This window comes from Episyrphus balteatus, chromosome 3, assembly GCF_945859705.1.
Source record: "Episyrphus balteatus chromosome 3, idEpiBalt1.1, whole genome shotgun sequence".
NCBI classification, from domain to species: Eukaryota; Metazoa; Arthropoda; class Insecta; order Diptera; family Syrphidae; genus Episyrphus; species Episyrphus balteatus.
The window spans coordinates 115,282,486-115,348,998 of NC_079136.1; the positions used below are offsets into that span (position 1 = coordinate 115,282,486).

Below are 66,513 nucleotides of genomic sequence, written 5' to 3' on the forward strand. Positions count from 1 at the left end.
CCAAATGGTGATTTTCTTAAAACGTGAATATTTTGCCTAGATTTGTATCCTATTCGAAGGATATCGACGCACAGAGCACAAATATGTATTTTTTATAAATTTTGGGCAACTAGTTTTATTTTTAGAGAGTTTTGAATTTGTCAACTTTGGGGTCACTTAGAGCATAAATAGAGCCAGGAAAGGCATTTGAAGTAAAAAAAAAGGTGATTTTCTTAAAACCTGAATATTTTGCCTAGATCTGTATCCTATTCGAAGGATATCGACGCAGAGAGCACAAATATGTATTTTTTATAAATTTTGAGCAAGTAGTTTTATTTTTAGAGAGTTTTGAATTTGTCAACTTTTGGGTCACTTAGAGCATAAATAGAGCCAGGAAAGGCATTTGAAGTAAAAAAAAGGTGATTTTCTTAAAACCTGAATATTTTGCCTAGATCTGTATCCTATTCGAAGGATATCGACGCAGAGAGCACAAATATGTATTTTTTATAAATTTTGAGCAAGTAGTTTTATTTTTAGAGAGTTTTGAATTTGTCAACTTTTGGGTCACTTAGAGCATAAATAGAGCCAGGAAAGGCATTTGAAGTAAAAAAAAGGTGATTTTCTTAAAACCTGAATATTTTGCCTAGATCTGTATCCTATTCGAAGGATATCGACGCACATAGCACAAATTTGTATTTTTTTATAAATTTTGGGCAAGTAGTTTTATTTTTAGAGAGTTTTGAATTTGTCAACTTTGGCGTCATTTAGAGCATAAATAGAGCCAGGAAACGCATTTGAAGTAAAAAAATATTTTGCCTAGATTTGTATCCTATTCGAAGGATATCGACGCACAGAGCACAAATATGTATTTTTTATAAATTTTGGGCAACTAGTTTTATTTTTAGAGAGTTTTGAATTTGTCAACTTTGTGGTCACTTAGAGCATAAATAGAGCCAGGAAAGGCATTTGAAGTAAAAAAAAGGTGATTTTCTTAAAACCTGAATATTTTGCCTAGATCTGTATCCTATTCGAAGGATATCGACGCACAGAGCACAAATATGTATTTTTTATAAATTTTGGGCAACTAGTTTTATTTTTAGAGAGTTTTGAATTTGTCAACTTTGTGGTCACTTAGAGCATAAATAGAGCCAGGAAAGGCATTTGAAGTAAAAAAAAGGTGATTTTCTTAAAACCTGAATATTTTGCCTAGATCTGTATCCTATTCGAAGGATATCGACGCAGAGAGCACAAATATGTATTTTTTATAAATTTTGAGCAAGTAGTTTTATTTTTAGAGAGTTTTGAATTTGTCAACTTTGGGGTCATTTAGAGCATAAATAGAGCCAGGAAACGCATTTGAAGTTTCCAAATGGTGATTTTCTTAAAACGTGAATATTTTGCCTAGATTTGTATCCTATTCGAAGGATATCGACGCACAGAGCACAAATATGTATTTTTTATAAATTTTGGGCAACTAGTTTTATTTTTAGAGAGTTTTGAATTTGTCAACTTTGGGGTCACTTAGAGCATAAATAGAGCCAGGAAAGGCATTTGAAGTAAAAAAAAGGTGATTTTCTTAAAACCTAAATATTTTGCCTAGACCTGTATCCTATTCGAAGGATATCGACGCAGAGAGCACAAATATGTATTTTTTATAAATTTTGAGCAAGTAGTTTTATTTTTAGAGAGTTTTGAATTTGTCAACTTTGGGGTCATTTAGAGCATAAATAGAGCCAGGAAACGCATTTGAAGTTTCCAAATGGTGATTTTCTTAAAACGTGAATATTTTGCCTAGATTTGTATCCTATTCGAAGGATATCGACGCACAGAGCACAAATATGTATTTTTTATAAATTTTGGGCAACTAGTTTTATTTTTAGAGAGTTTTGAATTTGTCAACTTTGGGGTCACTTAGAGCATAAATAGAGCCAGGAAAGGCATTTGAAGTAAAAAAAAGGTGATTTTCTTAAAACCTGAATATTTTGCCTAGATCTGTATCCTATTCGAAGGATATCGACGCAGAGAGCACAAATATGTATTTTTTATAAATTTTGGGCAAGTAGTTTTATTTTTAGAGAGTTTTGAATTTGTCAACTTTGGGGTCACTTAGAGCATAAATAGAGCCAGGAAAGGCATTTGAAGTAAAAAAAAGGTGATTTTCTTAAAACCTGAATATTTTGCCTAGATCTGTATCCTATTCGAAGGATATCGACGCACATAGCACAAATTTGTATTTTTTTATAAATTTTGGGCAAGTAGTTTTATTTTTAGAGAGTTTTGAATTTGTCAACTTTGGCGTCATTTAGAGCATAAATAGAGCCAGGAAACGCATTTGAAGTAAAAAATATTTTGCCTAGATTTGTATCCTATTCGAAGGATATCGACGCACAGAGCACAAATATGTATTTTTTATAAATTTTGGGCAACTAGTTTTATTTTTAGAGAGTTTTGAATTTGTCAACTTTGGGGTCACTTAGAGCATAAATAGAGCCAGGAAAGGCATTTGAAGTAAAAAAAAAAGGTGATTTTCTTAAAACCTGAATATTTTGCCTAGATCTGTATCCTATTCGAAGGATATCGACGCAGAGAGCACAAATATGTATTTTTTATAAATTTTGAGCAAGTAGTTTTATTTTTAGAGAGTTTTGAATTTGTCAACTTTGGGGTCATTTAGAGCATAAATAGAGCCAGGAAACGCATTTGAAGTTTCCAAATGGTGATTTTCTTAAAACGTGAATATTTTGCCTAGATTTGTATCCTATTCGAAGGATATCGACGCACAGAGCACAAATATGTATTTTTTATAAATTTTGGGCAACTAGTTTTATTTTTAGAGAGTTTTGAATTTGTCAACTTTGGGGTCACTTAGAGCATAAATAGAGCCAGGAAAGGCATTTGAAGTAAAAAAAAAAGGTGATTTTCTTAAAACCTGAATATTTTGCCTAGATCTGTATCCTATTCGAAGGATATCGACGCAGAGAGCACAAATATGTATTTTTTATAAATTTTGGGCAAGTAGTTTTATTTTTAGAGAGTTTTGAATTTGTCAACTTTGGGGTCATTTAGAGCATAAATAGAGCCAGGAAACGCATTTGAAGTTTCCAAATGGTGATTTTCTTAAAACGTGAATATTTTGCCTAGATTTGTATCCTATTCGAAGGATATCGACGCACAGAGCACAAATATGTATTTTTTATAAATTTTGGGCAACTAGTTTTATTTTTAGAGAGTTTTGAATTTGTCAACTTTGGGGTCACTTAGAGCATAAATAGAGCCAGGAAAGGCATTTGAAGTAAAAAAAAGGTGATTTTCTTAAAACCTGAATATTTTGCCTAGATCTGTATCCTATTCGAAGGATATCGACGCAGAGAGCACAAATATGTATTTTTTATAAATTTTGAGCAAGTAGTTTTATTTTTAGAGAGTTTTGAATTTGTCAACTTTGGGGTCATTTAGAGCATAAATAGAGCCAGGAAACGCATTTGAAGTTTCCAAATGGTGATTTTCTTAAAACGTGAATATTTTGCCTAGATTTGTATCCTATTCGAAGGATATCGACGCACAGAGCACAAATATGTATTTTTTATAAATTTTGGGCAACTAGTTTTATTTTTAGAGAGTTTTGAATTTGTCAACTTTGGGGTCACTTAGAGCATAAATAGAGCCAGGAAAGGCATTTGAAGTAAAAAAAAAAGGTGATTTTCTTAAAACCTGAATATTTTGCCTAGATCTGTATCCTATTCGAAGGATATCGACGCAGAGAGCACAAATATGTATTTTTTATAAATTTTGAGCAAGTAGTTTTATTTTTAGAGAGTTTTGAATTTGTCAACTTTGGGGTCATTTAGAGCATAAATAGAGCCAGGAAACGCATTTGAAGTTTCCAAATGGTGATTTTCTTAAAACGTGAATATTTTGCCTAGATTTGTATCCTATTCGAAGGATATCGACGCACAGAGCACAAATATGTATTTTTTATAAATTTTGGGCAACTAGTTTTATTTTTAGAGAGTTTTGAATTTGTCAACTTTGGGGTCACTTAGAGCATAAATAGAGCCAGGAAAGGCATTTGAAGTAAAAAAAAAAGGTGATTTTCTTAAAACCTGAATATTTTGCCTAGATCTGTATCCTATTCGAAGGATATCGACGCAGAGAGCACAAATATGTATTTTTTATAAATTTTGAGCAAGTAGTTTTATTTTTAGAGAGTTTTGAATTTGTCAACTTTGGGGTCATTTAGAGCATAAATAGAGCCAGGAAACGCATTTGAAGTTTCCAAATGGTGATTTTCTTAAAACGTGAATATTTTGCCTAGATTTGTATCCTATTCGAAGGATATCGACGCACAGAGCACAAATATGTATTTTTTATAAATTTTGGGCAACTAGTTTTATTTTTAGAGAGTTTTGAATTTGTCAACTTTGGGGTCACTTAGAGCATAAATAGAGCCAGGAAAGGCATTTGAAGTAAAAAAAAGGTGATTTTCTTAAAACCTGAATATTTTGCCTAGATCTGTATCCTATTCGAAGGATATCGACGCAGAGAGCACAAATATGTATTTTTTATAAATTTTGAGCAAGTAGTTTTATTTTTAGAGAGTTTTGAATTTGTCAACTTTGGGGTCATTTAGAGCATAAATAGAGCCAGGAAACGCATTTGAAGTTTCCAAATGGTGATTTTCTTAAAACGTGAATATTTTGCCTAGATCTGTATCCTATTCGAAGGATATCGACGCACAGAGCACAAATATGTATTTTTTATAAATTTTGGGCAAATAGTTTTATTTTTAGAGAGTTTTGAATTTGTCAACTTTGTGGTCACTTAGAGCATAAATAGAGCCAGGAAAGGCATTTGAAGTAAAAAAAAGGTGATTTTCTTAAAACCTGAATATTTTGCCTAGATCTGTATCCTATTCGAAGGATATCGACGCACAGAGCACAAATATGTATTTTTTATAAATTTTGGGCAACTAGTTTTATTTTTAGAGAGTTTTGAATTTGTCAACTTTGGGGTCACTTAGAGCATAAATAGAGCCAGGAAAGGCATTTGAAGTAAAAAAAAGGTGATTTTCTTAAAACCTGAATATTTTGCCTAGATCTGTATCCTATTCGAAGGATATCGACGCAGAGAGCACAAATATGTATTTTTTATAAATTTTGAGCAAGTAGTTTTATTTTTAGAGAGTTTTGAATTTGTCAACTTTGGGGTCATTTAGAGCATAAATAGAGCCAGGAAACGCATTTGAAGTTTCCAAATGGTGATTTTCTTAAAACGTGAATATTTTGCCTAGATTTGTATCCTATTCGAAGGATATCGACGCACAGAGCACAAATATGTATTTTTTATAAATTTTGGGCAACTAGTTTTATTTTTAGAGAGTTTTGAATTTGTCAACTTTGGGGTCACTTAGAGCATAAATAGAGCCAGGAAAGGCATTTGAAGTAAAAAAAAGGTGATTTTCTTAAAACCTGAATATTTTGCCTAGATCTGTATCCTATTCGAAGGATATCGACGCAGAGAGCACAAATATGTATTTTTTATAAATTTTGAGCAAGTAGTTTTATTTTTAGAGAGTTTTGAATTTGTCAACTTTGGGGTCATTTAGAGCATAAATAGAGCCAGGAAACGCATTTGAAGTTTCCAAATGGTGATTTTCTTAAAACGTGAATATTTTGCCTAGATCTGTATCCTATTCGAAGGATATCGACGCACAGAGCACAAATATGTATTTTTTATAAATTTTGGGCAACTAGTTTTATTTTTAGAGAGTTTTGAATTTGTCAACTTTGTGGTCACTTAGAGCATAAATAGAGCCAGGAAAGGCATTTGAAGTAAAAAAAAGGTGATTTTCTTAAAACCTGAATATTTTGCCTAGATCTGTATCCTATTCGAAGGATATCGACGCACAGAGCACAAATATGTATTTTTTATAAATTTTGGGCAAGTAGTTTTATTTTTAGAGAGTTTTGAATTTGTCAACTTTGGGGTCACTTAGAGCATAAATAGAGCCAGGAAAGGCATTTGAAGTAAAAAAAAGGTGATTTTCTTAAAACCTGAATATTTTGCCTAGATCTGTATCCTATTCGAAGGATATCGACGCACATAGCACAAATTTGTATTTTTTTATAAATTTTGGGCAAGTAGTTTTATTTTTAGAGAGTTTTGAATTTGTCAACTTTGGCGTCATTTATAGAGCATAAATAGAGCCAGGAAACGCATTTGAAGTAAAAAAATATTTTGCCTAGATTTGTATCCTATTCGAAGGATATCGACGCACAGAGCACAAATATGTATTTTTTATATAAATTTTGGGCAAGTAGTTTTATTTTAAGAGAGTTATGAATTAGTCCACTTTGGCGTCAATTACGTTTACGCATTAGCACATTCTTGTAAAATCGCACTCTTCCATTTTTTAGAATTCATGCACTCGTTCCCTTTTGCAATTTGGAATTTAGGCATTTTAAATGCACATTCGTGCATATTAGAGATTTTTTGTGTTTAGGATTCTTGCATGCGTTCACGTATTGGTTTTTGCAATTTTGTATTTTGGCATTTTTGCACTCTCGCATTTCCAAATTTTTTGTATATTGCAAAACTGCATTAATGCATTCACACATTCGCACATTCTTGCAAGCCAGCGCAGTTTTAGTATTCTAGCATTTTCACATTTCTTTGACTTTTGTATTTTTGCATCTTTGCATGCTTACATTCCTTTGCATGCTTATATTCTTGCATTCTTGCGTTCTTGCATTTGCGCATTATTGCTTTCTTGTGTCCTTGCGTTTTTGAATGAATGCACTCTCGCATCAATGCGTTCTTGCATTCATGAGTTTTTGTACTCTCCCACTCTTGCGTTCTTGTGTTTTTGCACACGTGCATTGTTGCTAACTTGCTTTCTTGCATTCTTGGATTCTAGACATGCATCTGTTTGGCCATTCTATCATTATTTTGGAATCTCGCATTCTACAGTCTTGCGAATTTGCGTTTTTGCTTTCCTACGTTCTTGCATTTTTGCGTTCTTCCCTTCTTACAAACTTCAAGAAAGCCAAATTGTGTCACCCAATTTTTTGAGTCTTATGGAATCCGAAATAAAATGTAAACTAATGTTTCTGCTGTTTCTAAAAATTCAGTTTAACAGTCAAATAAGGTTCGAATAATTCAACGAATCAATTGTGTACATTGACACATTCAGAAACATACAACACAATAGCCTGATGCACAACACAATGTGAATTAAAAATAAACAAAAACGAAAAATTCAACAAATTGTGTGATGTACGAAAATGAAGTCAATGTCCACAATAATGACAACATTGAAACAACACTATACTTTTACTAGAATACCTTCTCTCATCCCCTCCCCTTTTTATATTCACACCTCCCAATCGCCCTGTGTAAACACACAAACGTCCGTCCAAGCAACATCAATACCAAAAAAAAAAAAACAAAGATAGCTGTTAACGGTGAATTAATTATTGCTCAATGATTTGTTAAATTTCTTTTGATACAAAACATGTTGGAAATTAATGAAGAGGAAATTATAATAAGGAATTTTCGCCTCCGCATTATTATATCCGTTTTTCGTTTTCGCTCTAAACAACACACATATAAGTTACCCATATCTACACTTTTACCTTATAAATCGGTCGTCAGTGTCGGTCGATGCGACGAAAATTATAAAAGAGTATTTTTTTCTTTCTCATTTTGATACAACAAAGCTGCTGGATATCACTCTCATCAATGTACTACATAGGTCTGATAGCTGGATTGCTGACGAACTGGCTAGCTTGGTTAAACGGTTTTTTCCATGCCATCGAAGAATTATTTATTATAGAGCTTTTATCCATAAATTTTATAAAGGGGTATGAGAATTATGACGAAGCAAACAGCTTTACAAACGTGTGGATCTAAAAATATCTCTACGTCAAAATAAAGCAACAGAAGTTTAGTAGGCCGCTGAAAAAATAGAAGAGCATTTTGAAGAAAAATTAAGTAAAAATTTACAATAGACGTCCTTAAATCAGAAAATTAGTACCAGAACCAAAATATCTAAATAATGGTAACTCATCATTGGATAGCTTTTTTAGTCAGTAAACGAGTTTTTCTTTGAACTAGAAAAAATAGCCGCGTTACTTTGGAGGTGGAAGACTTCTCGTGACTAGATGAAAACAATAATCTAGTACAATTAACTACACTGTATAGATGAAAGTACTAGATCGACTAATTATCTTCTCATTAGTAATCTACCAGCTCCAAAGAAACGCGGGTTATATTGAATCTCAAATCCAAAAAAAAAGTAGGTACTAGATTATCTACTATAACTTCTGCAATTACCAGGTCGTTATGAATGATTAGAGTTAAGCATGAATTAGCTGATTGTACTGAAACTTAATATTGTGACTTTTTGTTATAAAAAAGTACAAGATTACAACCATTGTAATAGACCTGTTGCTTTGGAAGGTATTAAAGTGTTACTAGTAGTTTACTAGAGATTTTAAATGAAATACACTTTCAACGACATCAATAAAAAAATGTACTAGATTACCTATCTATTTATGAGTTAAACACCACCTCCAATTGTTTTAAAAATGTAGAAATAATAGTATAGTTAGCAATCCTCGCACCAGATAACTCTTTTGATCTGACTTAACCCCGATACGAAATAGTACTAGATCACCAATCTATGTAAATTAATTTTCGAAACAATCGGATAGCTTGGCCCTGTAGATCAGGAAATAACTGAATTGGCCTTTAATCAAGAAAAAATATATTTCATTTCGAAACAAAATGTATACTCCCAATTTCAGGTCTAAGAATAAAGACTTCACAACTCTCGTTTCAGTATAGTTAATTTCTGTTCAAACATAATTATTTGATTGAGTGACATAAAGAAAGTACAAGATTGTAATGGAATAAGATAAAAATTCTCTATGTAATGGTAGCCTATAATAATGTTTTAAATTGAAACAATCAAAAAGAACGGTACTATTGCTAAGGTTTACAAAATATACTGGATCATCTGACTTTGTAACGTCTCATATTGATTAATTATTTCAGTGCCAAAATTGCCAGCATCAGTCAAAACGTTTACAGTAAAGTACTGATTTACCGAATCGATACAAACAAACTTTAAACATAAGAAAAAACGGTACCAGAATAAAAACAACGAAATATAATGACTGGCACTGTCGACATCTCAGGATTAGCGATTCATTGACTTCGTTGCAGGAAAAAATCATGTTCCTTGACAGTGCTAGATTCCTACGTCTTCACATCCCCGTAATCATTTGAAGTGGTAGAAGTGTTTCATATTGTAATATAATAGATGGGGGGCATTCCTGCAGCTTACTGCAGCTTTTGAGTCACCTGAGCTTCAGTAACTCTTTGACTTGCTTTTGTTCAGGCGCATTTCCTTGAAAGAAGAGTTAGATCATTATGTGACGGCCTTGCATTGAAAGAGCTTTAGCCTTGAACATATACCCTTTACCACATCCATGATCGGTATAGTCAGTGTCCAGTATCTACTACATTGGATTGACACTTGCAAAATAGATCAATTTCATTTTTCAATGATGCAGGGTCTTAAGCTAAAGAAATCCACAGTAAAGTGAGTGCGCTTAAAGTTGGTATATCTATCAAATAATTTTGACCAATTTTTCATATACAAATTTTCGATTAGGTCAGACTCAATATGGTTAAAAATCCAAAGTATAGAAATCTGTATTGGTTTTGATAAGGTGCCTGTTGGAAAGGGGTTACAGTTTTATACCTTTGGTGCAACGAAAAAATAAACATTCTTCGATGCGGAAAAAATGTGCTAAATTTAGCAAAAGATTTGAATGGTTTTTAGTTACACTTGATTGATGCTAAATATTTTACTACGCATACCTTAAAAAAATCAGGCACACCTTTGTATCTCCTTGAAATGTAAAGTTGATAAAAAAAAAGTTCAATTCAAATTTAAAATTTTTCAATTTTCCAATCAATCATCTTACAAATGCATTTTCAAATACCGATGCATACACTCGTGTTAGAGAGTGAAATGTTTACTTTCCATTCCGCATTCATCCATCCATCCATCTCGAAATCCAAATCATCACATCCACCCCCTACTAACTTTTTTTTTTATTGACAAAATTAAATTAGAAGAAAATCACGAATAATCCTAGAGAGTGAGATATATAAATGGAGCGTGTGTGAGAAAAAAGAAGAAGAAGAAAAGTTGAAATGACACCATAAGTGTAATGCCTTGAGTAGGTATACCTACATCTCTATAATAAATGTATGTAGGAGAAAATCAATCGTTCCTAGGATAGATGGGTATGCATTTTATTTACAGCACGTGGACTTAACGATGTAATAGTGAGAGCAAAAGCCTCACCAAAAGGCACAAGGAAGGAAGTTGATGTAAGAATATGTATCTCTAGAAATAAAATAAAATGTATCTATGAGGGGCTTTTTTTTTAAGAGCTTTCAATGTTTTTTTAATGAGCATTTGAAAATAACGGATTTCGCAGTAAACTTAAGGGGAATTTGATGGAGCTTTTTGGATTATGGGGTGAATTTTTTTTTTTATTGAAATTTACCATAAAAGTTTAAAAGCTTTTGATGAACTTTGAAATTTTATTTTTTCTATTTGACACCAGAGGGCTGGTTAAAAAATATATAAATTTTGTTCGTTATGGTTCAATTTGTTTATTAATTTCATTTGTTTAACTGTTTGATATTAAATTTGTTTGATTGCAAATAATTCAGCAACCAGACCTCCAAGAAACTTTTGTTTGTTTTAAGTTATGAATAGAGCTTAAAGAGACCTTTCTTTTAATGTCTCACTTGATAGATTTGAAGGAATTTTTTTTTAAATGACTTTTTTTGGGCAAGGGTTAACCTTGATTTTTTTTCGAAAATCTGAAAAAATAAATTTGTAATTTGTTACATAAATAGATAGGCTTGTTATTTGTGAACTCGTATCTGTAAACCAAAACTTGTTTCGAGAGTTTGATCCGAAAATATCTGCTTTCGAATGAAAGTAAAAATATATTTCGAATGCAAATAATTCAGCAACCAGAACTCCAAGAAACTTTTTGTTTTCAGCTAAGAATAGAGCTTAAAGAGACCTTTCTTTTGATGTCTCACTCGATGAATTTGGATATTTAAAATTCCTTTTTTTTTTTTTTTTTGAAAATCCGAAAAAAATATAATTTTTTTAATAAATAGATAGGCCTGTTCATTGCAAACTCGTACTTGTAAACCAAAACTTGTTTTGAGACTGCTTTCGAATGTAAAAAAAAAAATCTTTCGATTGCAAATAATTCAGGAATTAGAGGAATTTTTTCAACATGAATTGAAATGAAAATTCGAAGAAAATAAATTTTTTTTAACCTAAATTTGATTGACTCTTATTTTAAATAAAAGTCATAGTTCCAAAATTTCTTTTTACAATTTGTTTTTTTTTTTTATTGAAAAAAGGTACAAAAAATCTGAAATTACAATATTTCATAAAACTTCTTCCTTCATCTTCAACTCTTAATCTAGTTTCTTATTCTCTAAGCATTTCACATTTAGATGTTAGATCTCTTCATCGATTTTGTCATCATCCCATTCCCAATTAAATTGAAAGTCCTTTAAATAAAACGAAAGAGAGAGAGAGAAAAATTTTGAATTTTGAATTTCGAATTATTAAACTAAACACCTACATAATCCTCTACAGCCGAATGTGTTGGCAATGAACATGGCGCACATGACAAATGTGCCACACCAGTATCATGTCCCGTACACTCACATTGTTGACAATTATTTGGCGCAGCTGTCTTGGCCACACGTTTTGCAAATATACTTGCAATTTTCTTAGTTGGATGTCGATGTTCAGGTTGAAGTTTTCGTGCTGAAAAAACTGATCCATTGGTTTCTAATGCCAATGGTGCACATAAACCTAAATTATCTTTGGGAATGTGTAGTTGTTTTCGAGTTGCTGCATCACCGTCAACAAATCGTTTCGAATAAACAAAATCACGATCTAATCCGAAAAATTGTCGTAATTTTCGTGTTCTTTCGAATTCGAATTCGGTGTCGGCGAGTATGTGAAGATTGACACCTTCTTCGAGCATATATTGAAGGATTGATGTAAAGTCAAACTGAAAGGAAATAGTTTGTCAAATTTTGTCAAAAAGATTGTAAAATAAAGTAATTACCTTCATTGCTTTTGATGAACAATCAGAACATGACAGTAGAATGAGAACCTTTGATGCACCAGGTCGGAATTCAAGCTGAGTGGCAGCACTGATTGCTGCTAATATATCACTATTGTTGCCATTTCCAACTTCAATGTGATCGAAATACTTTTGAAGTTCATTTATATCAGAAGTGAAGACCTGATTGTGATGAATTATTGATCGGGGCACATTGAATGGCTCAAAACCTCCAAATGCAAGAACCGAAAATCTATAAAATTTATAGAATTTTAGCTTGAAAAGTCTTGAAAAACACCAATTTCTTCAGTTTTTTACCTGTTGTTATTAATTTTAGCTGCGGCAAATTCAGCTTCCAGTGATGCCACAACTGTCATAAGATTCTTTTCAAATGTCAAATTAGCATTACAGGGCTTTGCTTCGACAATGAATACAACATCCGCAGTTTTTGGTATATCTTCCTTGTTTAGAGTAATAAATGTTCCCTCTGGGACATAAGTTCCATTCAAAAGCTTACAACTGTCAAATAAATTATGTTATTCCTATAAAATTTCTATAATTTGTATGACAGTAGGTCTTACAATATACATTGATCTGGAACTCTCATTAGAATCTTCGAATTCGCACAAGCTTCGATATAAGCCAATGCAGCTGTACAAACTCCCTTCATAGCTGGATTGTGATCCCTCATTGAGTTCGAATTTACTCCCAAATCTTTACACATTTCCAAAAATGGCAATGGACTGATAGTATCAGAACAAGCTGATAAAATTCCCGACGTGAAAATATGCTCACAAGCTTCCAAGACTTCATCAGAAGCCTTGATTTTCGACGAAATCTTTCGCTGCTTGCATGATTGTAAGCTCCAAGAATCAGTAAATTCTTCTGTGTCATTAACAACATGATTCCTTGAAGTCATGTACTCATCGAAAGGTTCATTATTAAGTGTTCCCAACAGACCAGCTGTTTGACCAAAATACCAGCCGGCAACTTCAAACCAACAAAGATTAAATTGAATGTTACAATTTAAGTTGAAATCTTTTTTCGAATGAATTGTCAAAATATCCATTTCACGGTAGATGGTAACCGAGCCAAATTGCATGGGTAACATTGGGGAATGGTTGCCATCTATGGTTAAAGTCTATGGAAAAATTTTAATAAAATCTTTCGTTAAGTTATTGTAGTACGAAAAATTATAAAGGCTTACATCATCCTCCAAATTGATTTCGAGGACCTTATCATCCGTTAAAAGTGTAAGTTTTTTCGTAGGAATTCTGGAAGATGTCTGTAAGGGATTCAAAGTCAATTAATGTTTTTTTCTAACAGTTTTGATAGTATTATCATACCGATGGCTCTAGAAGAAGAGTAAAGTTCCTTTGGAAAAAGTCATGAGCCAAGACGTAAGAACATTGTTGACCTCTTTCGTCACATTCCAAGTTTAATCCAACAAAACTTTTATCAAAAGTCATATAATGCCGTGAACCAATCAATAAAGACCGTTCTGAAAACCACCAAATCATCAAATAGAAATATCTTAACGAAAAATCGTTTTTTTTTTTAACGAAAATTCTCACCTGTATACGGCGGCAACCAAGTCTCCGGATCTAAATTCGACTTTAAACCATAAAGATACCTAACAATCGATGCATTTGTACTTGCAAAGAAATTCTGTGCCTTAGCCAGCATACGATATTCGGGTATTTCTTCGAATTTCGGTGTTTCGTTAAAACTATGCCATGACATTGGTAATTTCTGCTCCAAATCTATAACACCAACTTCAGGATCAAAGACAAAATATGTCTTTGCCTCTCGATACATATCAGCAGTTTCGAGAGCATTCAAAGTATAAGTTTGAAGTTTATTACGTATCAATGCATACAATTGATGCAAACGGTATTCCAATTGTAACTCATCAGCTAGCCATTCGATTTTGGCAAAGATTTCGTCAAATTTCTGCAATATCAATTGAATGTGTTGCAGCTTTTGGAGACCTTTGATTTTGTCTACAATTTCAGTAATAATTTCGTTAAGTTCATTGCCGAACGGAACAAGCTTGAAATATTTCTCCTTGATGAAATTCCAAGCGATAACTGAGTATTTCTTGATGTTAGTTATTGCATCGTTGGATTTGATATCTTTGTAGAGACGATCAACGTCTTGTGTGAAACTGGAGACTTTGTTGAAATATGGAGACTCAGCAAGTTCGTTGGTACGTTTGTAAATAAAGTCTGGAAAAAAAATATAAAAGTTTTCGAAATTTAAAGTTCTAAAAAGTTCGAAAACTTACCGAAAATTTCCTTGCTAATATCCCAAGCAGCTGTTTCAATGTATGACAAAAATCGGAACACATGTGGTTCGATGCGTTTTAGAACCGATTTCCAATAGTTAGCAAGCATAGTTGATATTTTATTCCATAAATTCTCAACATATTTTATAAATGATATATGCAAGTCTTTGATGAATTTGTCATATTTTTCGACACCTTTTTCCATTAGATCAGATAAGTATCGCAGAGAATCACCATGGAAGAATCTACTTATGGCTTCAAGAGCTTTTTGATAAGAAGTTTTGATCTACAAAAAAAAAAGAATACTTTCTATAAGCCTTCTTTAAAGCTTCTTACAACTTCTTTAAAACTTACTGTTTCGATTAGCCAAAGAATATTTTTTCTTAAAGCTTTTCCCGAATCACCCATAGCATGCCATAATTCTGTGAATATCTTTGGTAGTGATTCAATATGATCTCTAATTGCCAATTCGTCCAACACCGATAATGTAAAGTTGACAAAAGTTTTGATGTAGAAGTCATTTGCTTCGTATGATTGATTTACAAAAACTCGTAATTCTTCTAAATCTTGTTCCAAAACACTTAATTCTCTGCAAAGAACAAAATGAAATTGTAAAAAAAGGTAGATATTTCAATATATCTCAAAATTCTTACCCAACATCATCTAAAAATGATTGAGTATGAACACTAGCTGTACTCCAAACATCATTTATAGACTCTGATGTTTCGGTGTACATATTTTTGATCCAAAAATCAATTCCATCGGAAAATGATGTATAGAATGATGTTCCAATTGATTTGAATTTAGCCTGTAAATAGAGGGGTTTGAAAAGTTACGCAAAGAAAATGAAGATAAGGATTGATTTATGAATGAAGATGGCTCGTTACTGTGTGAAATTGAGAAACGCTCAAGTTCCAAGATAAAATGAGTTGATACTAAAAAATAGACTGAGGAGAAAAAATTGGTTTCTACTGGAATTTCTCTTGGTAATCAAAAAATGGGGTACCAAAAAACGTATGTAATTGAAGCTTAAGCAAGGGTGTGCTCTATGATAACTTGATAAATACCTATGACGAAGGAGGCATCCAATTTTACGATTTTTACTATTGAATCAAAAAATGATTTCGAACCGAAAAAATCTTGATGGTTGATACGCAAACTGGCAAGTAACAAAATAAAAGGATTCCGCCGACAAAATTTATTTGCAATGAAAAAAAAAAAACAAACGATTGGTATACAAAAAATCGACAAAATCGTCTTGTACCAAAATTTAGGTTTTTTTTGGAAACCAAAAAATCAGTAGAAAGTCAATTGGAACCAAAAATCTGTCGAAAGCTAAACAATCAGTTGGTAACGAAAAAATCGGCTGTTACCAACTAAAAAAATCGGTTGGTACTGAAAAACATTGTCTGGTTCCGAAAAAGCAGCTTGGAGTTTAAAATATTGCCTAGCTAGTTCTAAAAATATCGTATCATAAAAATATGTTTGCATTGGTTAAATTGATAAAATATAAAAAAAATTGTCTAGTTCGTACCGAAAAAGTCGACCGAAAAAATGACTTCATACCAAAAAACTGGATTGGTACGAAAATTCAGGTCGTATGAAAAAACTGGAAAATAGTTTGACTTTTGAAATTGATTTGCTATGAAAAATAAAATGCACGACTGGGTCGCACGAACTTGCTCTTAGAGTTAAAGTTGCTTAAATTTTTAAGACTTTGTATAGAAATTTGGAAAAAAAAATAAAATTCGTTTTTTAAAAAAATAAAATAAAATCTAAAATTAAATTGCCCTCCAAAACAAGTATGCAGTTTTGATTGAAACATTAACATGCATTTTTAGAAAAAAAAATTTCAAAATCGTTAGAGCCGTTTTTAAAAAAACTAATTTTTTGGAAAAAAAGTTTTAAAATAAAATTGGTATGCCATTTTGTAGAAATCACTAATCAACATCAAAAAACAAATTTAAAAAAAAATTCAATGTCCCGTTTTCGAAAATTTGATTTTTCAAACAAAAATTTTCAAATTTTTTTTTTAAATCCAAAAATAATTTTTTTATAAATTTTATTTTTGGCTTATATTTAGATTATATAAATAGTCGAGTCAAATTAGACATAAAATTTGTAAAATCTCGGAATCCAGGGAAAGTCGATGCATCTGAAAAACGAGTATAGGGCTACATTATAATAGGGTCAAATAAGAAAGTTAAAAAAAAAAATTTCACCGCTCTCGATTACAACAGTTTTTATAGACCGTTTACTGTCATTCCGTATGCAAGCGTCAATCGGAATTGCTGTCTCATTTTAGATTTTGATCAAACTTTGTAGGGATGTTCTCTAGGACTGTAAGGAAGCAAATCCATTATGATTTAATTTTAAGTTGCGTGGTTTTCCCGCTACCCGCATTCGAACTTTTTCAGAAGGTCATTTTAATGTTATTATAGCTTTGCGTCTACTAAAGATATCTTTTTGTTTGAAACGCCATTTTAAAGCTTAAGAGTAGTAATTTTTGAATATATATTAAAAAATTACGTAATAATTACCCCTGAATTAAAAATAATTTTTGAAAAACTGGTAATTTTGCTGATTTTTCATGGTTTTTGACTGGCTCCAGAACCTTGGCTATTATATGTAGGAAGCTTATACTTACCAAATATTAAATATAGATATTTTTCAACAAAATAAATCTAAAATGAACTCGATGGCTGTACTCCTTATGTAAAAATTTTAAACAAAAAAATCGTCAGTTTAAAAAAAATCAGTTTTTGCCAAAAAAAAAAATCTGATGGTTCCAAAAAATCGATTGGTGCCAAAAAGTAAGGAAAAAAATCCCTTGGTATCGAAAATGTCCCTTTGCTACTCTACCAGACGAAAAAACCAAAGGTTTTCCTTAGGTCAAAAGTTAAAAAGCAATAAATCCGATTTAATATAAGCGTTGATTGGGGCCGCTTTTATGAGCCCACCATACACATTCACCCGACACTTAAAAATTAACCCTAATTTGAATAAAATAAATCTGTAACATTTCAGCAAGCTTACGTATTCCACTTACCTTCAGTTCCTCCTTTATCTTTGGTCTCCAATGAAACTTTCCAGTTATCAGTCTTGAATGATTCATCTTATAATACGAACTAACATCAATTATTCTTATTTCTTCATAATTTCTCCAAATATCTAAAAATCCACTTCGAGCATCCGGAATATGTCCAATCATTTGTAAATTTTGACTTGAATCTTCAGTCAAATTGAATTCAGCTCTAGCATATTTCTTAGCCAAATCAACATAGACAAATCCAGTATTATTCAAATCAGGAGAATCCCAAACTGTAGCATTCAATCCATAAAGTGGATATTTTGTGTATGGAACTGCCCATAATCGAATTTGTCGATAAGGTGTGTTTCGCTATAAAATTTTAACAAAAAAACTTAATGTTTTTCTAAGATCTATAACTTTTACTTTTACCTCATATTCAAATTCTTTATTATTCAAATCCAATTTAGCTAAGAAACGACCTTTCTTTATTGGGAAATAACCACGTTGATAAAAAGCATTTGTATCGGCTTTGTAGTAAGAACTCTTTGCCATAGCTATTCCATGAACATTAACATTTAAAGTACTTGCTGGATGAAGAACTACAACATCCAAAGTGTAATTGGTAATAGAATTTCTTGTACCAAGATCTTTAAGAAGAGCTTCAAGAGTTAACAGATGGTCAGGATCATCTGAGTATTCAACTATTAAGTTAGCCTTTACCAAATCTTCTAATCCACGATAGAATGATCCTTTGAATTGTACATCCTGCAAGGGAGAAACATTAGACCGGATTGGAGAGTTTCGAAAAAATTTTAAATCAAACCTTTTCAAGATAAGGATGTCCAATAGTAAAAACAATACTTTGATTATCCTTATCACCTTGTTGTAGTTTCTCACTTTGCCAAAGAAGTCCTGTTCGAAGTGTTTTCTTTTCTTCAGATTGATCAATAGTCCATTTCAAGGATAAATCCGAATCAAATCGATCACTTGTTACATAATACCAGCCTTCAGCTGATAGATTTCTTCGTGGATAAGAAAGTTCCAATAAAAAGTTTTGAGATTCATTTGAAGCCTGAAAAAGAAAAAGTTCAAAAATTGTTGCGTTCCCTAAATTCTTCAGAAAATTTGTTCAAACCGTGCTAGAATTTCCCAGCTCAATATTATAACCAATCCAAGCTGTAGGAGCCAATTGAAGTTTCGACTTGTGTTTGGTCATCATATCCAAATAATCATACTCAGAATTTATAATAATCGTTCGATTTGGATGAATGGCAACAATTTTAAATTCTTGACCTGTATCAGTTGTTCGAACATGTAATTCACCAGTTAGATTCATAGTTTTTGAATTTCTAAGCTCAAATATTTCCCAATGTTTCATATCCTATAGAATACAAAAATTAATGTTTTAACAAGTTTTTGGAGAGTTTTTTTGGAGACTTACATTATCTGGCATCTCAGCATTGGTATACTGTTTCGAATGGATATAATGAATACCAAGAGGTTTAAGTTCATTTTCAAGAGTTATATCGATGACATCTTTTTCGAAACCCATTCGCTGTTCGGTTTTACAGTTATAACGACCATTGAGGACATTTTTCTCATTGTAAATAACATTAGCTTGACCGATATGTAAGAGTTCACGTTCTTTCATACTGTAATCGATGTTAGCTTGATGGCGTGTGGTTAAAGGTACTTCTAGCTGAATTGAACCTTGAAGATCTCGGTTGAGATTTTGTGATGTGTAAGTGCTGTGTAAGTTGAAGAAACCAGAGTCTTCGGGCCATGTAGCTTTTGCGTAACGAATTGTTTCTCCACTAAAAAAATGGAACAATAGAAATGGTGAACATTTTGAGAGGTATTTTTTTAAATTTAATTTACCCAGATGTTGTGAAATTAATATCAGCACGAAGCCATGTAATATTGAAGAAGGGTAGGGTTCCATTAACGAAGCCCTTCATGTTTGATAGAGTATTGAAAGCCATATCGATTTCTCCAAGTCTCTTCGAAGCTGGTGAATCAAGAGTGCACCTGAAAAAAGAGCCATTCATTTTTTATTTATCTAAATTCGCCATGCATTTCTAACAAATTCAAGCATTAGACAAGAAATGTGCTGAATAAGTCTAAAATGGGTATTTTGATTGAAAGCCCTTTATCGTTACTATTATCTTGACCACTTCATTGATTTTATAAGCCGATAGCTTAAAGTGCGAATCTGAAGTTAAGCGCGAGTCTGAAGATGCGGCATACGAGTTTCAGCTTACAAACGTGTTGTGGAAGTACGTTTAGTTGTAAGCCAGTCATCGGTATATAAACTTAGAGCCCGACCACACAATTGATTTTATTAACGAATCGCGTGAAGCTCGAATCTGTTAATTGGGCTTATGCGATTCAAGAATTTTGCTGAATAGCTTTAAAACTTGTTGTGGAAGTACTTTAAGTTGTAAGCACGTCAGGAAACTTAATGCTAGGACTCGACATTGATTTTATTAGCGAATCACGTAAAGCTTGAATCTAACAAAGGGGCGTACCCGATTAATGAATTATGCAGAATAACTCTAAAACGTGTTTCAGAATTTGTAAGCACTTGAACACTATTTAACTACGAGCACACAAATGAATAGATAAGGAAATCGTGTGAATCACGGATCTTAAAATATGGTTTACACGATTCAAGAATTATGCTGAATAAGCCGTTTATCATAATTTAAACACATTGCAACACGCAACGTGAAAAGTAAATCCCATAATGCAGTTCACGTGATTCTACAAGTTAGCTGAATAACTGATTGCAGGCACCACTTTTCGTTAAAATTTTAAGTGCGATTCCGCAAATCCGAAATTTCAAATTCACCGGTGAGCAAATCTACAAACACTTAAAGCGTTCTCTTACATTTTTCATATCGCTGAAAGCAAGATTGAGAATTCTGACTCTGCGCCAAGCTTTTTATTTGTAACTTGCTGCCTGACAAGTTCCTTAACACCAACACCCTAAAATATACTTACATCAAAAGATGAAAATCTTTCTCTGCATCATAATTTCCCCTCACAAACAGCGTTTCTTCTTCATACATTGGCGTCGTCAGTTTTGCATAAAACTCCTTCCTAACTTGTTTCTTTCTCAAAACTTGGAAATCACCTTCAATTGTTGACATATTTGCCATTTTACCCCATTTAATACTGCACAAGCCCTGAAGATCATCAACATTTCTATACGAAACTCGAGTAACGAATTTATTCATAGCTTCTTGTGATTCATATTTACTTTCAGCAAATACATTTGGTGGTTCATTGGTCATCAAATTACCACGATAACGTACTCCAAGATGATGTATATCCCCAACTGGTTTGGGTAGCTGAAGAACTAAACCAGCTTGAATGTCTCCACGCGATATAAATGCCAAGGTACCGTTTACATCGAGAACCCATTGTGAATCGACATTAACTTTGCCACCCGTCAAAAGTCTGTGGAAACTTTTATTCGGATTTACGTATTTTATACTTATTTCAGCTTTACGTGGTTGTGTTACGCCATTGCTTGAGGAACTCTCCAAAAGAAGTTGCATATTTTGAGCAAAAATCCAAGACCATGTGAAAGCTTTTCCAACTTTTAGTTCACCAATGGTGTATTGTCCTTCGATTTTGCCAGAGTCTTTTTGAACATTAACACCAGTTTCAAAACTTCCCGATTCAAGACCGAACTGTCTCCATGGGGTTTGGAAGCCTAATTCACCAATAAAATAGCCCTCTCCTTTAGGTTGTGCCTTTCCATTCACACTAATTCGTGATATTTCTGGCTCACTCGATTGAATCAAAGTATCAAAGTCCCAATCAAACTTATTCCGGAAGGTATAGCCTCCTGAAATTTGACACATCTTGCCATCTTCAACTGCACTAAATTGGAAACTCTTCCCATATTTATCATCATCGTTTTTGACATCCAACTCAATAAAACCATCCGGACCACCAGCTTTCGGTTGGACCCGTAACCTTGCTTGTGTGGGATAGGTTTCTGCCATTTTAACTGTCCCACTTACTATGAAGACAGCCATATTTCGATACAAATGCCCATTCACAAGGTATTCGTTAGGCTTAGCTTGATTGCGTACAAAAGTTCCATGCAATGAAACATTTTTGAAATTCTTCATTGGGGTCCAAAGTTCAATATTGATAACATCTTTTTTTTTACTTGCTCTCGAACCGTATTCAATACGCTGACCCTCACGATGAACCATGGCAAAGTCCATATTGAAATTGGGATTTGGACCCTTGGTTATGAGTATAGAGGTCTCAGCTAGTTTAAGCGGTAGCATACTGGTGTGAAGTTTACCCTTAGCATTGATGATGTTTTCTTGATTAAGATGCCAAACTGTTTCGAGTTTAACCTAGAAAGTTTAAATAATAAAAGAATAATGTTAAGGGTCTTAAGCTTGGAAATTTGTAATCAAAAAATAATTTAACGAGTTGACTGTATACGTTGACCGTCTAATCCAGGTTTTAGGGTCTGAAATTTCAAACTTACCAAATTAATAGTGCCATTATCATTGACTTCAAATTGGAGGTCCAAAGAGTTATCAACATCAGAAAAGTCTTTCTTAATATAAGCTCTGCAACCATAGAAAGGAACCACATCAGAATCTAAATTGAAGCCCACTGAAGTCTCCAAAAAGTTCTCCTCAATCTTAATTATATAAAAAATATATACAATTTAGGACCTTACTATTTCAATTTCAAAAATATACCTCAACCGATGCAGCTAACGACAATGTTGTACTAGGAGTTCTTGATGTTATATTTCCCCTTCGAATATTATCATCCAACTCCAATACAGCTTCAACTTCAATTTCTTTCAAAATATCATATGGGGTCTTAACTCTTAAAGCCATTTCATGTTGTTTAACCAATTTCTCCTCCAAAACTTTTGTATAATTTACCATAAAACCAAATTCTGTTGGTTTCGAATTGCCTCCATTATCGATAGCAAAATCAACCTTTTCTACAAAATATCGATCCAAATCTACATGATATTCAAATATGTTCTTTAAATTTCGACAAGATTCAAATGGGGTCCAAAGATTTAAAATATTTTTAACATTCATCATATCTGGGTAATACAGACGATCTTTAAAATCTACCCGACCAGCTGGTAAATTAGCATCACCAACAATAATATAATAATCATAGATTTCTTGAATATCAACTTGACCCTTAATAGTTGGCCATGTCAAGGTGTCAACTTCACCTTCGACAAAATATGAAAAATATTCACTCAAATCATATTCTTCTTCATCGTAATCCTCTTCATCATCATCATGGCTTTGAGGTCTTAAATCTTCATCGTAGAATAATTCAAGATCTAACTTATTCGGACTTATCAATGTTAAAAGCTTTGATTTTGATCTTCCATTGATCTTTACACCCAATTTGTGTTTTGACAGTTTTCCATGTGCTTCTAGTACAAATATATCAGTTTTTATAAATTTCAACACAAATCCGTTATGTTCAAAGCCTTGGAATGGGGTATAAACTTGATATGAATACTCAAAATCTGTAGCATTGTGGAATCTCCAGACCCCGGTAAAACCTAATGTTGAATTATTCAGACTTCCACGAAGATCAACAGTGATTGGCTTGACTTTTCCAATGAAACTCAACTGATTGAAATTTTCAATCGGAGTTGCCAGACTCAATTTTACATCAAAGTCTGAAAATGCATTGACAACAAATAGAATTTCAGCTCCTAAAGCTAAATTTCCTGAACGAACTTCAGCTACCGCATGACGTTTTTGTTCGCTCAGACCAAATCGACCATTGATTGTGCGGAACTTTTCCAAAGGTGTAGTAATATTAACTTCTAGCATGCTATCGGTAAATTTCCTCACATAACCATCCAAAGCTAGGGTAAATTCTCGAATGTCAAAGTTCAATGAAGCTACACCTTGAACATGACGATCATCACTTAGACTAAGCTTAGTGGCAAGTCCACCTTTTCGATAGCCATTGAATGGACTTACCATCAATACCGAACCACTTACATTATGATAGCCCCCGGTTTTCAAAACTTCCCAAACCGATCGGACACTGTAGATCTTTAGTATTTCAGTATCATTGACATCAGTGTGTCGAAAATCAAGTTCCGAGTCGAACTTTTTCAAATCTTGTCGATGTTTGACTTTCATTTTTATGGTTGGAATGTCTTTAATAGTACTATTAACTCCCAATTCAACATGGAAACTTAGAAGAGGTTCGGCAACTTCATAGTTACTTTCATAGCCGATTTGAAGGTTTTGATTTTCAGCCCAAAGTAATGAAGCATTTCCCAGATAAAGATTATCTCGATTGAAAACTCCAGCTTTAAGACTGTTTTTATACCATCCCTGGAATGGTGTTGACAGCTCAGCTCGAATCCAGTTGTTAAATTCTTTTCCGCTAAAGAATCCAGCGTCGTAATTGAAAAGAATCACATCGTTAGTACCCCAAGTTGCTCTTGCTGAACCATAATATTTCGGTCCCCCAGCAAAGATATTAAATCCACAGCTAAAAGTTCGATCAGGATAGGTGAACATTATGGTGGAATCATAGGTCCTATTAGCAGGGTTGTTATATTCAGCATTCAAGGCCAATCTCTGTGAGGGGTCCCTATTGGCATCCCATTTCAATTCGACAGAGAGTTCTTTCTGTTTCGCAACTGTCAAAACTCCCACCTTCAGGTGTATGTCACGAAGTCTACAAAAAAGTGGAGAGATTTAGATAAAACGTCAAACTTTAAACCTAAGAATAAAATTTACTTGTCCAGATGTATCTCTATCTGCAAAAGTTTAGGTTGTTGTGATAGTAACTTAGCAGCTATTCCATATTCTCGATCTTTAATTTTCAACTTAACCTCAGCATTAGAGTTAGTTTGATTTTCATTACGATTGTATTGCAATGAAAGCCCATAAGGGTCTTTATTATATTTAGCTTGTATATCAGCAATAATAACAAGTTGACTACGTCGAAAGATCATATTAAATGAGGTCACTTCAAACGATGGACTTTCCACCAGTAATTTGAGTTGATGAAGTATTTGTAAAGCAGAACTTTTGTCCTTATAATTACCTTTGATTGAAATTGAATGTCCCGAAAACCAAGTACCGTTAAAGTTTATCTAAAAAAAATCATCATCTACTACTTTAAAAATCATCTACTACTTTTTTGGAGACAATCATCATACCATATAATTTTCCTTGACTCTCTCATTAAGTTGTAATCGAACAGTGCAAGAATTAAATTCGGGAACCGTAAGGTTCATATAAGCATCGACAGCAAATAAATTACGTCGCGGAAAATGAGCTGAAAAAACTCCGGTAGCTTCTTTCTGTGGAGCATAACGAAGTCCAATAATAACATTGTGTTCTGTTCCATTTTTACTGCGTTCTTCATGTCTAAGAAAGAGTAGTTTTTTTTTTTTTTTGTTGGGGTATACATCGGAATAAGCAAAAAAATGATGACACACATAGATCTTTTATACTTACTTAACTAAAATACGAAAATCAATATTTGATTTTGGCATAAAAAGTTCCAATGAAGCTTTAGTTCTTGAACCTTCCCAACCGAATTCTTCGGAAAATGAACGAGCAAATACCAGTCGCAATTGACTTGTTTGATTTGGATTGATGGCATCTGGGACATTGTTGTAAGTTACAACACCTTCGGTATGGCCTTGTAATGATAGCCATGTTGCATTTGAGGCGAAATTCAGTTTTGGATGAGCTGATGTTCGAAGTTTTACGTTGCCATTGTATTCAGTTTTTGATTTATCGCCAGTGTTGGTGAGTTTGCCTTCGAAGTTAACGGTTTCAATTTTTTTCGATTCGAACTGTCAAAAAATGTTTAATATTAGAAAAGGTCTTTAATGAATAACAGTTATAACAGTTCTAATAGTTAAAACAGATATAAAAGTTATAACAGTTATCACAATTATAACAGTTATAATAGTTATAACAGTTGACAGTTTGGGTAAATGATACTTGTTGACGGTTTACACGATCAAAATTTGACTTCGTTTAATATTAGCAGTTGACAGCTCGTGATATCTGTCAATTTTTTTTTAACAAACGTCAAATTTGATAATCATTGAGTCCATATTTCCATGTAAATGTCCATGAACTGTCAACACATTTAAGTTGATCCAATACTCTGACAACTTTATGTGACCATTAACCATCGTTTACACTGCTAATCGCTTATTGAAGCATTAAGTCCCCATTTAAAATTTGAAAACTATCAAATCGCATACAAATTTTAAAATTTCCTCTTTTCAATGGCGACTTAAAATTAAATGGAATGTGAACAAATTGTGTCCAGAATTATATTTCTGAGGTACTTACAATGACGTATAACTTTAATAAAAAAAAAAATCTATATATCAATTTGACAGCTATCAAGTGCATTTCACGCGGGGATATTGAAAGTGACATAAATGTCAAAAATGACAAATAAACTTAGAATATATTTCCAAACTGTCAACTGTCAAACTTGTCAAAGCGTAAAAAGAAACTAAACTTACCCTATATCGAACTGTCATATTAGTCGAGGTATTAATTTCCGTTTTCACCACATTACCCCTTATCCAAGCTTGAAGCTTTTTCGTTTCAAATGTCAATTCGATATCATTCTGAGATATTCCATTCTTCTCATTGATTCTAATAGTTCCCAATAATCCCGTTATATTCTCTCCATTCACCGACAACAAAGCCTTTGGCTTATAAATCCATGCATTTCTTTCTTGGCTTCTCTTAATTTCGGCATTAAAATTCAAATTTTTCCTACCATTTGTATCGATCCAAATGTCAAGACTTCGATCAGCCGGATTGCCATTATAAACTCCTCCAGCTGAGTATGTTTGGGCACCATTTATGAATCGCAGCGATGCATTAGCAGCTTCAGGAGTTGTTGATACATTTGCCATAAATAGTCGAGTTATGGTGGAATGTGGTGTGGTGAATATTAAAGACCATTTGGAGTCATTTTTCACCTGAGTCCATTTGTACTCAAAAACAAATTCTTTCGCACTAAGATCGGATTTCTCAAGAATCCAACTTATATTCATGGGTCCACTTAGCAGAAGGCTTGGATGATTGGTGACATTGGCCGAATCTACCACTAAATCGGGTACACTAAACGATGAACATACTTTTAAACCTATGGCTTGATCTAGAACTGGCCATGTGCAAGTTGTATTCGAGCGTCTCTTCTCGATACCAACTTGAGGAATTTCTTCAGATTCTTTCATAACAATCATTTCGGATCGTGCACTGAATATTTCATTTTTATCCTGTGGCAAGCTGAATGTAAAGGAAACCAAATTTGCACCACGAATCTTCATCTTAGCCTCGAGAGCTGAGCTGGAGTATAAATTACTTTTGACTCTTATTCCAGACAAAGCATAGAAGGCATCAGTTTGTAATGTCGTGATAACATCAACTGACACACTTGGCTTGATTTTGCCATTAAAATCAAAACTCTTGTAGTCCAAAGAGTCTCTGAGACGTTCCAAACTTCCCGAAAGTCTCAAATCAACGGATGAAGCTCCAAATGCATGAATCGAAAGAGGTAACCCTATTTCCGTTGGGATATTATATGATGCATCTAGAAATACACTTGACTTGGTATACTTTAGCTCGTTGCCAGAGAGAATTTTTGCAGCTTGATGGAATGGATCAAACTCCTTAGCCAATGCCATCACTTCAATAAGACCTTCAATTGAATAGAATTGCAAGTCATTTCCAAAAATTCGAAGTCCAAGTGTGGCCTTAGGGTTGTTGTAATTGTAATTAAGTTTATAACCCAAATTTTCAATATTATTTTGAATAGTTTCTGTCGATTCAGTACTGCGACGTTTTCGACTGCTACTACTTTCGTCTTCCTCTTCAAATTGGTAATCTTCATTATCATTAAAATCAGTTGTACTTCGTTTGATTCTTAAGGGGTCAAAAGCCAATAAGTTGTCAATAGAATCTGTCATAAATGTCAAAAAAAAAAAAAAAAAAAAAAAAAACATTAGAAAAGTCCGTTCTATCAAAACATTTTTCTTACCTTCATTAATTGCAGTATTTTCACCCAACCATGTTGTCAAAAATGAAAATTGTTTTCTCAGAAAATCTTTATTATATGGACCCTTGGGTCCAAATATTGACGTTGCTAGTTCCTCAAAACCCTCAGCGCGTGCAGAAATTTCAAAGAAATTTACCGACTGTCCAAAAAGATCAGCAGTAAAATTCAATGTTGCCATACGTGGGAGATACGATTCAGTTCCGAATATTAAATTAGCGTCAGTTGCAGTTCCTAAAATGTAGATTTTTATAAGTTTCAATAAAATGACTTTGTGAAATAAATCCCAAAAGGAAACAAGATCCCAATAGTTATTTTGAAACATTTTCCTTAAAATTCTTAGGCATCATATTTTTAACTACCAAAAATTGAATGTTTGAGGTCCTAATTTGGTGATGTTATTTTTGTTTTTATCTTTGTTGATATTTTATTTATTATAGACTTCAAAATGGCTCTATCATATCCATTAAAAAATACTAGAAGAATATTGATTTACTACTTTAATATGATAAATATTTGGGGTCTTAATGTTATGAATATACTTTTGATGTATTTTTGCCAATACAAACTATGTTTTATCCATAATCCAAAATGGTTTTTATTTTAAGTTGATTAAAAAAAAAACGGCAATTGTTGAGTCAGCACTAAATTAAAATACATTTTTGGGGGTCTTAACGTGAAGAAAAAACTTTATATCTCTCTAATTCTGGTTGCGAAAAAGTAGTATTCCTAAAATTGTGGAACATGTTTCGTCACTAGTCACATTAAATGATTGGAGTCCAAATTTGACGAAGATACTTTTGGTGCATTTTTTTCGTTTCCGATGATCTTTCATTTATCCTAATGTTCATAATGGATTTCTAAAGTGAGTTTCATGTTTTGGGTCTTAATGGTATAAAGATAGTTTTGATGTATAGTTTTGCTATTTAAAATAATGTTTTATCAGTCCATAAGTTCTTAATGTTTTATTATTAAATTATAGAACCACCAGAAGTATTGGTTCATTACTGAAAAAAAAAAAAAAAATTGCTGGGTTCTTACTTTTATGGACATACTTTTGATATATTTGTATGTAATTTTATATAATGTTTAATCATTCCTGGATTTCACAATGGATTTTTAAACTTTATTTTGAAAATTGTTTAAGCATTGAAATGAAATAAATTTTTGGGGTCTTAACTTGAAAGTAATATTTAATCATCTCTCTTATTTCTAATAATGTTTTGATCTTGTACCTTTTAATGTATTAATTAAGGACCATTTCTTACAGAAATTCGATATGAGGCAAATGGTAGAGGCCTAAATTTGATAAAAAATCTAATAGGGTCTAACTAGTTATAAATTTAAAAACCATTGTTGGGCTGGATCAGGATAATTCGAATATAGAATTTATGTTTGGCCTTTTAAAGTTTTCGATATCTTTAATTAGTAAGACACCTGAAAAGCTTTTCAGAGCATTTATGTTAATTGTATTTTTAAAGACAACAACAAAATTGTAAGGGGTTTGAATATGATCATCCTAATATAGTTGTGTTTCAATTAAACTGAGTTTTTGATAAGAAGCAACATTTTAAGACCTTTTTATTGTGCTTCATCTGAAAAAAAAAAAGTTAAAATATATTTAGGACCCTAAAGATAATGTTTGATTACGTAGTGTTCTCTAAAAGGTTTTAAAGTCTTGACTATACCACTTGACAGACTTGATTCTTGTTTGACATTATTTGGTGTCAATGCTTAAGGAATCTTTTTCAAGTTATAAGGTCTTAAATAATCTTTTACAGTAATACATTTCATTTCGCTTAAAGTTCTTAATTTTTTTATCTTTCTCAATGTGCCTGAGTCAACAAACTTTTAGGGGTCTTATTTCCATCAAAAACCAAAATAAACCCCACAAACTTACCAAAATTATATTCATCAAAGAACAAGCTATGCTCATAATTCCTTGAAAATTTCCTCATATCCAATTTAAATTTATCAGCCAAATCATCATTTACCAAAAGACCCTGAGCCTCCACTCGGACTGGTGACGAAGATTTTGCCAAATTCTTCAAATGTGACCAAACATACGATCCAACTTGATTAATTTCCTCCCTCTTCAAAACCTCTTTAATAAAATCAATTGAATAATGATCCGGACATCGCATTGCCTGAATATAACTGAAAATCCTTATTTCACTATTAATCGTAACATTGCCATAGGTCTCTAAGAAAAATTCTTTATATTTTTGACAATCCACCCGTCGAAATGCCAAAACACTCTGCAATCGAATATCAACTGGTGTGATATTTTCCGTAATCAATTCTTTTAGTTGTTCAGCAAACGGCTCTGATAGAACTCCAATATTTCCAAGACCTTTCAAAATAACCATTAACCGATCATGTGTACGTCTTTCGTGTTTGTACATATTAAACAAGCTCAAAAACTCAGTCTCCAAAAGGTTTATAATTTTTTGAATTTTTTCATTTGACCCACAATCGGGATTATGTCGACAATAACTATGAATAGCAGCTGTTGAAGCCAAAGTATATTCAGCATCGATTTTCTTTTTCGAAAAATCCAATATTGTGTAGAAGGTCTCGAGGGTTTCATCGTCTGGCCGCTGAATGAAGGCCAATGAAGTCATCCAACTTTGAGCCAATTGCTTTGGTATGGTATTCGATACGATTTGATCGCGCATCAGCTGATAAGAAGCTGTACTTCCAATATATGGCAGACTTTCGAGCACATGGTTTCTAAATTTGGAAGAAATGATAGGTGTTATCAGTGGTTTCAAAATTTCGTCTTTAGTTTCTAAATTTAATGTCAAGCCCCTCAGGTGATAAGAAATATAAGTTTTGTATTGTTTACTTACTTTCCATTACTACAAATTCCAGCTGATCGAGCTAAAAGTTGTGTCAAAGCTTTGTAGTCCAAATGCTTGGTAGTTTGTAGAAAATTGGTGAAAACATCAATGAATTCTCGCTGAATGTTGGGGAAGCCGACTTCACACATTTGTTTTAGCAAATCTCTTGAAGCTCTTATCTCACCATGAGTTGGCTTTGTAGCTGGAGTATGATCGAAAAGTAGTGGTGATCGTTTTTCTATCAGGTTTTCATCTAAAAATTTCGAGATTAGAAGCTAAGCTTGATAGGAGAATTTTATGATTCTACCTTCGTATGTGAAAAAATCAGCGGAATTGTACTTTTCTTCGGTTTTTAGGAGAAGCTTGGCATGAGCTACAGTAACGGCTCCTGACTGGTTACTTGAGAATGGAATCAACTGGTGGCGTTCGAAGCAACTTACCTCGCTGTAAATGTTTCGATCGATTGTTAGCTACGAAAAAGAGGGAGTAATCAGAATTTATAGACCCTACATTTTGATAAAGGCTTTAAAAAAGTGTTCTCAAACTTACATTACAATAACTGTGCGAGCTTAAAATTGGCCAAATAGCCTTATCCTCTCTAAAAACATACGGAGTAGTTTGCAAAATCGAATGTGTCGACTGTCGAAAACGGCAAGATTGTAAATCTTTAGTTTTCTTAATTATCACAAAAGCATCTTTAGTTCCTTCCAATTCATAAGCAACATTACACTGTCCAGCCACATCCGTTTCGGTTGCATTCAAATCCACATCAAATCTCAACATTGTGTTTTGTATTTTCGACAAAATACCTTTTTTGAAATTCAAAACCCATGCTGGTTCGGCAGTATTTGGACAAACTTCACTAATCACACCATCGTGAAATGAAAACCTCAAGTTGTATTTTTGTAAATCAACAGCTAAATCAGTGCTGTTGGGATGTAAATTGACATCGTAGACGGCGGCTTCGTCTTCGGAGCTTTTGTCAAGATTTGTATAGTCATAATAATCGACAAATGTATTGGCTTCAGTTGGTTTGGGAGTGGGTTCTTCTTCTTTGGTGATTTTTTCACGCAGCTGTACTGCACTGAGGGTCATTACACCTTCGCATGGTTTTGGGAAGATGAGATCGACTGTTGTTTGAATGTAAACATCGGAGGTATTTTGACCGGTTCCAAGGAATTCGGTGCGAAGGTGAACATTGTAGTCGTATTTGTAGCGATTTGTATCGGTATAGCCGAATTTTGATGTTATTAAATCACATATGGGACGGCCGCAGATTTTTGGATTTTTCAGTGGATCTGAAAGAAAAAAAAAAATAAATAGACTTCAGGAATACTTTCATTACTTCTTCTATAGTCATTTTAAAATATACTTTTATAAGAGGACTCTATGTTAAAACAAAAAGTTAAAAACCTTAGCATTAAGGTGCTCTAGCGGTACGGGTATTTCTATGAAAAAAATTCCAGACCTCAACGTTGACGTTCCAGTAACGTTCCAGGTAACCGTAACGATGTCAAAAAAAATTATTTGTTTTTTACCGTCTGTTTTTGACTGAACCTGAATGTTAAATTTGTCAAGTACAAAAATATGTATATATAAATAACGTTTTCATAACATGAATTACATTATTCATTTATTTTAATACGATTTCTAATTATGTTTTAGTTAGTATAAATTTTGTCCGTTTAAACAAAAATATTAAAAAAGATATTAAAAAAATTAATTTTTTCTTGGGAATTTTTTTTCATTTGAACGTCTTTCCCCCTGGAGATTTTTTTTTTTTAACTAAAACTATGTGGTGATTTCATCCGTATGAGATATATTTTTTTTGAGCTTGAGAATTCTTATTTGATCCAAATACAAAAATTTGACAGTGCCTATTAGTAATGTAACAATTTTTCGTTTAAAATAGGGCTACCACATAGAAGTTGCCATTTTAAAATTAGTAGCACTATTTTTAATTTTTAAAATCAACTTATCTTTCATTTGAAACCAATTTTAACTTCTAACATTATGGGCTAAGTAACTCGACGATCGCCATTTGGACTATATTGATCTTAACAAGTTTTTGAGAAAAACTTCTTGTAAAAGTGAATTCGATTTTACAAATTTTAACTTGTGATTTACAAGTTACAAACCTTTTTCGGTAAAAAACGTAAATCTGGAAAATTGAATTCAAAAAATATCGGGTGATATATCAAGCTCTATTCAATTAATTATTCTATTAGTTGGTGTAAACCAACAGTTTCTTTAATGCCTGTTAGTAGAAATATTTGAAACCAAAAATAAAAAGAAAGGTCTTTTCAAGCTCTGTTAACATATTAACAGTTCAATATTTTGCAAAATATTTTGTTAGTTATGTTAAGGGGTGGAAACCAAGAAATATCTTAGAATCAGTGGCCTATTGCATCAACTTACAATTTTCCAGCAATTTTTCACAACAAATTTAAAATAATTAACAAAATCCTTAAACACAACCAAAAAAGTTATAAATTTGTCATGTTCCATGAGATCCAAATCAACATCTTCCTCCATATGAAAGCCAATTGAAAGCTGAAAAAAATGCAGGAAGGTGAAAATTTTACTCTTCCTGTTTCAACTTTTAGAATTATCAGTTTACTCTGCCAATATTCTTTGAGAAAAGGAATTTTAAGCATTTCTCCAATTATTTTCGAATTGTAAAATGAACGACTGGGTCGCAACTACTTGCTGTTATGTTAAAAATTGTTTTAAAATACTAAAGTTTTTCAAAATTTACTAAAAGAATATTTTTGTTTTAACTTTATAAATGTAATTTATTTAAAACATAACAAATAATATAAATCAAGTTCGTAAGTGGAAAAACTGTTTCTAATGTCGTTTTCGATTGGTTTCACTCAAGGATTCACTCATTCTAAAATCGAATGAAACAGGTCAAATCGCTTCCACTCAATTCTGTTTTTTTTTTGTGTTTGTGTGTTTTTCTTTTAAATTTCAAATGTCAAATATTCATATGTATTTATTTTTCTTTCAAATGAAATGTTTTAAATTTTTTAAAAATTGGTAATGTTCAAGAAATTAATAGGGAAGTTGGTTTCCAAAATATTTTAAGTAAGTTTGAAAATGAATTAAAAATGTTGTTTCGGAAAAAAATTAATTTATTTCAAAAAATAAAAAATATATTGATTGAGTGATTAATTTGACATTTAAATATTCGTGTATTAGTGCTTCTCGAGTGAATTCCGATTTTAAATCGAGAAGAGAATTTCTCTTCTGAGAAGCGTTCTGCTTGCCATATTCGTGCGAATAAAATGCTTTCAGAAGGCTTCTGAATGATTCGGGACGCTTCCGGAGAGCCAATCGAAAACGACATAAATAATACAAAAAAATCCCCTAATTTTTTCAGATTTTTATTTTTTTCTCATTTGAATTAGGTGCCTATATGTTGCCTTATGAGGCCATTTTTTTAGATAAAGCCTTAAAGTAAAAATTTTTGATGAGATTCTTGTCTACTTGAATCACCGTTTTCAAAAAGGTATAAAACATTTTTCTAGGACAAGGGGCTTAGTCAGGAACTTCATGCTTTTTTTTGCTTTTATTTCATTTCATTCTTGTTTTAATAAAACATTCTTGCTTTAATAAACCCAAAAAACATGAATGCCCTGACTGAACCATTAGTCCTAGAAATTTGGTTTATACCTTTTTGAAAACGGTGTTTCAAATAGACAAGAAGGCTTTATCTAAAAAAATGGCCTCATAAGGCAACATAATAGCTATTTTAAATGAGTAAAAACTTTAACTCTCTCGGGGTGCCATCTAGCGTCAAAATAAACATCTGAAAAAAATAGGGGATTTCTTTTTATTATAATATAATATTATTCAGAAACAGTTTTTCCACTTATTAACATGATTTAAAAATAACGAACGCCCTAATGTATATGTATTTTTTTTTACATCAAAATCGTTGGATCCATTTCTTGAGAAAACAACCTTTTTCCATCTTGGCAATTTACCCTCCAAGGAAAAAATTCTTAGGATCATACAAGGTTTCGTGACTGTAATGTCTTTTCAAAAAAATGTGATCAATATGGATCAAATTTTATTAAAGTACCTACCTATTTTTAGCAATTTATCGGTACTCAAACTATGCTTATATTTCTCGTTTCTAATGTTCAAAAGAAGGACAAACATCCACCTTTTAATGTTTCTATCTTAAATTTGTTAAGATTTTTCAACTAATAACAGTAAAGTTAAGAAGAAAAATGTTTTTTCTTTTTCAGAAAATTTATCAATGATGATGATTTTCAGTAAATCCATATTTACTGACTTCCTGAGATTTAAAGAAGCCTCTCAATCTTCTTCTTCTATTATAAAAACAAAAATGTATTACAAGTTTATCTATTGTAAAAAGAAGATGCAACAGTAATAATCCTTCTATAATAATGCTGACGGTATGAACCATTCTTATCTCTGTCTCAGTGAAGCTTTAAAAGTATTTGATATTGTCTCCGGAGTCCTGAGAGAAGAAAAAAAAAAAAACAAAATTGCACAGTACCAAGCGATGCTTGAGAATGAATTTCCGGTTTGAATTTATATAAAAAATGATTCCATAGATTAGATATAATAAATAAGAGAAAACGAAAGAATGATAAGATATTTTTCCTTTCTTTTTATTTTATTCAAAATGAAAATTTTCAATCTGCAAAAGATTTATCATGCTTTCTCTCGATGAAGATGATTATGATGATGACGACGATGAGAGAAACGTGCTGCAAGAAAAAAAAAAAAACGTAGAAGTAGCTACATAGGTAGATTCATTGAGGATTTTCTAAAAGCGGAAAATGAATGACAAAATGAAAATTATGTGAACGTAAAGTTTATTGTTCTTCGTGTTTAACGTTTCTCTACTTAGAATTTATTAAGGTAGTGTTTAAAAAGGTAGACAATTATTCAAAACTATGCATAACAGTGAACTAGGTTATTTTGATTTAATTTCTACAAAATTATGTTGAATGGTATTTTTTTTTTTTACAAAAATAATAAAAGAGCAAGACAAAAAAATAGAACCAGGTCATAACAAACATTTCATCTTACGTATCATCGTATTGTTTAAGAAGAACTGGTATTTAAGAATTTGCTGAATTTCTTCAATCTTGTATAAAAATAGCCGAAACCCACAAATACCCTAGTAAAAATGAAAATTCAATTTTTAATGAATAATTTTTACCGCCAAAACTGCTGTGATTTAGTGTTCGGCGGTATTTAATTTGTACTCAAATACTCCGTATAAATAATTATATAGTTTATGATGTCCTCCTTAGTAATTCTGCGATATAATTTATCTTGTATCAATTCTCAAGGTTTAAAATTTAAAAAAAAAGTCTTTGGGGCGTATGAGTAACATTTTTTCTTTGGTAAATTTGAATGGTTAGTAAAACAATGTCGGTGGCTGACAAAATAGTGAAACTAGTTGATCTTGCATTTAAGAATTACTGTCCTTATACTTATTTGTATGTGAGTATTTTTATGTGAATATTTTTATTTCCCAAAAAAAAAAAAAAAAAATAGTAAATATCAAAAAAATATTCCCCAAGGGTAATTCCTGTTTTTTTATGTTTTTCGCTCATATCTCAGACAGCACAATAGTTTAGAATACTTTTAATATTAGAAACTAAATAATATACTAAGACCGTAATTCATAGACGTTACTCGAGTTAAGATTTTTCTCAACTCCAGTAAGTTGAGAAATATTTCAAGCAATCGCTCAAGGGAATTAAAAATAGGGCTGTCACTTGAGTTAAGAAAAATCTTATCTTAAGGAAAATTTTTTTCTAAAACTCGAAAATTTGACTGATTTGAATTAACTGTCATACATACTCGTCGAATTCAAACAAATATTCGCGATTCATTTAATTTTTTTTTTTTAAATTAGTACAAATTTTAATTTTTAAATACAAAAAAAAAACGCTCGCAATGACACTTGCGTTTTAATGTTAACTGACTAAAAAAACTTAAGCGTTTCCTCAAGCAAAAAGGCTTCTTCAGAAGTTCACTTGAGAAAAATTTCGACTCCAGTGATAACTACATATGAATAAGGACTCGCTTGAGCGAATGCTTAAGATATTTCTCAACTTGAGTGACGACTATGAATTCCGCCTTAAGTATTAATGTATTCAAATACTTAATTTAGTGAATATGTAAATATTTATGAGCGAAAAACATACAAAAACAGGCCTATCATGGAATTACCCCCAAGTTTCTAACTTAATTCTTACCAGTGCTTTCAAGCAACTTGCTCGTTGAATAATAAATTTAAAATTGAAAAAGATAAAATATTTGAGATACAAAATTCTTTGGATATTCTCGAAAAGTACAGTTTTACGTTGACCCAAGTCAGCATACTATAAAACAACCAATAAAAATATTTTCGATATAGAGCATGTTAACGATTCTTTTAGGATTCCTTCGATTGGGACTTCAAATAATACATAGTACTTTTCGAATATTTGTATTTTATGTTGTGTTTTGGTTTCACAGATCCTTTTATATAACTCTCAAACCTCTTATACTATCATATTAGATATCTTCAATAAATTCGAATTATTTTTTCAACTAAAAATTATTTTAATTAATTTTTCGAGTCGGTTTTTTTTTTTTAATTTTATAAATGCAATTTTGTAGAGCGTTCAATTTTATACAAAAAAATGATTAAATCTAGCTTTTATCTAGTTATAAAATTCCAAACTCAAAAACACAATCTTTCCCATGTAAATCATATGGGAAATAGAAATTTGCGATGCGGCGGTACTTAATATTAATATATTAAGGGCTGAAACTTTTACAGTATTTTTTTTTCGTCATTTCGAACAATATTTTTGGTATTACTTTAAACAAAAAAAATATTTTTTTTGAATCAGTCTAATGTATAAGGGGGGAAATCCCTCTGGACGACACCTTTTTCAATATTTTTTTATGAAAAACTGAAAGCACTTATTGAGATTTGGAAAAAGACAAGATATTACTGACATTATTAAGTATTGAAAAAAATTTTTTTGAAATGAAAAATTAACAAAATGGCGGCTCTGGAACCTTTCAAAGTTGACGCCTCTAGTTTACGCCGTGCAAAGCACAGGTTCAGGAAATTATCTTAAATCAAAAAGGAAATTTTTTTCCGTTAGATAATATTAGTACGCATTGCATGAACCTAAATTTATATTTTTTTTAATGAAAAATAAAAATTAGAAATCAAAAAAACGAAAAAAAAAACATGTTTTTTTTTACAAAGAAGTAGTTAAAAAAAATATTTACTGTACAAATTTTATTCAACTTTAAGGTTCATGTTGTGGCCAATAAGTATAATATATAATAAGGAGTAATTTGCTTCAAATTTCAATGCGATAGCTTCATTAGTTTTTGAGTTACATTGCACGGCGCGGAAAAAAACTAGTTTCGAAAAAAATGCGTTTAAAGTTTTCGTTTTCGTACTATGGTAGGTTCGGAGCGCATTGGTTTCGGGACTATCTAGGCACTTTTGAGGCTTCATTTAAGGCTAAGACCACTGAAAATAGTTTCTTCGGTTGATAAATAAATTTATTACGCAAAAAAAAAATAATGCAAAAATAAAAAAATTCCAGAGGGATTTCCCCCCATAAGTTATAAAATTGAGATAACAATCAGGCATGACGATTATAGAGAATGCAAAAAAAGTGGGTCCCGCACGTCCGTCTGTCTGTCTTTCTCTCAGTCTGTATACGAAGCTACAGCCTAAACGGATGGACTGATCAAACTTGGTATGTAACGTTTTTTGGCGACTCTCCAGAGCTGTTTTTGGAATTAATTTTTTTTTTATAAAAAATAACGGCTTCAACGATTTTGTTAAAAAATTTTAATGTTAGTTTTAAAACAAGATCTATCTTTTAATGAACCTTTTTTTTCGAAAATCATTATTACCGGTAGGTACCTGCCATAGAACGGTTTTTTTTTTAATCCAATTTTCTACGAAACTACTATTTCAATCTAAACGAAATACAAATGCATTTATATTTCAATATGAACCAAAAATAAAATTTTGAAAAAACTAATTTTAGGATTAAAAAAAAATATTTTTTTTTTTTTTTTTGAAAAATCAAGTTTTCGAAAACGTGACATTCAAATTTTTTTTAAATTTTAATTTTAGATATTGATTAATAATAGCTACAAAATGGCATACCTATTTCATTTTAAAACTTTTTTTTCAAAAATTATTTATAAAAAATTGGTTAAATAAAACGTCTCTAAAGATTTTGAAAATATTTTTTTCTAAAAATGCATCTTAATAACAAAAATTAAACTGCATACTTATTTTTTAAAACGTATTTGACTTTTTTTTTAAATTTTTTTCATATGCATCTACCAGATTTCTATATAACAAGTCTTAAAAATTATATTATCTTGTACCCAGTCGTGCATTTAATTTTTTATATACTCGAAAAAAAGTTACATAGTCAAAATGCCATTAGGTAAGTTACAAAAATTATAAATCTACATTTTTCAAATTTTTGGAAAAAAAAAAAAACATTTTGAAAAATGTCCACCAATCCCATCGAGTGAGACATCCAAACAAAAAATCTTTTTAAGCGCTCGAAACATTTTTTGGTTTTCAGATACAAGTTCACAATGAACAGGTCTATCTATTTATGTAAAAAAATAAAAATTTATTTTTTCAGATTATCGCAAAAAAAAATCGAGGTTAACCCCTTGCCTAAAAACAAGGCATTTCAAAAAATTCCTCCAATCCCATAGATTGATACATCAAAAGAAAGGTCTATTTAAGTTCTATTCATAGCTGAAAACCAAAAATTTCTTGGAGGTCTGGTTGCTGAAAAAATACACACAAACCAAAAGGATATTTTACTGAGACGGTTCATTTTGGTCAGTCAACGGGTTGACACCTTTCAGAAGATTCTGCGAAGATTTAACTTGGGATTCAGGGAAACCGCTGCCGGTCTTTTCTCTTCCTGTTCTTCCTTTGATTGGTGCTATTATGATCTTGATGTCGAGGGGATTAAATTTTTCGACGTATCGGCTTCATACCAATGATCTGGCTGTGGGGTTTGCCGACTGTCGGTTCTTCCGCGGAAAATCAAAAAGATTTTTTTACTTGACAATAAATTAACATTTTATATTATATTTTCGATAATACTTCAATGCCTTGAGGTAGTATTTTATTGAATTTAGCTTGAAAACAAAAATTAAAAATCAAATTTGGAATTTTTAAGAAGCTTAGACTTGAAACGGTTTTGGTTAGTATCTTGACAAACAAAAACATATTCTTCTCCGAATTTTCGAGGTCAATATAAATTTTTGTTAACGAATGTTTATTTTGCCTTAATAGCAATACTACCTGCCCCATGAATATCTCAAGTCAATGAATAGAAAATTTTCACTTAATTCCCCTGAAAGACGTGCTATAAAATAAATAGCCACCCTTCCTTCTCCTCTCCTTCTAAAGGTTTGATGAAAAGAAAAGATAAAAATATACAGAAAAAAAAAAAATATAAAGCTTATTGATTCCTAATTTATCTTTTCTCCTAAGATTCAATTTGGGGGACCCGAAATATTTTTCGTTGTGTCAACAACAGGTGTATCTTTCAATCTATTGTATACCTCTGTTTGCTTTTTCCATCATCTTCCTTGAAATCCTTCGGCTCACTCTCTCTCTCTATCTCTCTCTCTTGGTCTCCTCTAGAGGCTTCAGAAAAAAAAAAAAAAAAAAATAAAGAATGAACGTATTTAATTTTATCAATGGCCGTTCGCTTCATTTAGTTTCGAATTAATCACGTAATGGAACGAATAAAAGCAACGATGATGATGATGGTGTGTCTGTCCATAGATTTAATACCAAATGATGATACTCCTCCATCTCTTTACTCTATGGATGTGAATCCTCCTGAAAACAGGATGCTTAACGCAAATTTTAAAATTACTCAAGCGTCACACGATAAAATCCTCTGGAAAAACTGGGTTAATGTATCCAAGACACCGATGCGATGCGATGATGCCGGGACATGACTCAACCAACACCACCATCGCCACCATCATTGCCCAGCATGGATAGATTCAGTTGAGAGAGAGAAAGGACGAAAAAAAGGATAAGGTGAGAGGAAAACATAGGAAATATAACTGAATTCCTTGCTCGCACTGATGTGTGTCTGCGACTTCCAATTGCGATTTAATGTAAGTTTTTCAATGAATATCCTGCCAACATGCAAGAAATCGTTGCTTGAATTCCTGAATAGTAGTAGTCCCGCAAGCCTTAACAAACCCAATACCCTAGGCTGCAAAAATGATGGTGGTGTATGTGTGTGTGTGTGAATAAAATGTGGGAAGCTCTGATAACCGCACATATGCATATTGTAAGAAAACCAAAGACGAGTAAGTTGTTTTTGTTGTCTCGGGGGGAGATGGAATTTGCAACTTGGAACTTGAAAGTATTATTCGAAGTTGTTCCCAACAACCGATCCGTCGACGACGAGGACGAGGACGACTACAACGAAGGCAGGAGAAATATTATTCGAAGGATTTAGATTTGGAATTTGGTGTCAGTAGTTTTTTTTTTTGCGTCTTTCGTTTTTTTTTTTTACTACTACGAACGAGTAGCTTCCGAGTGAAATTAAAATCTAGTCTTTGGGATTTACGGATTTTTCGCATATAAATTTCTATACTATAAACAAAGTTGGGGATGGATGCGAAGTGATAGTGCCTTGCTGACAGTCTCGACTTTAGAGCCAAAGGACATTTTATATGCATTTGCTTGGTTGACTTGGTTTATTGAATATCGAGGTCATTGAATATTTCTATAAAATCCAATTTAACAATTTACTCGTTGGTATGTTGAGTATTTTCCCATAACAACATTCTTTATTTTATCAATGAAAATTTGTCTAGTGAATCACTTGCATCTGTGTTAGTGTTATTGTTGACAACATTATATGAATGTTGTTTTGACCTGCATGATGATCTTTATAAAAAAAAATGTAAATGATAAGCAATTTCTATACAGAAAAATTGAGACTAATCAAATTTTTGTTATTTTTTATAAACTGAATGAAACATATCATAAGTTTAAATGAATTTCGTAAATAAATGAAATAGTCCAGTCAAATGGTGTTCAGAGTCATATGAAAGTGGATAATTCTGATGTAATTGTTTTTTAGTGACTAACTGTGTAAAGCAGTCAAAAGGTTAGCGGAAAAAAGTGGTTGGAGAAGCCATAGAAGAAGTTGTGTATTTGCGGACAATATTTTTGAGGTAATGTCGTTTTGCTTTTATATTTTTTCACTTTTTGAATTTTTTCTCGGTCGCTATAAAATTTACATAGTTTTTCGTCATTCTTTTGAACATCATGTGATATTTCTCTATAAAGCAGTGATGTACACTCGGGCGTATACGTACTTTTTTTAACATAACTATGCGAATTTGTGTTCGGAAATGACATTGACCTTAGAGGTTTATAAGCAAGAATTAAAGTAAGAAAGTACAGCGTAACTACCCATTGTAAGTAACAATAGTTGATTACGTGAAATCAAAAATGGTTGTTTTTGGGAGAAAAAAACAATAATTTTACTTATTTTTGATTTTCTGATCTTAAATTTTAACTACATTAATTTAACAATTAATCACACAACTGAACCTAAAAAGATATAATATAAAAACACGCAAAATTAAAAATAAATAAGCTTAAACAAAAATGTTGAATTTTTTTTTCAACATTTTAATTTTGGAAACTAATTTTAAAAAACTAAAAATAATACATAATTTAAAAATTATCGTCAGACTTCAGCTTCAGTTGCAATTTATCATTCTTATTTCGAACAGTGAGATAGCGTGCTGGTAAAGCACTCTCCTAGTGACCTTATAGTTGTAGAATCGATCCCCAGTAGCTGACATTATTTTTTTTTATAATAAAAATAAGGTAACAAATTATGTGGATTTCTTTAAAATTAGCACATTTAATAAATTAAGAAGATTTGTCAGCTTAATTTAATATTGAATCCGCTTGTTTCTAGGTTCCGTATAGATGTGGAATGACAAATCTCATTATCTTACAAAGTCAACCAAACAATTTTTGGAAATTTGATGATCTACAACTTTTACTTTATTATATATACCAAGTAAAAAGAACAAATCTCAAAAATATTGTACGCTTGTATTTTAAATATTTTTTTATAAATAAAAATATGTAAGCATTCACAAAAAAATGTTACGATATTCTTAAGAATCTATCACTCGACACATAAAAACAAAATTTTTAGAATAAAAACATTGGTTCTGTAAATTCGGTTTACGAACGAATATTTAACGTCAGAACGTCATAAGGAAATGAGTTGTTAAGTTGTTAAAATAGAAAAAAAAAATATTTGTTAACAAAATAAATATAAAAGTAAAAAGAATTATTAGGCTGTTTTGGGATTCAAACCTTGGTTTAAAACCCTAAACTGCTGACTCTATATATGTATATACGTATAGCTATTTTAAATTGGACTTGGCGTCATATATGACTTGGTCTATAATATGAAATTGTAATCTATACCACACTGTTAATAGACTCAGGTGGGACGTCAGCATGAGTTGCGCTTTTTTGTGCAGCTGACGTTCATCAATTTATAAAACGTTATGACGTCAAAAATATTTTGTATACTTTTATTAATGTTAACTGCCACAGAAGAATCTGTTTTATTTCTGAATTTCTCTTAAACTATTTAGTCTATTGCTAAGAAAAAATTAAACAGATAGATAGAAGCGCTTAAGTAACGGTCTTATTACAATTTTGAAAAAAAAAACACATTTTTGGACTTAAAAGAAATTTGTTTTTGAAAAATCAATTCTTTGAAAACAGATCTTTTCGTCGTTTTGACGATTTTCAACTTCATCTCAAGTTGAAGGTTTTTTAAAATTTAACCAAAAGTTTTATTTTACAGCATTTTTTTTTTAATATACTGCAATAGAGTTATTGAATAAATTCCATTTTTTTTTTTGCATCTTTGAATAATAATGGTTAATTTTATATGAAGCAATATAAATTGGGATGATTTCACCTTTTAATGAATGGCCAAATTTCGACAGAATTGAAAAAATTCGAATAGCAAATTATGGGAAATTTTTTTTTTTTTTTTTTCATTTTGTCAACAACTAGTTTTAAGGACTTACATCACTAAAGACTTAAGAAATCGGTTAGTATTATATATTTATTGATTCAGACTATTTAAATGTTGAATTAAAAATACTCTTTTGTGAGTCCAGTACTTAAGGGGTTATAGCTACACTGAGGGGAAAAAACGCAACGTAAAATGTAATATGGTCAACGTTGATTTAACGTTGAAAAAAACAAACATAAAACATCTTTAAATTAAATTTGAAACAACGTTAAAAAAAATATCTATTTTTGTCGCACTTTAGCTTTTGTTGCATTTTATCACCCTAGTTTTCAACAGTGAGATAGCACGTTGGTAAAGCATTCGCCTAGAGACCCAAGAGTTGTAAGTTCAATCCCCAGTGGCTGCCAATTTTTTCTTTTTTTTATTTAAATTGATGCTTTTTTCGAAATTGAAACAACTTTGATTTAAGTATGTTTTGTAACTGTAAACCACTTTAAATTAACGATGTTCTACTTTGATTTTAAAATTTTCGTCTTCAAGGCAAAATCATTCCGAAAAATAGTTGAATCAACGTGGTTTTCGTTGATTTTAGATTGTTTTTTCCCTCAGTGAATTTTTTTTTCCATATTTTGAATGTACATAAATTGTCCGAAAATTTCACATTGATACGGCAATTAGTTACGGAGAAATTAGCGTTTTTTTGAAGACGTTTTAACTAAGTTTACATGGTTCTCACAATTTTTAAACGCGTTTTTCTCGAAACGGTGTTTTCAAAGTCAGTGAGCAAAATTTCTCCCAAACGGCTGAACCGATCGGCTTGAAATTTTCACACGATCTTCTTACATACTTTTGCCAGGTAATGAACGAAGGAATAATTTTTCTAACAATAATTAGATTTTTCAAGCCACTTTAAAATGAAAATTTTCTTGTTAAAAAACGATTTTTAACTTTGGGAAGCCTCCATTTTGTCAAAAATTAAAATTTGGAATATTCCTTCGCTCATTACATGTATTCATCTATTCTAAAAACGAATCTTTTGGTCTTTCTTAATTGAAATAATTTGGATCAAAGATATCTTGTTTACCGCCAAGCACCTTTTTGTGGAAGTCCTCTAGGAGATCTACTACAAAAATAACGGAACTCAATATTTTTGTAAATACATCGCGAATTCTTAAAATACATTAAATTCGCTGTATGTCCATTTATTGTATGAATTTATTTAATAGAAATCCTCTTTTCAAAAAATTCATGAAAAAGCACGATTTTTCGCACTCACAACTAGATATAACCCCTTACAAAAAATACAAAACTAAATTATTCACTAAATTTAAAAATAATTACTCATACTTACTTTGTCTCGCAGCATCAGTCAAATGTAATCCACATAATACCAGCATAAGTAGTAAAGCATTAAAATAAGTCCTCGTTCTCTTCAACTTCATTTTCACTATCAACCGCATTTTTATCACTTTTCACTAAATAATTTTTTTCAATGAATTTTAATCTTTGGTATTTTTTTTTTATCTATTTACAACATTATCATTGAATTTTTATCTAAAATAACAAAAATCACAAAAAAGGATAACAACACAAATATAATTTTAAAAAAAATGAAAATAAAAATTAATTAACACGAGGAGAGGTTTGTGTTCTTCGAAAAATTCAAAAATTTCAATCATCCATGTAATTCAATCAGATAACACAGAGAAAACACAGTCCAAAACACAAACTGATAAAACCATTCCACTCTCCTCTGCTCCGACCATAACCACGACGACCATTAACAGCGATTAGAAATAAAATTACAAAATAACATCAACTCCGTTTCTCTCCTTTACCATTCTCTCCTCACTTGTCCCAAAAAAAAAAAAAAAAAGCAACGATGAACCCGTCACTCCATCGTTTGTCCGTCGAAATCAACCAGCATCACTCGCGCGATATTTGTGTGCAGGGTGAAAAAACTTTACAATCCTTGCATGGAATTTACAACCAGCAACCCCCTATAGCACGTGCCAATTAAATGAATATACAACAACCTAGTCTAGTGGTCTCTTTTAGAAAAATCAAAAAAAAAAAAAAAATTAATTTCTACAGATTTTGAAAATTCCAGTTCAGCGGTTCTGCCATCACAAATAAATAAAAATTAATTTAATAGATAATCCTCTTATGTACACAGAGTTTGTATGCGAGAGAGTATATTTGTTAAGGTTTTTAGAGATGACCCTGTGCGAGGGTCATCATTCGAAAGGCGATAAGGGCACAACTTCCGTGCGTTATCTCTTCACGGTCTTATCTATCCGACTATAGTTGATTGGAAATTTTGCAAATTTTAACATTTTCTCTCTCTCGAAATAAAATTACGAGTTTATTCAGAAATTTTATTACATATTTTTTCCTTTTTTTTTTTGTTGTTTTTGAATATTTAATAGAAATTATCCTTTTACACATTTATTGTCCAAGGGATAGTAATTTGAATTAATCGATTTAAGAGACAAATTTTAAACAAAAATATCCTTAAAAAGAAGTGTTTTAAGAAAAACGTCACAAGAACTTGGTGCTTTTAGTAAAAAAAGATCTTATTATATGTTTCTTTCACAATTTTGACATTTTAGATCTTAAATTTGGAAACGTCGAAAAAACATAGAATAAATATTCACCCAAAAAACAATAAATTAAAGTACTTTGGTAACTTTAAATGCAAAATAAGAGTTTTATTAAGCTCCTATGGTGTAATAAAAAAAAACATCGAATTGCATAGAATGCTTTTTTCAACTAAAAATAACACTAAAATATCACATTTTCAAGTTTTTCAAACATTTATAGCAAAATTTAAAAAAATCGAAAACATCGCAAAAACATAGAATTCGCTTTTACTCAAAATACACTAAATTAGACCATCGAAGTCCTTTTACAACCAAAATATGTAATTTTCTGAGCTACTACGATTAAATACAAAAACATCGAATTACATAGAATCTTTTTTCGTCTAAGAAAATCCAATAAAAATCACAATTTCATGGTTACCGTTATTATATGACCACACAACTCTAACATTACAGCCAAGACTATTAAGATATAAGTGGCCTTTAAGCCCTTCAACCCTGTTATGATGCACAAATAAGGGAAAAAATAAGTTAAAATTTATCTGCAGACCACGTATGGGGATAATTGCATTATGGACTTTATACCATTATTTTGTTTTTTCTTTTTTCTTTTCAAAAATCATCCCTTTTTTACGTTGCCCATATAAATGACAACGATGCAAAGAAAACACAACACAACACAGCACACAAAAACAAAGATAATGGGACAAGTTGAAGGAGTTAAACGAGGATGTTTTTTTGTTTTATCCTTTTTTTTTTGTCTTATTTGACTACCTTAACCCGGTTTTGGTTAGAAAACACGACGACACAACGCACACGTTCTTCCTTCTTGGAGAATAAAAAAATATAGAACGTAAAATTGTACACGTCGTCGTCGTCGCAAGTTGTCGTCGTTAGAGACTCGTTAGTCTCTCGATTTTTCTATATTTTATTTGTTTCTTTATAGAAAGTGAGGAGCGAAGCTGGAAAAGCGTGCGAACGAACCGAGATGATACGACCAACTGGAGTCCTGATAGCACCTCGAGTATGTCTGATGCCTGGCTCTGGCTGCTGGTTTGTGGGGCGACTGACTTTGTGTTATTTTTTTTTTTTTTTTTTTTGAGCTGAGCAATAGAAAAATCTCAGTCAGTATAGTTGTTGGCCACACAATGATGCTGCTATACTCCACTCGTCCACTCACTATCTGACTTGCTTATCACCATTGTACCTACTCGTATACTTAGGTATTGGAGAGTTTTCGACGGGAGTAAGTGTACGAAGGCGCTGATGATGACGATGATGATGATGATTCTGAGGCCGATGAAACCCCTAAAGCCCGATAGAGTCGAGCGAGGAAGAAGAGATGCTGTGTGTGGAATGCAACACAATTGTCAAGGGGCTTATCATCATCAGCATCGTACTGACAACAACAAAAATTAGAGATAGGGGTTGTTGAAGATCGCACAGAGTAAAAGAAAGCTGGACAAGAGTTTTATAGGAAGCCTGCTTTATAGCCCGGCTCAGCTCAGTGCTCAGTGATTTGCTATACCCTTGGCTCATTGATGAATTGTCTGGGGGAAAGTGTTGGAGAGAATGATGGGTATGCACAAGTGGTCGACGACGACGAATTGATTTGATTCATGCCTTTTCAATTGGGTATGATGAATAGGACCTTCCGCACCAACCCATCTTGAATGGATGATGGGTTCGACACAATGGTGCGTTGCCACCCGTTCTGTGTGTATGAATGAGTGGGTGGTAACTTGGGGAATGCTGCGCTACTCAACACAAGAATTGAATGTTCCAAGGAAGAGGAAAGTGTTTTCCCGTTAACGATTGTTAAATTTTCTTCTTTTTTTTTTGTTGTTGTCTGTGTTCTATGTGTCACAGTGTAGTACTCGTGTAATCAAGGAGTTCTTCAAATAAAGCAAAGGGAAGAAGAGAGAGTGATGAAATTGGGGGACATTTTAAGGGGGGAAGCATATCTTTGAATTGGCATTTTATGTTTCGCACACATATGTTGTCAATTTTATTCAATATTTTTGAAGTGTCTGCAATAAGGTTTTATGAGTGAGTAAGTGGATAGACGAGGATGTTGAAGGTTCCGTTTTTGCAAGAAAGTAGATATGTTTCTTCCTTTTTTGTGAATGTGATGGGCAAATAAAAGGAAAGGTCGTTCGGTGCATTTTGGGGGAAAGGGGAATGTGGGCTTAAGTGATGCTTGTTAAGTGATGTGAATTATTCAATTACATAATATTATTAAAAGAGTACATAGACCCATGAAACGGGTTTTTTTTGTCTCCTTTTTTGACCCTTACGAATCTACCAGGATTTTAAAAGTACCCGTTTCGAACAAGTTTTTTAGAGTACAAATCTTATATTCATTGGGTACTGGTACTGGAATAAAGGCTACAACTGGTTTCAGGATGGATTGTTTTGATTCGAGTTGTTGTTAAGGGTTTGACATTTTGATATTTTTGGAGCTTACAATCAGGGAAAAAAAGGATGATCCCAGAAAGTTTTGAACTTAATTAGCGAACTCAGCCCTGGAGACTTGAAATATTATTTGGAGAACCCAACAAGTATAGTGGACAAACTGAAAAAAATTAACAATTAAGTCGTAATATTTCGAATACGAACGAACTTGGATAGGTTCAAATTATCGATTAATCGAACACACTTAAATTTGAAACAAAATCGATAACTATTGAAAAATGAGGAGAAAATATCTCCACACACCCACCTATCCCGACTTTTCAACCCTGTAATAGTTAAGTATGCAACCCATGTTTTTGTCCAAGCAATCTTGATCAGCTGAAAACTACAGAGAAAGAAGAGTCGGAGAATATTTTACAACAAGGCGTTCGTGAAACGGAAACTAAGAAATTAACGGTACTTGCCATGTGACTAAAATGGAAAAGTCCATTGTTTTATTAAAAACGGCTTTAACGATTTTGATCAAAAAAAAAAAAAAACAAATGAGATCTTTGAAAATAAAAACAAAAATACTAACCACTATTAAGGCTACCTGCCATAAAACCGTTTTCTTGAACTTTGTCTTTTTTATAATGTTCTTAACAGATTTCAACGATAATAATTTTTGTACAAAATCCTTTGAGTTATACAATTTTTAAGGCTAGATAATCTATACAAGAAAAAAAAAACAAAAAAAATATTTTTAGATTAAAATAAAAAATTGGGTTTCAAAAACGGATCAATGCATTTTTTCAAACTCTGATTTTATTTGTTGATCAATGTTTCCTTTTTAATGGGATACTTGTATTTTTTTTTTTTTGAAAACTTTTTCACTTTTGTATACACTGGTGGAAAAAAATTAAGGGATAGAAAAAAATTCCAATTTTTTTGAGTTTTTTTTTTTTAAGTGACTATTTATTTATTTATCTTAAGTGAAATAAAAATAAAATAATTTTTAACTGGAAATTTTTTTGTTTTGAGATCTTACGACAAACAAAAATTTTTAAGCAACGTGTTCTCAAAAAAAATATTTTTTGTTTTTTATGCATTTCTATTGATTTTATTTTAATAATTAATTTATGACATTGATATCAATGGAATTGCATAAAAACAAAAAATATTATAATCATTTTTTTTTTGCAAAAAATCGATCGAATAAAAAAAGAAAAGGACACAATCGATTGAATCGAAACTTTGTAGAGTTTTTGTGGGCGTATTAAACTGTAAGAAGCACAATTTGGCGGAACACATTTGAAAATTTTTCCAAATCTAGTGCCAAAATCTACGGAAGGTTTGACTCTAATAACATCTTTCATTAGTTTGATCCAAAAGTGCTTCGATTCAAATTGTCAAAAAATATTCACCATAAGATTCAATGGAAACGATTTTGTTATTTAAAAAATGTTATATCATACTTCAAGTTTTTGTTAAATTAAGTCGATTTATCTAAAGGAGTAGGAGCTGAATCACCGAGAACAAAAGAGATATATGGACCTTTTTTGTTGGCTAGCCCCTATTTATAGGCCCCTAAAAAATTTAAGTGGATTTTTTTCAATGTGAAATATAAACTAGCATTATTAATTTTATTTTTATTTCAAAACCGCAGTTAAAGAGAGCCCAGGTAATCTTTAAGGGCTTTTAAAAACTGCTTTTAAAGCTGTTCAGCCTCTAACATTTTTATTCAAACTTTCCATCAAGTCAGGAAAATTTCCCTCCATCTGGAAAAAGTCATTCCTCACTCCTGTTTTCAAGAAGGGTGATAAGACAGATATAAAGAATTATAGGCCTATTTCGAAACTATCCTGCATTCCAAAGGTTTTTGAGCAAGTTGTTTGTGATAGTCTAGCATTTTATAGTAAAAATCTGATAAGTGAAAAGCAGCATGGCTTTGTAAGAAAAAGATCTTCTACAACTAATCTTCTTAGCTTCTTAAATAAATGTTCAAATGCATTAGAAAAAGGTAATGAAGTTGACTGCGTTTATACTGACTTTTCAAAGGCATTTGATCAACTTAGTCATAAAATAATAATCTTCAAATTAAAAGCTTTTGGTTTTCCACGTATTTTTATTGCCTGGGTAGAATCTTATCTTAACCAAAGATCCTATCAGGTCAAATTTAGAAACTGTCTTTCAGATCTTTTTATAGCCAACTCTGGCGTCCCTCAGGGAAGTCACCTAGGCCCATTTTTATTCATTTTAGCTATAAACGACGTAATCTCGTGCATAACTTCAAGTGATATTCTCATATTTGCTGATGATATGAAGATTTTTAAAGAAATTAAGTCTGACAATGACCGTATCCTTCTTCAAAGCGATATTAACAGTTTTAATGTTTGGTGTGGTAAAAATGGCCTTTCACTTAACCCAGCTAAATGCCAAACAATTACATTCTCGAGAAAACGAGTCATTAATATTTTTGATTACTACATCTTGCAACATAAGCTATGTCGAGTATTTAGCTTCAAAGACTTGGGTGTCCAATTTAGTTCAAATTTAGGATTTACTGAACACATCAATTTTATAGTAAATAAAGCGAGCTCAATGCTTGGTTTTATTAAACGTTGGGCAAAGGAATTTGATGATCCATTTGTTACTCTATCTTTGTACAACTGCTACGTTCGACCCCATCTTGAGTACGCTTCTCAAGTATGGAGTCCTTTTTATGAAGTTCATAAAAACCGAATCGAATCTATTCAACACAATTTTGTACGCTTCGCTCTAAAAGGTCTTCCTTGGACCGACCCTTTCAACTTGCCACCTTATGAACATCGCATTCAACTTCTTCAGATACAAACTTTAGCACAGAGACGTGTAAATAATGATTTAATCTTCCTTCATCAGCTTATTAATTCCCAAATTGACGCCCCTGATCTATTAGCTTGTATTGGTATAAATTATCCGGGTGGATCTCACCTCCTACGAAGATTTGAACCTTTGCATATCGACTTTCATAGAACAAACTATGGTATTAATGAGCCTCTTAGTCGCATGAGTAAACTTTTTAACTTGAACTATTCATCCTTAGACTTTTATTTGACGAAAATGGGTTTAAAAACATTGTTTCGAACCAGTGCTCCACAATCGTGACTGTTAATCAATGTTTTAAATAAATTATACATGTTGGATTTTTTGTACTTATAATTTTATAACTTGTAAATTTGTTCGTAATTATTTTGTTTTATATTGTGCATGTGGGAGGTTGTATTTTTTGTCTACTAACCACTAACATGCACTTACGATGAGCCTCTGATTGTAGTTAAAAGCTTGTTCTAAGCTTACTACATCAAAGAATCTGAAGTGAAAAAAAAGCTGTTTCAATAAGTAAACAAAGTGTATTCGCCAATAGTATTCTATCATCATTAGTTTCAGTGGTCTAAAAAATCAATAAAATGTGACAAAAAACTATTTCAACAAACTTTTTTTCTCAGACTGTTATTCCGTTTTTTAATAAAATGTTCAACTTTGTTTGTCAGATAATTTTTGAAGTTGGTTTTTCTTAAAAGTAAAATTTTTGTCGACTATCTATTGCTCTTTTGCTCCTAGTTCCTGAAAACATAACTCAGGTGACTCAGCTCATGGATCGAATGGATCCAAGATCCAACGCTCACCGTTAGTTGGATATCCAGCGGGTACCGCGAGGAGGTGACGATGCGATTTTTCCACGCCAAATCTATTTCTTTTAATAAGAAATTTTCAGTAAGATATATATGTATGAAAGTACCTACCTAACTGACAATTTGCTTCTATGATGGTCCAAAGAAATTTCTTGTCATGACTAATTTTACCCGTGTTAGAAATATAAAAATGAGCTCCCAAGATATTAAAAAACCAAATCCTCTTAAAGTGAAGTTTACATCCACTCCTGTCAATTATTACAACACTATTCTCCACGAGCAGTTGCGCCAACAAACTTGATGATTTATTCCATTTTGGTGCTCTTCCACTTTCCCCTTCTCGTCCGCATTTTAGCCCAATTCACCCCATCAGTAATGGAATTTACACAGATCCAGGTGACCTTGATATAAAATTCTTCTATTTTTTAGCATTTTGAGAGTCTCTTAAGAACAAATACAACTCTATGAACTGGTAATATTGTTTAATATTTCATCATTAAAATACTTGAATATTTATGAGTTTTACAATTTCAAATTGACTCCCCATTTACCCTATACTCTTCCGGTATACTCAACTCACTGATGTATCTGTGTAGGTGTAGGTATAGGTACAAAAAGACATCATTCGAATAAGAATTATTTGACAAATTTTCAAGGATGTCAAAGACGTTACTTCAGTTGTTATCTTTATTTTGTTCTTCTTCTTCGTCTTCGACATCGATGTCGTCGGCAGGGTTCGGACTTTACTTCGATCGAAGTAGATTTACTTCGATTTTGGGAAAAAAATAAAATCTACTTCCCTACTTCTCTTTTTCAGGATCTACTTCTATTTCTTGATTGAAAAATATTTTTCAAATAATAAATTTAGAGAAAAAGATTTAACTTCAATTTTAAATCTGGTCGAGGCATTGAGAAATAAAGCTCAACTGAAATCTCAAAAGATGAATGGAGGTCAATTATTCTTCGAATTCAAGATATAAATAAAGTTTATCAAAGTAAGTTTGACTGATTTTGGAGAATTCCTCATCAAAAATTTGTTAGATTATGCTGAATTAACCGTTTTACCCCAAAGCACCGTTACAACCACTAGATGAGAAAGGTTTTTTTGAAAAGATCATAATAAAAAAAGTAAAGAAAAATAATTTTGTTGAAAAATAATTTTTTTAGAATAAATTTTTGTAAATAATAGTAGAGTAACTAAAGCAAATTATTAGGGAACCCGGCTGAACAGCTCTGATTTTGACGATTTTTTTTTTCAAACGTAGGTAATTAAAAATACTTTAAAGTCTATAGATTAAAAATCGCCGGTGTTGCCGTACTGTTTTTTAAAATTAAAATTAAATTTTTTTTTAACAAAACCATTTTTTTTTGTTTAAATTTCATAAAACAAATGATAGCAAAAGATTCTCTAGGTAATTTAAGGAAAATATATGTATAAAAGGCAGTAAGGGACAATCTTCCATCGTTTAAGCGATAAATGCAATTTTCTAACATTCTGACCTCAAACACAAAAAAAATTTTTTGAAAACAACGGCAACACCTACAATATTTTAAAATACATTTTAAAAAAGCCAGAAGCTCATTCTTATCTCTTAAGTTTAAATCCACTAAATTTAATCAAGACTTTTTGAAAAAATGGTCCTCAAACTCAGAATTAAAAAAAAAATGTTATTAGAAAAATTTAAAATGACTTTTTTCCCAAACTTTTTCTAATAAAATATGAATTTATTTAAAAAAAAAAATTTTGGCCATAAATATTATCAGTTGAATTTCGAAGCAAAAAAGGTAAAATATATCACACTTTTGAAAAAAAAAAAATGAAAAATTACTTCAATTTCAATGGTTTTTTTTTATTAAAACTGAATTTTTGCATTGAAATAATTAATTTTCTCAAAGACTGTGGTAAATAGGAACTTTAAATTTTTGCTATTTAACTTTCAACAGTAAGGGTTATTAAATGAATAAAAAATAATTTTATGTTTAGATGTTGAACTTTTAAAAAAAAAATAAGTTACATTTTTTTCAAAACTTTAATTAAAAAAAGTTCTTCGAAAATGAAATACTTTTTAATTTTGTTCATAAACCGTAATACATATTGACATTTCCTTTTATAATTTGAAATCATAATTAATGCGGCCAACAAAATTTGAAAATAAATGCATTTTCTATTACGACCAAGTTTAAAAAACGACATGTTCAAATTTTTTCAATAATTTTTTTTTTCAAAAATCTGAGTTCAATTACCATTCTTTCAAAAGCCGTTCATTCAATTAACTTAATTTTAATTTTACATATATGACTAAGCTTCTAGCTTTTAAAAAATGTATATTTGAATATTGTAGGTGTTGCCGTTGTGTTCAAATATTTTTTTTTGTGTTTGAAGTCAATTAATAAGAAAATTGCATCTATCGCTTGAACTATGGAAGATTTTCCCTCACTCCCATATATTTTTTTTTTTCCTTGAATTTCCTAGACAATCTTTTTCTTTTGGCATCAATTAATTTATGAAATTTAAGAAAAATGTTTGAAAAAAATTTGTTTTTGTTCACAAAAATCTTCAATTAAATTTAAAAAATTAAAACGGCAACACCGGCAATTTTTAATCTATAGACTTTAAAGTATTTTTAATTACCGACGTTTGAAAAAAAAGATCATCAAAATCTAAGCTGTTCGGCCGGGTTCCCTAATATTGCCAATTTTTGAGATTTAGTTACTCCACTATAAATGTTCTGAAAGTTTAATTTTGAAATCTACTTCCGAAATTTGGGATCTACTTCACTTTTTTTCAAATTTGCTTCGAAATTTTGAAACTGAAGTCCGAACCCTGGTCGTCGGTCTTTGTCGTGAAGGCGCATTTATTAACTTTCAGCAAAAGAACAAAAATGCCATCAACAGTGAAAGTTTGCCAGATTCAAGTTTTTATGAGAATATTTCTACAAAAATAGATATAAAGTATATCAGAGGGTATAAGAATAAATGTCATTTTATTGATGAATTTTATTTGATTATTATTAACGACATAATCTCCTGAACTCTATGTCTATCATAATACGTTGCCAATGACGTTATTAATATCATTTTTGCTATTTTTATTGAATTTTATTCAAGAAAATAATAAGAAAATAAATAAAAGAGAAAGAACAGAACACATTTGAAAAAACAATAAATATATGCTGAGAGAGACAATTTTTATTATTACGTGATGGAATTTATTTTATGAGAGTTGTTGCGAAATATTGCAATTTACACTTTGTGTGGGATTTTTTGATCAAATTGTATTCCTAGATTAATTTTTGACGTCTTTTTGGTAATAAAATTCATGAGATTAAGCATACCTACCTACACGTAAAAAACCATAAAGTTATCATAGAAACCAATTTTTCAAAAGAAGAAGCAAATCCATATCCTGAAATTTTCAGTTCAGTTTCTCTTCAAGAGGGTAAGCCTAGACATTAGATTGGAACGTTTTTGAACTTTTCTTTCAGATCACCTCGTGCAACTCATGGTTTATGCGTTATGGTTTTCTGAACATATTCTGATACTTTTTTGTATTTGACAATGGAAAAATAAAAAGAATGCTCGTTTTTCACGGAAATAGATATTTTGTGAGTTTTTAGAACCCATCTGAATTGACTTATTCTTTTTTCAATTCACTACGTACGCTAAATGATCTCTGGGGCCAAATCTGATCTCCTATTTTGAGTCGTCAATGGAAAAAACGAAAAATTCAGATTTTTTAAATTGTATAAAATCCCGAATACGCAACAACTTTCTTAAACACTTTTTGTAATAATGACGTCATTAATGGGGGATTTAAGAAAACGTTAATTTGACATATGTACATACCTTTACCCATTTTAACAGAAATTGCAATTCTAATGCTACACTTAAAAACTTCGTTAATGAGTTAATTTTTAGATAAAATCCTAGCCTTTGTAACTGCATTTAATTTTTATATCGATATATTATCTGTTTTGACATCTAGGTGTTTCCATAATTACCCTTGTCGTTATGTCGCTTTGTCGCCATGTGTCGCCTTGTCACCATGTCGCCATGTTGCCTTGTCGCCATGTCGCTTTGTCATCGTGTCGCCTTTTTGAAATGTCACCTTGTCGCCTTGTCGCCAGGTCGCCATGTCGCTTGTCGCCTTGACGCCTTGTCGCCTTGTCACCGTGTCGCCTTGTCGCCATGTCACCGTGTCGCCTTTTCGCCTTGTTGCCTTGCTGCCATGTCGATTTGATGTTTAAAATTGTAAAAACTTTTAAGGTTATATTTGTTTAAATTGAACACTTTTATTAAATCGTTGTTTCTTTTTTAAGAAAAAAAAGTCTTAAAACTAAAGGAATCACTCTAAAAATCATGGTATATCTTTTTGTAAAACCAAAAACTTTTTCTTTATTTTGTGTAAATTTAGCGTTTTTGAGTATTTTTTTTTTTTATTTTCAATAATGTTCTCAATTTAAAGTGAAAAACATATAAGCAAGTACCAAAAAAAAATTAAAGAGAAATAAAAAAACTAAGTGACTCTACAGTCTACATTATTCATTATTTAGTAGCTTCTATATTTTACTGTTCGATTTTAAAAACTTAATGCGTTTGGGTTTTGTCATACAATTTATCTTTGACCTTAAAAATATTTTAATTTATATATTTTTTTTTGTATCCATACGAAGCAATTGAAAACAAAAAATATTAGTTCATAAAAATAATTTTTTTTTTACAAAAACATAAAATACCAATTGAAAAAAATGCATTTGAAATACAAAAAAAAATTGCAAATAAAAATAAATATTTATTAATACTGAAAAATGTTTGCATTAAATATATTTTTTTTTAATTTGTAATCGAAAAGAAATGCATTAAAAAAATGATTTTCAACAACTCTACAAATACTAGGTTCCTTGAAAAATAAAGGCTTCTTTAGATCTTCGTATTTCATAATTCTAATTAATTAATTCTCATTAAAGTATTGAAACAAATTAATGATTTTTTTAAATACAATTTTGGTCATACGATTTCATGAGAATCAACAAGAACAAATATTAAACGACGAAAGGAAAAACATTTTTTGAATAAATTAATAAAAGTAAAATATGAATTTTTTTTTTTTTTTAAATAATTAAAGTTTGAAAACCTCTTTTTTAATTTATTAATAAAGACAGGTTATCGAACTTGTAACTTTTTCTGCGAAGAGATTTTGTTAAATATCTGTTAGATTCTTTATTCAAGAGCTTTTAAAAAATACATAGAAAATAAATAGAATAAAAATACACACTGCGAGATAAAAATATTCCTGGAAAAAAATATTAATTCAATGCGGAAAAAAAATAAATGTTCAATAACAAACATTTGTTTTTTATTTTTTTTTTTTTTGCAATGCTCCACGTGCGTGGGTTGATTCATGTTCTCAAATTTTTCATATAATGAAATGCAAACATTTCAAGTTCAAAGAAAATCAAAAACCAGCAACGAGAAATTGAAATAATAATATCTACAAATTTTCATGATATTTCCATATAAAATGGCCACCTGTATGTGGCTTCTTATATTTTTTTTTTGTTTCTTTTCTTATTTTTATTCAAAATTTTATTCATAAGAATAAGATTGAGATGCTTATTAAATTGAAATGAAATTTACGAATGAAATGATGGAATAGAATATGTCCAAAGTGAGCTTAATGGATGTTTTCTTTGACTATGTATATTTTTTATTGACATGGCTGCGTATATGCAAATTGAATTTAGTCTAGAGGTATACTCAGGAGGGATACCCTCCCTCATTTGAAATAATAAGAAACACAAATATAAGAGAATAACTAAGCAGGATGACTTAAATAGAGGGATGATAAAATTTCTGCATGAATGCTACTTATTTATTTAGAAAATTGTATATTTTTATATTATTTATTTGTGTTGTTATTTTTTTTTTAATTTGGATATAATGCAAATTATTAAATTATCCCGAAATAACATTAATTTCATGAGAAATAAATTTTAATATGTAAGAAACATATAAATTATAGACTCAATAGGAAACAAATACCTTTTATAATTTTTTACTTGCTCTATAGGGCAAGTATTGGTTTCGTGTCAAAAAAAAATTTCGAGGTTTTAATCAAAACTAACATTACGATAGTCGAGAAGTCCAAAAAAGTGGGTTTCGTCATGACGTCCGTCGGTCTGTGCGTCCGTGCGTCCATCTGTACAAGTAGCTGCAGCCTAAACGGCTCGACTGATTTTCGTGAAATTTGGTACAGATAGTTTTTTCATAATTTCCAAGGTTGGTTTTTTTTTGTTTTTTAATATCTCACCTAGAACGTATACCTCCCATACAAACTTTTCGAGGTATTTCAATTTTCTCGAAAACGGCTCTAACGATTTTGATTAAATTTAAAACACGTAATGCTATACATAGTTTTAACATAACTGCGTTTTTAGTTTTCCTCAAAAAATACGGATAGTGGAAATATGGTCTTTACATTTTTTTAAATAGCGGATGTCGGCTCTTCCCGTACATCATTATGGAGTTATTGCAATTTTCTCAAAAATGGCTCTTATGATTTCGATTAAATTTTGCATACTTAATATTCAAAGTAATTGCAGTAAAACTGCGTTTTTAGTTTTTCTCAAAAAAGTCAAGTCAAATAAAAAAAAAAATTTCTTAACTAACATTTGGCCTCCATGCCTGCTCTTCCCCTACATCAACCAAATTTCTTAAAAAATTATATAGAGGCAGCTCTTATAATCTACAAGTAAGCTAACATAAAAGTGCTTTGAACTGCAAGAGCAAGTACGTGCGGCCCCAGTCGTGCATTTTATTTTTTTAATACTTGAGTTGAATTTTCATAAAAAAGAGAAATCGTTAATTAATAAAATGAAGAGGCCTTAAATGACTATTCTGCAGAACTCCTGATTTAGAATTAAAAGTTACTCAGACAGAGCCGTTGAATTTCATTTGTTGATAACATACAAAGAAAAACATGAAACAAAACCTAGATAAAAATCAAAACTTTTTGACAACGGCGACAAGATAACAGGAATAACAGGGTGACAAGGCGATAATGAGGCAACATGGCGATAAGGGGCTAGGGCCACAAGGCAAGGCTGACAATGTGTTCAAATAACAGATGAGTGTAGATATTTCTTCTACAGATCTTAGACTAGAAATGATGCAGTTAAAAAGACCCCGGAGGTTAATTTAGTCATCCAGCTTTTTGGCATTATTTTTCCAATCGACGAACTTGAAATGATCTTTGTGTTTATATATGGGATTCCAAAAATCCCAGATTTCAATTCAGTGATCCTAAAACTGCGATAAGTACATAAGTCAAAAATCTTTTTGAGCATTTTTTTCCATTATAAAAGTATCATCTTTTAAAAAATTTGAGCTACTCCGTGAATAAAAAAAAAAGTGAAAATACAGTCAAACTTTAGTTTCATGCCCCTTCCTCTTAAAATATATACCATATATATGTATAAATTAGGTTCTTTATAGCTAATTTTTCCATAATCAAACAAAAAGCATAATATTTTTCCGAATCTTTGGGTGAACAAAATTGATTCGTTTTTGAATACAAAATAAAAATGCCAAAATCGCTATGTGATAGGTACCGTTATTTTTGGTAAAAAAAAAAATTTATTCCAAAAATAAATATGTAAGTAAAGTAGGTAATAAGTAATTTTTGGGCAATACAACGGCATACACTCACTTTCTATTTTTATTTTTATCACTATTATATGTATCATACTCTTAGATTTACCTCCTTTGGGTTTATCTTTTACTTCCCTTAATAATCTTGTAATATTATTTTTTTTTTTTTTTTTTTTAAGGTTTTTAAATTATCCTAGAGACGTACGCATCTATTTATTTTTCTTTTTTCTCCAAGTAGCTATAATCATTTTATAAAGGTTCTTTAACAATAAATATATTCTTCTTATTTCTAAAAATAATTTTCATAAATTCCACATAAAAAAATAAGGTAAGCATCAATTGAATGCATTAAGAGCTAGATCTTATGGTAAATCCTATTTTTCTCTCAAAAATAGATAGAAAATATTAAATTCAACCCCTCGGCTAGTTTTATATTTTAAACACAAAAAAGAAAAAGAAAGATATCATGTCCTTTATGACCAAATATTTCCTTCTATCTATTCCTACATCAATGAGAATTGGATGTGTCATTCAATTTAAATTGCAATTTTTATCACTTCATCATCACCAAACATCCAACAACAACGACGACGATGAGGCATTTCAATCTTTTATACACCTCACACAATATCCCCATCATACACTTCCTGTAATAATCTTTTATAACAACACTCTTACAGTAAGCTCCAGTGAGCACAGATTAAGTATTTTCAAAAAGAGAAACACCATTTACCGCATCCCCATCCAGCATCATCAAAGGCACACATCTGGTTTTTTTTTTCTACCCTTAATTTCCAAAAAGAAAAAATATATAGATTCAATAAAAAATGTTTAACAGATTGTCGGTTATGGTAGGCAAACGGAAAAGGGGTGGCGTTACTACTCCACTCACTCTTTCGGAGTAAACTATATGGGCGTGATGGGATCGGAATGAAGATATATGGGGGATATGGGGTATAAAATAATATTACACTATTCATTTTTTTTTGTTTTTCTTTTCTTAACTTTTCTATATCTTGCCCCTAATCCAAATTTTATTTTGTGAAAATTCCAAATATTGCAGTAATAACTTAGAGAAAGTGCAACATAAAAAAAGGGATCATATCAGAGGGCATTATACTCGTATCGTGTTGTTTGTATATAGGATATAGAAAGAGGAACCAAATACTTCACACTCCATACTCCAATTTGGTGAAACAAATGCTTTTTGGTAAAGTTTGCGAAGTGTAACATTTGCATAAAATGTGTATCGTATAACAATGGGGATATGTAAAGGAGTATAGAGTAGCTGATGTTAAAGTACAGTATGTTTAGAGACAGATGCGAAAAGGAGTTTTTGAACTAATTAATTGATTGGTTATAGTTTTGATTTTCTAGGTTGCCAAAGGATTTTTTTTGTTTTACAAATAAAATTAAAACAATGTCACTACGTTTACACGAACAAAGAACACAACCATATAACTATGTTTGTGTCAGTTAAAACAAAAATTAAAACAGTCACTGTGGTGTATGAGTAACTTTTTTTTAAAGCAAGAAATTTTTTTCTGTTTGCTTATAATAAATAAAAAAAATTAATCTTGATAGACTTTGTCTTTGTATGCTTTGTAGTGGCTTGTCAAAGTTTTAAGTTCTTGCAGAAATTACCACTTATCTGAAAATTGATTTAATGAAAGTAAGGACATACGATTAATCCATATAACTGACAGATGAGTCCAAAAACACGTTTTCTTATTCTATGTTCTTGTCTCCCTGATGAAAGACTGAAAGATTTTATAATGATAGTAAAACTGTATTTGGTGGACGAAATGTTAAAATTTTGTGCTGCAATCTCTATAAAATAATAATCTGAAACTGGGAGAGTAATCGAACAAATATATTAATTTTATTTATTAATGGTTTAAAAGACGCGTTTTTAGGCTTGCCCGTCATGGGTGCTTTTGAAACTATGAAAGCATCAGGATTTAATTTATTTCAAGTAGGTACTCTCACTAAATCAATTTTTTAGAAGGGAGGTATTTTTGATGCATTTACTTTTTTTTTGCAAAGTCACAATGACTGGGATTTATTGTAACATTTATATAAATGGGTTACCTTCCAGGTAAAAAATCTGCTCTGAGCTCTTAAAAATATTAGGTAGGTACCCGAGAGGATTCGAAAAAATAAATTAATGAATTTTTATGATGTTACGACGCAAAATTTCACCCTTTTTAGGTACTTTTTTTAAACCATATTAAAAGTTTTATTGCAAAAGAGTTTATTGTCCTCGTTCCCATTTTCATGCAATAAGATCTACCGTTTCAACAAGCCTTACCCGAATTAATAAAAAACTTGTTACAGTAGTTGATTAATTAACCCTCAAAACCAACTTTTAAAAATTTAAATAAACTATCAAGCTTATTGTTTGCCATACTAAAAACATTAACCCCAAAGTCCTAAATTAATTATCTTAGCTTAAATAATTTTATTTTAATGTTAATTGGCTCTTGAGTGCTATAACCATATACAAATTTTTTTTCAAATTTTCTACATAATAAAAAAAAATTATTTTTGTATACTATATTTTATATTTCTTACAGTAGTATTCTTATCACTCTCCCTGTCTTCTTTTAATTTTTAAAAACTCTATCCAGTGCTGATATAGTGCATATATAATTAGCAATCATAATATATATTTATGCTCGGTGGGGGCAGGGAAGAGGCGTGGGATAATTTAATTAAGAGTTTGAATGAAAAAAAAAATTACTCATACGCCACAGTGCACCCTTTCCTTAAAATACAAAAAAATAATAAAAATTAAGTACAAATGTAGTGAGATCAGTATACTCCATCAAAAATATATTGATTGATCGGAAACTATAAGTACAAAAAGGTTGAAGTTCAATAATCACAAATAACTCATAGTGATTTTTGGGTAGGTACATACACTTTATGTTTTCCTGGATAATAAATCTTTCTCAATTAGGTTAGGTTAAAATTTGCTGTGAGGAAAACAACTGATAGCTATACTTAGACCACTGATTGGTTCGTTGATATTGCAAGGAATTTTGTCACTTATTAAACCAGTTAGAACTTTCAATTAATCGATGGAGATTGGAAATGTCTAGATCACTCTCTTTCAAGTCTAACTTACATCTACTGGAAAGAGCTCGGCATGAGCAAGCGCATTATGCTGAATTGTATCCCCTCTTTCTTCAACTAACCAATTTCTGCAGAAATGGTATGAGATAGCGTAGTGTACAGTGTACAGTAGAGTGTGTACCCTAATTTTGCAATGTAATAGTCTTCAAAAGTTTTATTAGGGTCTAAGGTTTAATAATATGTAAAAAAAAATTATAATATCGTTCGTCTTTGGCTAGCTCAAATCGGTTGAAGTTGTTAGGAAAAAAAATGATTTTATATGAAAAAATGATTTTTTTTCTTCGCATATTATTTCGCAGCTTCTTTACTAAGTGTTCAATTCCAACAAATATAAGCTTAAAAGTTTTTTCTTATAAAGATATATATTTAATTATATTTGTTTTTGTATTCAAACGGCGCAGTTAAAAAAAAAAACATATACATATTTAAAAAATCTCTAAAAATTCAAATTTCTTCGATTTCTTCCTATATTTTGAGCGAGCCAAATAATAATTAATTAAAATGAAAATTGTAAACGCAGGATTTATTTTTGATTAGTAATGCAACTTTTAAAAGCTATTTGAAAATTTCATACTTTAGCATTTTGACACACCCTAGTGTACATTTAAGGCACTAATTAAGGAGCCAATGTGCTTATAGACAGCAGACATTTAGAATGCTTTGACCCTGCTTAGGCCAGATCTGATTTGTCTCTTGACAAGTTGTAATTTTTGTCTATTCTTTGTTGCCTCTTTTGCTTTCGGGTTTGCACGTAGAGATTGAGTTTATACCCAGTATTCTGTGTCCCGGCACCCAAGAGAGGGTATTTTTTAACAGTTCTACCATCTCCACGAGAGATGATACATGATAGACAGTCACAGCTGGCAGTTGCAAAGTTTGTTTGGATTTGTGGAAACAGAAGCTTACGATTGAAAAGCAGCTTGGGTTTCAGTGAAGATCCGACTCTGATGTTATAAGAACTTCACTTCAAATAAAACACTATCAATTGACGAGTGACTTTTCAAAAGGGAATAAAAACGCATTTCATCATTTCTCAGACATTCGAAAAAAACTGAAAGCAAAATTGTGATTTTTTTTCATACGATTTTCAATTGGGCTGGTAAAATTGAGAGTTGGAAAATGGAAGCACAACTGCATTCTGCATACTTATGAAAATTTAAAAAAATTGAAAAGTGAGTTCATACCCTTTTGAAAAGTAACTCCTCAATTACTTCTTTTAGATCAACAAATTTTGGCATTAGTTTTATATCTTCTTTTTAAGAAGAAAAAAGCTAAAGCGATTTATGCTGTGAGATTAAGATACACAAACAGATACAGAATTGGGATTAATATAGTCCATCGGAAACATTGCGAAAGGTACATATTATATATGTAGATTCCTATGTACTCAAGGAAGTCAAACTTCAGTCTAAAAACAATAACACACGGAATGTGTAATTAGTAATCAAACTTATTTGAATAATAGTCCTCACGATATCTCCAACACAACATCCAATTAAACTTAAAATATTTGCAAATTCCCTATGCAAACACATGTCCTGTCCTACACACTGTGTTTATTTTGCAACTTCTCTTGCATTCAACTAAATTAAATTTTCTGAAATATATATTCCCGATTGCCCGAAAACTTTCGTTCAAATTTACGGTTTGTTGCATGCCGCAAACTCTATATGCATCTCAATTTTGTATCTTTTTTTTGCTATTTTTTGTTCTTCTTGTTTAAGTTTATTTTTATAGTTCAGATGTGTGCATCATAGATGAGAATTGTGTGAATCCATAGAAGAATAGACGAGTATAGTGTTGCAACTTGCATATAACTACTTCACTTCACTATACTGCTACTTTTCCGTTTTGTGTGCCACACAAAACAATCTCACCCGAAAATAAAACATGAAATTTTCTTCTCAAGGTGCATATACATATATACGTAAACCTGCAACATGGTATGAAGGAAAGGATTTATCAATATGTGAGTTTTATTCTTCCTGTTATTTTTTTTTTTTTCTCTCTTGTTTGGGTTCAAAAGAAATGAACTATATTCCCATACTATATTGCAACCAAAACTATCAAAATAAGAAGTAAAAAAATACTAGAGAGACAAACAAAAAAAAATAGTGAAAGACTTTTGAATTATTCAGAAGAACTTTTGGTCACCGAGATGGACATTTTTAGGATACGTTTTCTCTCACTCTGTGTGATGTTTGAATGATTTTAAAATTCACTTCATTTTTCTGGATGGGATGATGGACGTAGCTTTGCTTTGGTTCTTTCAATTTTATTATTTATTCAACACCAACAAAAATACTGGAAAGCTGAAAATGAAATAAAAACAAAAAACACTGAAAATTCACTCTTATTGTAGTTTTGTTGCAATTTAACTTTTTTTTATTATCTTCTATTTCGAAATCAAAAATTAATAAAATAATAATTTAATATAATATCTTAATTTATAATGAAATTAAGATTAATTTTTATTGTTCAACAAAAATAAATATAAATTATTGCATTAAACCAAAATAAATTAAAATTTTTTGTAAAAAAAATAAAAAACATAATAATTTACAATTTATTATCATTATTTTTTTTTTTTAATTTTGTTAAGTTAATAAATTTTGTACATAATATTTAATTATAATAATTGAAAGAGTAATCCTTTAAGGATCAATTAATTGTATTTACATACAAGAGCAAGCGCGGCAAAGCACCTTACAATTCTAATATTAGTATTTTTTTTTTTTCTAATTGTTTTTTATGTGTTAAGTATGTATTTGGTTTATTTATTTTGTTTTATTAATTATTTTAATTATATTTTTTTAAGCTAAACTTTACTTAATATTTAGTTGTTATGTGTATTTTCTTTTTGAAATAATTTAAATTTTCTTTATAGTTTTTTTTTTACATAAAATAAATAATATTTTTGTTTAAAATTTAGTTAAGAGCTTAAGCAGGAACTAGATAAATTATTCCTTCTTTGTCGTCTTTTTTTTTGTGAGTCGAAGAAATAAATATTTTAATAGAAGCAAAGATTAATCTCTAAAAGTTGCTTTTGTATTTAAGACTCACATGATATGATTGAATTTAAACCTACAACATAATTTTGTAATTTTTCAATAATTGCATATTTTATAGAACATTAAAAAAAATTAAAGTTGTCTAGAGAGAAAAGATTCAAATGGTTTTTTACAAAATAAGTGGATATGAATAGTTTTGTATTTAAACAAAATTGCCAAAACATCTTATTTGCATCTCAAGATTCTTTCTGGTTGAATATCACCAAAACTTTAAATGGTTTTTAGACCTCACAAATTTTAAATGTGTTTTATTATGAATCTTTAGAAAAATTGTATAAAATGCTAGCCAAATTCTCCTTGAAATTTTTTTACCGATAATAATCAACTGCTTTTTTTTTGTATAAAAGAAAATGTTGCACATACACCACAGTGACCTTTGTTATCGCAATGAAATATCAAAAAACCCGAAAAATTGAAATTCGCTTTTCCCCTATTATTGAGTTCCGGACAA

At 31.1% G+C, this 66,513-nt stretch overlaps 1 protein-coding gene across 1 annotated transcript; it reads right to left on the minus strand.

The window, feature by feature from the left end:
• Positions 1–11,408: 11,408 nt before the first annotated feature.
• LOC129913211 (uncharacterized) lies at positions 11,409–47,203 on the minus strand. The gene is made up of 31 exons (XM_055991768.1): positions 46,910–47,203; positions 44,884–45,086; positions 30,967–31,715; positions 30,725–30,887; positions 30,427–30,670; positions 29,475–30,307; positions 27,560–27,808; positions 26,031–27,481; positions 24,997–25,340; positions 24,696–24,906; positions 24,271–24,629; positions 22,225–24,208; positions 22,005–22,163; positions 20,489–21,867; positions 19,364–19,513; positions 18,927–19,299; positions 18,621–18,866; positions 18,309–18,557; positions 17,915–18,250; positions 17,504–17,854; positions 15,108–15,262; positions 14,809–15,043; positions 14,455–14,740; positions 13,742–14,395; positions 13,514–13,668; positions 13,375–13,452; positions 12,749–13,308; positions 12,486–12,686; positions 12,171–12,420; positions 11,676–12,113; positions 11,409–11,601 (listed from the first exon to the last, which is right to left on the minus strand). Exons 2-31 carry the CDS (start codon positions 44,990–44,992, stop codon positions 11,548–11,550), a joined length of 13,005 nt encoding a protein of 4,334 aa, XP_055847743.1. The 5' UTR covers positions 44,993–45,086; positions 46,910–47,203; the 3' UTR covers positions 11,409–11,547.
• Positions 47,204–66,513: the final 19,310 nt, after the last annotated feature.

Coding starts and splice junctions, on each gene's coding strand:
- LOC129913211 (XM_055991768.1), bottom strand. CDS start 44,992: ATGCGGTTGATAGTGAAAATGAAGTTGAAGAGAACGAGGACTTATTTT. Junction 15,263..17,503: donor AGATAAAGGAGGAACTGAAG/GTAAGTGGAATA, acceptor CTCTATTTACAG/GCTAAATTCAAATCAATTGG. Junction 11,602..11,675: donor ATTCGGCTGTAGAGGATTAT/GTAGGTGTTTAG, acceptor TTTTATTTAAAG/GACTTTCAATTTAATTGGGA.